A 66,440-nucleotide genomic window follows, 5' to 3' on the forward strand; every position below is an offset into this window, starting at 1 on the left:
AGCCCAGCATTTCAGTGGAGAGCCCGTCTTTTACTGCTGAACTTTGTTTTTCGGTGGAGAGCCCAGCGTCTCGGTGGAGAGCCCGTCTTTTACTGCTGAACTTTGTTTTTCGGTGGAGAGCCCAGCGTCTCGGTGGAGAGCCCAGCGTCTCGGTGGAGAGCCCGTCTTTTACTGCTGAACTTTGTTTGTCGGTGGAGAGCCCGGCGTCTCGTTGGAGAGCCCATCTTTTACTGCTGAAATTTTTTTTTCGGTGGAGAGCCCAGCGTCTCGGTGGAGAGTCCAGTGTCTCGGTGGAGAGCCCGTCTTTTACTGCTGAACTTTGTTTTTCGGTAATGAGCCCAGCGTCTTGGTGGAGAGCCCGTCTTTTACTGCTGAACTTGGTTTTTCAGTGGAGAGCCCAGCGTCTCGGTGGTGAGCCCAGGGTCTCGGTGGAGAGCCCGTCTTTTACTGCTGAAATTTGTTTTTCGGTGGAGAGCCCAGCGTCTCGGTGGAGAGCCCAGCGTCTCGGTGGAGAGCCCGTCTTTTACTGCTGAATTTTGTTTTTCGGTGGTGAGCCCAGCGTCTCGGTGGAGAGCCCAGCATTTCAGTGGAGAGCCCGTCTTTTACTGCTGAACTTTGTTTTTCGGTGGAGAGCCCAGCGTCTCGGTGGAGAGCCCGTCTTTTACTGCTGAATTTTGTTTTTCGGTGGTGAGCCCAGCGTCTCGGTGGAGAGCCCAGCATTTCAGTGGAGAGCCCGTCTTTTACTGCTGAACTTTGTTTTTCGGTGGAGAGCCCAGCGTCTCGGTGGAGAGCCCGTCTTTTACTGCTGAGCTTTGTTTTTCGGTGGAGAGCCCAGCGTCTCGGTGGAGAGCCCAGCGTCTCGGTGGAGAGCCCGTATTTTACTGCTGAACTTTGTTTGTTGGTGGAGACCCCGGCGTCTCGTTGGAGAGCCCGTCTTTTACTGCTGAACTTTGTTTTTCGGGGGAGAGACCAGCGTCTAGGTGGAGTGCCCATCGTCTCGGTGGAGAGCCCGTCTTTTACTGCTGAACTTTGTTTTTCGGTGAAGAGCCCAGCGTCTAGGTGGAGTGCCCAGCGTCTCGGTGGAGAGCCCGTCTTTTACTGCCGAACTTTGTTTTTCGGTGGAGAGCCCAGCGTCTCGGTGGAGAGCCCAGCGTCTCGGTGGAGAGCCCGTCTTTTACTGCTGAACTTTGTTTGTCGGTGGAGAGCCCAGCGTCTCGGTGGAGAGCCCGTCTTTTACTGGTGAGCTTTGTTTTTCGGTGGAGAGCCCAGCGTCTAGGTGGAGTGCCCAGCGTCTCAGTGGAGAGCCCGTCTTTTAACTGCTGAACTTTGTTTTTCGGTGGAGAGCCCAGCGTCTCGGTGGAGAGCCCGTCTTTTACTTCTGAAATTTGTTTTTCGGTGGAGAGCCCAGCGTCTCGGTGGAGAGCCCAGCGTCTCGGTGGAGAGCCCAGCGTCTCGGTGGAGAGCCCCTCTTTTACTGCTGAATTTTGTTTTTCGGTGGTGAGCCCAGCGTCTCGGTGGAGAGCCCAGCATTTCAGTGGAGAGCCCGTCTTTTACTGCTGAACTTTGTTTTTCGTTGGAGAGCCCAGCGTCTCGGTGGAGAGCCCGTCTTTTACTGCTGAACTTTGTTTTTCGGTGGAGAGCCCAGCGTCTCGGTGGAGAGCCCAGCGTCTCGGTGGAGAGCCCGTCTTTTACTGCTGAACTTTGTTTGTCGGTGGAGAGCCCGGCGTCTCGTTGGAGAGCCCTTCTTTTACTGCTGAACTTTGTTTTTCGGTGGAGAGCCCAGCGTCTCGGTGGAGAGTCCAGCGTCTCGGTGGAGAGCCCGTCTTTTACTGCTGAACTTTGTTTTTCGGTAATGAGCCCAGCGTCTTGGTGGAGAGCCCGTCTTTTACTGCTGAACTTGGTTTTTCAGTGGAGAGCCCAGCGTCTCGGTGGTGAGCCCAGGTTCTCGGTGGAGAGCCCGTCTTTTACTGCTGAAATTTGTTTTTCGGTGGAGAGCCCAGCGTCTCGGTGGAGAGCCCAGCGTCTCGGTGGAGAGCCCCTCTTTTACTGCTGAATTTTGTTTTTCGGTGGTGAGCCCAGCGTCTCGGTGGAGAGCCCAGCATTTCAGTGGAGAGCCCGTCTTTTACTGCTGAGCTTTGTTTTTCGGTGGAGAGCCCAGCGTCTCGGTGGAGAGCCCGTCTTTTACTGCTGAACTTTGTTTTTCGGTGGAGAGCCCAGCGTCTCGGTGGAGAGCCCAGCGTCTCGGTGGAGAGCCCGTCTTTTACTGCTGAAATTTGTTTGTCGGTGGAGAGCCCGGCGTCTCGGTGGAGAGCCCATCTTTTACTGCTGAACTTTGTTTTTTGGTGGAGAGCCCAGCGTCTCGGTGGAGAGTCCAGCGTCTCGGTGGAGAGCCCGTCTTTTACTGCTGAACTTTGTTTTTCGGTAATGAGCCCAGCGTCTTGGTGGAGAGCCCGTCTTTTACTGCTGAACTTGGTTTTTCGGTGGAGAGCCCAGCGTCTCGGTGGTGAGCCCAGGGTCTCGGTGGAGAGCCCGTCTTCTACTGCTGAAATTTGTTTTGCGGTGGAGAGCCCAGCGTCTCGGTGGAGCGCCCAGCGTCTCGGTGGAGAGCCCGTCTTTTACTGCTGAATTTTGTTTTTCGGTGGTGAGCCCAGCATCTCGGTGGAGAGCCCAGCATTTCAGTGGAGAGCCCGTCTTTTACTGCTGAACTTTGTTTTTCGGTGGAGAGCCCAGCGTCTCGGTGGAGAGCCCGTCTTTTACTGCTGAACTTTGTTTTTCGGTGGAGAGCCCAGCGTGTCGGTGGAGAGCCCAGCGTCTCGGTGGAGAGCCCGTCTTTTACTGCTGAACTTTGTTTGTCGGTGGAGAGCCCGGCGTCTCGTTGGAGAGCCCGTCTTTTACTGCTGAACTTTGTTTTTCGGGGGAGAGACCAGCGTCTAGGTGGAGTGCCCATCGTCTCGGTGGAGAGCCCGTCTTTTACTGCTGAACTTTGTTTTTCGGTGGAGAGCCCAGCGTCTAGGTGGAGTGCCCAGCGTCTCGGTGGAGAGCCCGTCTTTTACTGCTGAATTTTGTTTTTCGGTGGTGAGCCCAGCATCTCGGTGGAGAGCCCAGCATTTCAGTGGAGAGCCCGTCTTTTACTGCTGAACTTTGTTTTTCGGTGGAGAGCCCAGCGTCTCGGTGGAGAGCCCGTCTTTTACTGCTGAACTTTGTTTGTCGGTGGAGAGCCCGGCGTCTCGTTGGAGAGCCCGTCTTTTACTGCTGAACTTTGTTTTTCGGGGGAGAGACCAGCGTCTAGGTGGAGTGCCCATCGTCTCGGTGGAGAGCCCGTCTTTTACTGCTGAACTTTGTTTTTCGGTGGAGAGCCCAGCGTCTAGGTGGAGTGCCCAGCGTCTCGGTGGAGAGCCCGTCTTTTACTGCTGAACTTTGTTTTTCGGTGGAGAGCCCAGCGTCTCGGTGGAGAGCCCAGCGTCTCGGTGGAGAGCCCGTCTTTTACTGCTGAACTTTGTTTGTCGGTGGAGAGCCCAGCGTCTCGGTGGAGAGCCCGTCTTTTACTGGTGAGCTTTGTTTTTCGGTGGAGAGCCCAGCGTCTCGGTGGAGAGCCCAGCGTCTCGGTGGAGAGCCCAGCGTCTCGGTGGAGAGCCCCTCTTTTACTGCTGAATTTTGTTTTTCGGTGGTGAGCCCAGCGTCTCGGTGGAGAGCCCAGCATTTCAGTGGAGAGCCCGTCTTTTACTGCTGAACTTTGTTTTTCGGTGGAGAGCCCAGCGTCTCGGTGGAGAGCCCGTCTTTTACTGCTGAACTTTGTTTTTCGGTGGAGAGCCCAGCGTCTCGGTGGAGAGCCCAGCGTCTCGGTGGAGAGCCCGTCTTTTACTGCTGAACTTTGTTTGTCGGTGGAGAGCCCGGCGTCTCGTTGGAGAGCCCATCTTTTACTGCTGAACTTTGTTTTTCGGTGGAGAGCCCAGCGTCTCGGTGGAGAGTCCAGCGTCTCGGTGGAGAGCCCGTCTTTTACTGCTGAACTTTGTTTTTCGGTAATGAGCCCAGCGTCTTGGTGGAGAGCCCGTCTTTTACTGCTGAACTTGGTTTTTCAGTGGAGAGCCCAGCGTCTCGGTGGTGAGCCCAGGGTCTCGGTGGAGAGCCCGTCTTTTACTGCTGAAATTTGTTTTTCGGTGGAGAGCCCAGCGTCTCGGTGGAGAGCCCAGCGTCTCGGTGGAGAGCCCGTCTTTTACTGCTGAATTTTGTTTTTCGGTGGTGAGCCCAGCGTCTCGGTGGAGAGCCCAGCATTTCAGTGGAGAGCCCGTCTTTTACTGCTGAACTTTGTTTTTCGGTGGAGAGCCCAGCGTCTCGGTGGAGAGCCCGTCTTTTACTGCTGAGCTTTGTTTTTCGGTGGAGAGCCCAGCGTCTAGGTGGAGTGCCCAGCGTCTCAGTGGAGAGCCCGTCTTTTACTGCTGAACTTTGTTTTTCGGTGGAGAGCCCAGCGTCTCGGTGGAGAGCCCGTCTTTTACTTCTGAACTTTGTTTTTCGGTGGAGAGCCCAGCGTCTCGGTGGAGAGCCCAGCGTCTCGGTGGAGAGCCCCTCTTTTACTGCTGAATTTTGTTTTTCGGTGGTGAGCCCAGCGTCTCGGTGGAGAGCCCAGCATTTCAGTGGAGAGCCCGTCTTTTACTGCTGAGCTTTGTTTTTCGGTGGAGAGCCCAGCGTCTCGGTGGAGAGCCCGTCTTTTACTGCTGAACTTTGTTTTTCGGTGGAGAGCCCAGCGTCTCGGTGGAGAGCCCAGCGTCTCGGTGGAGAGCCCGTCTTTTACTGCTGAACTTTGTTTGTCGGTGGAGAGCCCGGCGTCTCGGTGGAGAGCCCATCTTTTACTGCTGAACTTTGTTTTTTGGTGGAGAGCCCAGCGTCTCGGTGGAGAGTCCAGCGTCTCGGTGGAGAGCCCGTCTTTTGCTGCTGAACTTTGTTTTTCGGTAATGAGCCCAGCGTCTTGGTGGAGAGCCCGTCTTTTACTGCTGAACTTGGTTTTTCGGTGGAGAGCCCAGCGTCTCGGTGGTGAGCCCAGGGTCTCGGTGGAGAGCCCGTCTTTTACTGCTGAAATTTGTTTTGCGGTGGAGAGCCCAGCGTCTCGGTGGAGCGCCCAGCGTCTCGGTGGAGAGCCCGTCTTTTACTGCTGAATTTTGTTTTTCGGTGGTGAGCCCAGCATCTCGGTGGAGAGCCCAGCATTTCAGTGGAGAGCCCGTCTTTTACTGCTGAACTTTGTTTTTCGGTGGAGAGCCCAGCGTCTCGGTGGAGAGCCCGTCTTTTACTGCTGAACTTTGTTTTTCGGTGGAGAGCCCAGCGTGTCGGTGGAGAGCCCAGCGTCTCGGTGGAGAGCCCGTCTTTTACTGCTGAACTTTGTTTGTCGGTGGAGAGCCCGGCGTCTCGTTGGAGAGCCCGTCTTTTACTGCTGAACTTTGTTTTTCGGGGGAGAGACCAGCGTCTCGGTGGAGAGTCCAGCGTCTCGGTGGAGAGCCCGTCTTTTACTGCTGAACTTTGTTTTTCGGTGGAGAGCCCAGCGTGTCGGTGGAGAGCCCAGCGTCTCGGTGGAGAGCCCGTCTTTTACTGCTGAACTTTGTTTGTCGGTGGAGAGCCCGGCGTCTCGTTGGAGAGCCCGTCTTTTACTGCTGAACTTTGTTTTTCGGGGGAGAGACCAGCGTCTAGGTGGAGTGCCCATCGTCTCGGTGGAGAGCCCGTCTTTTACTGCTGAACTTTGTTTTTCGGTGGAGAGCCCAGCGTCTAGGTGGAGTGCCCAGCGTCTCGGTGGAGAGCCCGTCTTTTACTGCTGAACTTTGTTTTTCGGTGGAGAGCCCAGCGTCTCGGTGGAGAGCCCAGCGTCTCGGTGGAGAGCCCGTCTTTTACTGCTGAACTTTGTTTGTCGGTGGAGAGCCCAGCGTCTCGGTGGAGAGCCCGTCTTTTACTGGTGAGCTTTGTTTTTCGGTGGAGAGCCCAGCGTCTCGGTGGAGAGCCCAGCGTCTCGGTGGAGAGCCCAGCGTCTCGGTGGAGAGCCCCTCTTTTACTGCTGAATTTTGTTTTTCGGTGGTGAGCCCAGCGTCTCGGTGGAGAGCCCAGCATTTCAGTGGAGAGCCCGTCTTTTACTGCTGAACTTTGTTTTTCGGTGGAGAGCCCAGCGTCTCGGTGGAGAGCCCGTCTTTTACTGCTGAACTTTGTTTTTCGGTGGAGAGCCCAGCGTCTCGGTGGAGAGCCCAGCGTCTCGGTGGAGAGCCCGTCTTTTACTGCTGAACTTTGTTTGTCGGTGGAGAGCCCGGCGTCTCGTTGGAGAGCCCATCTTTTACTGCTGAACTTTGTTTTTCGGTGGAGAGCCCAGCGTCTCGGTGGAGAGTCCAGCGTCTCGGTGGAGAGCCCGTCTTTTACTGCTGAACTTTGTTTTTCGGTAATGAGCCCAGCGTCTTGGTGGAGAGCCCGTCTTTTACTGCTGAACTTGGTTTTTCAGTGGAGAGCCCAGCGTCTCGGTGGTGAGCCCAGGGTCTCGGTGGAGAGCCCGTCTTTTACTGCTGAAATTTGTTTTTCGGTGGAGAGCCCAGCGTCTCGGTGGAGAGCCCAGCGTCTCGGTGGAGAGCCCGTCTTTTACTGCTGAATTTTGTTTTTCGGTGGTGAGCCCAGCGTCTCGGTGGAGAGCCCAGCATTTCAGTGGAGAGCCCGTCTTTTACTGCTGAACTTTGTTTTTCGGTGGAGAGCCCAGCGTCTCGGTGGAGAGCCCGTCTTTTACTGCTGAGCTTTGTTTTTCGGTGGAGAGCCCAGCGTCTAGGTGGAGTGCCCAGCGTCTCAGTGGAGAGCCCGTCTTTTACTGCTGAACTTTGTTTTTCGGTGGAGAGCCCAGCGTCTCGGTGGAGAGCCCGTCTTTTACTTCTGAACTTTGTTTTTCGGTGGAGAGCCCAGCGTCTCGGTGGAGAGCCCAGCGTCTCGGTGGAGAGCCCCTCTTTTACTGCTGAATTTTGTTTTTCGGTGGTGAGCCCAGCGTCTCGGTGGAGAGCCCAGCATTTCAGTGGAGAGCCCGTCTTTTACTGCTGAGCTTTGTTTTTCGGTGGAGAGCCCAGCGTCTCGGTGGAGAGCCCGTCTTTTACTGCTGAACTTTGTTTTTCGGTGGAGAGCCCAGCGTCTCGGTGGAGAGCCCAGCGTCTCGGTGGAGAGCCCGTCTTTTACTGCTGAACTTTGTTTGTCGGTGGAGAGCCCGGCGTCTCGGTGGAGAGCCCATCTTTTACTGCTGAACTTTGTTTTTTGGTGGAGAGCCCAGCGTCTCGGTGGAGAGTCCAGCGTCTCGGTGGAGAGCCCGTCTTTTGCTGCTGAACTTTGTTTTTCGGTAATGAGCCCAGCGTCTTGGTGGAGAGCCCGTCTTTTACTGCTGAACTTGGTTTTTCGGTGGAGAGCCCAGCGTCTCGGTGGTGAGCCCAGGGTCTCGGTGGAGAGCCCGTCTTTTACTGCTGAAATTTGTTTTGCGGTGGAGAGCCCAGCGTCTCGGTGGAGCGCCCAGCGTCTCGGTGGAGAGCCCGTCTTTTACTGCTGAATTTTGTTTTTCGGTGGTGAGCCCAGCATCTCGGTGGAGAGCCCAGCATTTCAGTGGAGAGCCCGTCTTTTACTGCTGAACTTTGTTTTTCGGTGGAGAGCCCAGCGTCTCGGTGGAGAGCCCGTCTTTTACTGCTGAACTTTGTTTTTCGGTGGAGAGCCCAGCGTGTCGGTGGAGAGCCCAGCGTCTCGGTGGAGAGCCCGTCTTTTACTGCTGAACTTTGTTTGTCGGTGGAGAGCCCGGCGTCTCGTTGGAGAGCCCGTCTTTTACTGCTGAACTTTGTTTTTCGGGGGAGAGACCAGCGTCTCGGTGGAGAGTCCAGCGTCTCGGTGGAGAGCCCGTCTTTTACTGCTGAACTTTGTTTTTCGGTAATGAGCCCAGCGTCTTGGTGGAGAGCCCGTCTTTTACTGCTGAATTTTGTTTTTCGGTGGTGAGCCCAGCGTCTCGGTGGAGAGCCCAGCATTTCAGTGGAGAGCCCGTCTTTTACTGCTGAACTTTGTTTTTCGGTGGAGAGCCCAGCGTCTCGGTGGAGAGCCCAGCATTTCAGTGGAGAGCCCGTCTTTTACTGCTGAACTAGGTTTTTCGGTGGAGAGCCCAGCGTCTCGGTGGTGAGCCCAGCGTCTCGGTGGAGAGCCCGTCTTTTACTGCTGAACTTTGTTTTTCGGTGGAGAGCCCAGCGCCTCGGTGGGGAGTCCAGCGTCTCGGTGGAGAGCCCGTGTTTTACTGCTGAACTTTGTTTGTCGGTGGAGAGCCCAGCGTCTTGGTGGAGAGCCCAGCGTCTCGGTGGAGAGCCTGTCTTTTACTGCTGAACCTTGTTTGTCGGTGGAGAGCCCAGCGTCTCGGTGGAGAGCCCAGCGTCTCGGTGGAGAGCCCGTCTTTTACTGCTGAAATTTGTTTTTCGGTGGAGAGCCCAGCGTCTCGGTGGAGAGCCCAGCGTCTCGGTGGAGAGCCCGTCTTTTACTGCTGAACTTTGTTTGTCGGTGGAGAGCCCAGCGTCTCGGTGGAGAGCCTGGCGTCTCGGTGGAGAGCCCGTCTTTTACTGCTGAACTTTGTTTTTCGGTGGAGAGCCCAGCGTCTCGGTGGAGAGCCCGTCTTTTACTTCTGAACTTTGTTTTTCGGTGGAGAGCCCAGCGCCTCGGTGGAGAGCCCAGCGTCTCGGTGGAGAGCCCGTCTTTTACTACTGAACTTTGTTTGTCGGTGGAGAGCCCAGCGTCTCGGTGGAGAGCCCGTCTTTTACTGCTGAACTTTGTTTTTCGGTGGAGAGCCCAGCGTCTCGGTGGAGAGCCCAGCGTCTCGGTGGAGAGCCCGTCTTTTACTGCTGAACTTGGTTTTTCAGTGGAGAGCCCAGCGTCTCGGTGGTGAGCCCAGGGTCTCGGTGGAGAGCCCGTCTTTTACTGCTGAAATTTGTTTTTCGGTGGAGAGCCCAGCGTCTCGGTGGAGAGCCCAGCGTCTCGGTGGAGAGCCCGTCTTTTACTGCTGAATTTTGTTTTTCGGTGGTGAGCCCAGCGTCTCGGTGGAGAGCCCAGCATTTCAGTGGAGAGCCCGTCTTTTACTGCTGAACTTTGTTTTTCGGTGGAGAGCCCAGCGTCTCGGTGGAGAGCCCGTCTTTTACTGCTGAGCTTTGTTTTTCGGTGGAGAGCCCAGCGTCTAGGTGGAGTGCCCAGCGTCTCAGTGGAGAGCCCGTCTTTTACTGCTGAACTTTGTTTTTCGGTGGAGAGCCCAGCGTCTCGGTGGAGAGCCCGTCTTTTACTTCTGAACTTTGTTTTTCGGTGGAGAGCCCAGCGTCTCGGTGGAGAGCCCAGCGTCTCGGTGGAGAGCCCAGCGTCTCGGTGGAGAGCCCCTCTTTTACTGCTGAATTTTGTTTTTCGGTGGTGAGCCCAGCGTCTCGGTGGAGAGCCCAGCATTTCAGTGGAGAGCCCGTCTTTTACTGCTGAGCTTTGTTTTTCGGTGGAGAGCCCAGCGTCTCGGTGGAGAGCCCGTCTTTTACTGCTGAACTTTGTTTTTCGGTGGAGAGCCCAGCGTCTCGGTGGAGAGCCCAGCGTCTCGGTGGAGAGCCCGTCTTTTACTGCTGAACTTTGTTTGTCGGTGGAGAGCCCGGCGTCTCGGTGGAGAGCCCATCTTTTACTGCTGAACTTTGTTTTTTGGTGGAGAGCCCAGCGTCTCGGTGGAGAGTCCAGCGTCTCGGTGGAGAGCCCGTCTTTTACTGCTGAACTTTGTTTTTCGGTAATGAGCCCAGCGTCTTGGTGGAGAGCCCGTCTTTTACTGCTGAACTTGGTTTTTCGGTGGAGAGCCCAGCGTCTCGGTGGTGAGCCCAGGGTCTCGGTGGAGAGCCCGTCTTTTACTGCTGAAATTTGTTTTGCGGTGGAGAGCCCAGCGTCTCGGTGGAGCGCCCAGCGTCTCAGTGGAGAGCCCGTCTTTTACTGCTGAATTTTGTTTTTCGGTGGTGAGCCCAGCATCTCGGTGGAGAGCCCAGCATTTCAGTGGAGAGCCCGTCTTTTACTGCTGAACTTTGTTTTTCGGTGGAGAGCCCAGCGTCTCGGTGGAGAGCCCGTCTTTTACTGCTGAACTTTGTTTTTCGGTGGAGAGCCCAGCGTGTCGGTGGAGAGCCCAGCGTCTCGGTGGAGAGCCCGTCTTTTACTGCTGAACTTTGTTTGTCGGTGGAGAGCCCGGCGTCTCGTTGGAGAGCCCGTCTTTTACTGCTGAACTTTGTTTTTCGGGGGAGAGACCAGCGTCTCGGTGGAGAGTCCAGCGTCTCGGTGGAGAGTCCAGCGTCTCGGTGGAGAGCCCGTCTTTTACTGCTGAACTTTGTTTTTCGGTAATGAGCCCAGCGTCTTGGTGGAGAGCCCGTCTTTTACTGCTGAAATTTGTTTTTCGGTGGAGAGCCCAGCGTCTCGGTGGAGAGCCCAGCGTCTCGGTGGAGAGCCCGTCTTTTACTGCTGAATTTTGTTTTTCGGTGGTGAGCCCAGCGTCTCGGTGGAGAGCCCAGCATTTCAGTGGAGAGCCCGTCTTTTACTGCTGAACTTTGTTTTTCGGTGGAGAGCCCAGCGTCTCGGTGGAGAGCCCAGCATTTCAGTGGAGAGCCCGTCTTTTACTGCTGAACTAGGTTTTTCGGTGGAGAGCCCAGCGTCTCGGTGGTGAGCCCAGCGTCTCGGTGGAGAGCCCGTCTTTTACTGCTGAACTTTGTTTTTTGGTGGAGAGCCCAGCGCCTCGGTGGGGAGTCCAGCGTCTCGGTGGAGAGCCCGTGTTTTACTGCTGAACTTTGTTTGTCGGTGGAGAGCCCAGCGTCTTGGTGGAGAGCCCAGCGTCTCGGTGGAGAGCCTGTCTTTTACTGCTGAACCTTGTTTGTCGGTGGAGAGCCCAGCGTCTCGGTGGAGAGCCCAGCGTCTCGGTGGAGAGCCCGTCTTTTACTGCTGAAATTTGTTTTTCGGTGGAGAGCCCAGCGTCTCAGTGGAGAGCCCAGCGTCTCGGTGGAGAGCCCGTCTTTTACTGCTGAACTTTGTTTGTCGGTGGAGAGCCCAGCGTCTCGGTGGAGAGCCTGGCGTCTCGGTGGAGAGCCCGTCTTTTACTGCTGAACTTTGTTACTCGGTGGAGAGTCCAGCGTCTCGGTGGAGAGCCCGTCTTTTACTTCTGAACTTTGTTTTTCGGTGGAGAGCCCAGCGCCTCGGTGGAGAGCCCAGCGTCTCGGTGGAGAGCCCGTCTTTTACTACTGAACTTTGTTTGTCGGTGGAGAGCCCAGCGTCTCGGTGGAGAGCCCGTCTTTTACTGCTGAACTTTGTTTTTCGGTGGAGAGCCCAGCGTCTCGGTGGAGAGCCCAGCGTCTCGGTGGAGAGCCCGTCTTTTACTGCTGAACTTTGTTTGTCGGTGGAGAGCCCGGCGTCTCGTTGGAGAGCCCATCTTTTACTGCTGACCTTTGTTTTTCGGTGGAGAGCCCAGCGTCTCGGTGGAGAGTCCAGCGTCTCGGTGGAGAGCCCGTCTTTAACTGCTGAACTTTGTTTTTCGGTAATGAGCCCAGCGTCTTGGTGGAGAGCCCGTCTTTTACTGCTGAACTTGGTTTTTCGGTGGAGAGCCCAGCGTCTCGGTGGTGAGCCCAGGGTCTCGGTGGAGAGCCCGTCTTTTACTGCTGAAATTTGTTTTTCGGTGGAGAGCCCAGCGTCTCGGTGGAGAGCCCAGCGTCTCGGTGGAGAGCCCGTCTTTTACTGCTGAATTTTGTTTTTCGGTGGTGAGCCCAGCGTCTCGGTGGAGAGCCCAGCATTTCAGTGGAGAGCCCGTCTTTTACTGCTGAACTTTGTTTTTCGGTGGAGAGCCCAGCGTCTCGGTGGAGAGCACGTCTTTTACTGCTGAACTTTGTTTTTCGGTGGAGAGCCCAGCGTGTCGGTGGAGAGCCCAGCGTCTCGGTGGAGAGCCCGTCTTTTACTGCTGAACTTTGTTTGTCGGTGGAGAGCCCGGCGTCTCGTTGGAGAGCCCGTCTTTTACTGCTGAACTTTGTTTTTCGGGGGAGAGACCAGCGTCTCGGTGGAGAGTCCAGCGTCTCGGTGGAGAGCCCGTCTTTTACTGCTGAACTTTGTTTTTCGGTAATGAGCCCAGCGTCTTGGTGGAGAGCCCGTCTTTTACTGCTGAACTTGGTTTTTCGGTGGAGAGCCCAGCGTCTCGGTGGTGAGCCCAGGGTCTCTGTGGAGAGCCCGTCTTTTACTGCTGAAATTTGTTTTTCGGTGGAGAGCCAAGCGTCTCGGTGGAGAGCCCAGCGTCTCGGTGGAGAGCCCGTCTTTTACTGCTGAATTTTGTTTTTCGGTGGTGAGCCCAGCGTCTCGGTGGAGAGCCCAGCATTTCAGTGGAGAGCCCGTCTTTTACTGCTGAACTTTGTTTTTCGGTGGAGAGCCCAGCGTCTCGGTGGAGAGCCCGTCTTTTACTGCTGAACTTTGTTTTTCGGTGGAGAGCCCAGCGCCTCGGTGGAGAGCCCAGCGTCTCGGTGGAGAGCCCGTCTTTTACTGCTGAACTTTGTTTTTTGGTGGAGAGCCCAGCGTCTCGGTGGAGAGACCGTCTTTTACTGCTGAACTTTGTTTTTCGGGGGAGAGACCAGCGTCTCGGTGGAGAGCCCAGCGTCTCGGTGGAGAGCCCGTCTTTTACTGCTGAACTTTGTTTGTCGGTGGAGAGCCCAGCGTCTTGGTGGAGAGCCCAGCGTCTCGGTGGAGAGCCTGTCTTTTACTGCTGAACTTTGTTTGTCGGTGGAGAGCCCAGCGTCTCGGTGGAGAGCCCAGCGTCTCGGTGGAGAGCCCGTCTTTTACTGCTGAACTTTGTTTGTCGGTGGAGAGCCCAGCGTCTCGGTGGAGAGCCTGGCGTCTCGGTGGAGAGCCCGTCTTTTACTGCTGAACTTTGTTTTTCGGTGGAGAGCCCAGCGTCTCGGTGGAGAGCCCGTCTTTTACTTCTGAACTTTGTTTTTCGGTGGAGAGCCCAGCGCCTCGGTGGAGAGCCCAGCGTCTCGGTGGAGAGCCCGTCTTTTACTGCTGAACTTTGTTTGTCGGTGGAGAGCCCAGCGTCTTGGTGGAGAGCCCAGCGTCTCGGTGGAGAGCCTGTCTTTTACTGCTGAACTTTGTTTGTCGGTGGAGAGCCCAGCGTCTCGGTGGAGAGCCCAGCGTCTCGGTGGAGAGCCCGTCTTTTACTGCTGAAATTTGTTTTTCGGTGGAGAGCCCAGCGTCTCGGTGGAGAGCCCAGCGTCTCGGTGGAGAGCCCGTCTTTTACTGCTGAACTTTGTTTGTCGGTGGAGAGCCCAGCGTCTCGGTGGAGAGCCTGGCGTCTCGGTGGAGAGCCCGTCTTTTACTGCTGAACTTTGTTTTTCGGTGGTGAGCCCAGCATCTCGGTGGAGAGCCCAGCATTTCAGTGGAGAGCCCGTCTTTTACTGCTGAACTTTGTTTTTCGGTGGAGAGCCCAGCGTCTCGGTGGAGAGCCCGTCTTTTACTGCTGAACTTTGTTTTTCGGTGGAGAGCCCAGCGTGTCGGTGGAGAGCCCAGCGTCTCGGTGGAGAGCCCGTCTTTTACTGCTGAACTTTGTTTGTCGGTGGAGAGCCCGGCGTCTCGTTGGAGAGCCCGTCTTTTACTGCTGAACTTTGTTTTTCGGGGGAGAGACCAGCGTCTCGGTGGAGAGTCCAGCGTCTCGGTGGAGAGCCCGTCTTTTACTGCTGAACTTTGTTTTTCGGTAATGAGCCCAGCGTCTTGGTGGAGAGCCCGTCTTTTACTGCTGAATTTTGTTTTTCGGTGGTGAGCCCAGCGTCTCGGTGGAGAGCCCAGCATTTCAGTGGAGAGCCCGTCTTTTACTGCTGAACTTTGTTTTTCGGTGGAGAGCCCAGCGTCTCGGTGGAGAGCCCAGCATTTCAGTGGAGAGCCCGTCTTTTACTGCTGAACTAGGTTTTTCGGTGGAGAGCCCAGCGTCTCGGTGGTGAGCCCAGCGTCTCGGTGGAGAGCCCGTCTTTTACTGCTGAACTTTGTTTTTCGGTGGAGAGCCCAGCGCCTCGGTGGGGAGTCCAGCGTCTCGGTGGAGAGCCCGTGTTTTACTGCTGAACTTTGTTTGTCGGTGGAGAGCCCAGCGTCTTGGTGGAGAGCCCAGCGTCTCGGTGGAGAGCCTGTCTTTTACTGCTGAACCTTGTTTGTCGGTGGAGAGCCCAGCGTCTCGGTGGAGAGCCCAGCGTCTCGGTGGAGAGCCCGTCTTTTACTGCTGAAATTTGTTTTTCGGTGGAGAGCCCAGCGTCTCGGTGGAGAGCCCAGCGTCTCGGTGGAGAGCCCGTCTTTTACTGCTGAACTTTGTTTGTCGGTGGAGAGCCCAGCGTCTCGGTGGAGAGCCTGGCGTCTCGGTGGAGAGCCCGTCTTTTACTGCTGAACTTTGTTTTTCGGTGGAGAGCCCAGCGTCTCGGTGGAGAGCCCGTCTTTTACTTCTGAACTTTGTTTTTCGGTGGAGAGCCCAGCGCCTCGGTGGAGAGCCCAGCGTCTCGGTGGAGAGCCCGTCTTTTACTACTGAACTTTGTTTGTCGGTGGAGAGCCCAGCGTCTCGGTGGAGAGCCCGTCTTTTACTGCTGAACTTTGTTTTTCGGTGGAGAGCCCAGCGTCTCGGTGGAGAGCCCAGCGTCTCGGTGGAGAGCCCGTCTTTTACTGCTGAACTTGGTTTTTCAGTGGAGAGCCCAGCGTCTCGGTGGTGAGCCCAGGGTCTCGGTGGAGAGCCCGTCTTTTACTGCTGAAATTTGTTTTTCGGTGGAGAGCCCAGCGTCTCGGTGGAGAGCCCAGCGTCTCGGTGGAGAGCCCGTCTTTTACTGCTGAATTTTGTTTTTCGGTGGTGAGCCCAGCGTCTCGGTGGAGAGCCCAGCATTTCAGTGGAGAGCCCGTCTTTTACTGCTGAACTTTGTTTTTCGGTGGAGAGCCCAGCGTCTCGGTGGAGAGCCCGTCTTTTACTGCTGAGCTTTGTTTTTCGGTGGAGAGCCCAGCGTCTAGGTGGAGTGCCCAGCGTCTCAGTGGAGAGCCCGTCTTTTACTGCTGAACTTTGTTTTTCGGTGGAGAGCCCAGCGTCTCGGTGGAGAGCCCGTCTTTTACTTCTGAACTTTGTTTTTCGGTGGAGAGCCCAGCGTCTCGGTGGAGAGCCCAGCGTCTCGGTGGAGAGCCCAGCGTCTCGGTGGAGAGCCCCTCTTTTACTGCTGAATTTTGTTTTTCGGTGGTGAGCCCAGCGTCTCGGTGGAGAGCCCAGCATTTCAGTGGAGAGCCCGTCTTTTACTGCTGAGCTTTGTTTTTCGGTGGAGAGCCCAGCGTCTCGGTGGAGAGCCCGTCTTTTACTGCTGAACTTTGTTTTTCGGTGGAGAGCCCAGCGTCTCGGTGGAGAGCCCAGCGTCTCGGTGGAGAGCCCGTCTTTTACTGCTGAACTTTGTTTGTCGGTGGAGAGCCCGGCGTCTCGGTGGAGAGCCCATCTTTTACTGCTGAACTTTGTTTTTTGGTGGAGAGCCCAGCGTCTCGGTGGAGAGTCCAGCGTCTCGGTGGAGAGCCCGTCTTTTACTGCTGAACTTTGTTTTTCGGTAATGAGCCCAGCGTCTTGGTGGAGAGCCCGTCTTTTACTGCTGAACTTGGTTTTTCGGTGGAGAGCCCAGCGTCTCGGTGGTGAGCCCAGGGTCTCGGTGGAGAGCCCGTCTTTTACTGCTGAAATTTGTTTTGCGGTGGAGAGCCCAGCGTCTCGGTGGAGCGCCCAGCGTCTCAGTGGAGAGCCCGTCTTTTACTGCTGAATTTTGTTTTTCGGTGGTGAGCCCAGCATCTCGGTGGAGAGCCCAGCATTTCAGTGGAGAGCCCGTCTTTTACTGCTGAACTTTGTTTTTCGGTGGAGAGCCCAGCGTCTCGGTGGAGAGCCCGTCTTTTACTGCTGAACTTTGTTTTTCGGTGGAGAGCCCAGCGTGTCGGTGGAGAGCCCAGCGTCTCGGTGGAGAGCCCGTCTTTTACTGCTGAACTTTGTTTGTCGGTGGAGAGCCCGGCGTCTCGTTGGAGAGCCCGTCTTTTACTGCTGAACTTTGTTTTTCGGGGGAGAGACCAGCGTCTCGGTGGAGAGTCCAGCGTCTCGGTGGAGAGTCCAGCGTCTCGGTGGAGAGCCCGTCTTTTACTGCTGAACTTTGTTTTTCGGTAATGAGCCCAGCGTCTTGGTGGAGAGCCCGTCTTTTACTGCTGAAATTTGTTTTTCGGTGGAGAGCCCAGCGTCTCGGTGGAGAGCCCAGCGTCTCGGTGGAGAGCCCGTCTTTTACTGCTGAATTTTGTTTTTCGGTGGTGAGCCCAGCGTCTCGGTGGAGAGCCCAGCATTTCAGTGGAGAGCCCGTCTTTTACTGCTGAACTTTGTTTTTCGGTGGAGAGCCCAGCGCCTCGGTGGAGAGCCCAGCGTCTCGGTGGAGAGCCCGTCTTTTACTGCTGAACTTTGTTTTTTGGTGGAGAGCCCAGCGCCTCGGTGGGGAGTCCAGCGTCTCGGTGGAGAGCCCGTGTTTTACTGCTGAACTTTGTTTGTCGGTGGAGAGCCCAGCGTCTTGGTGGAGAGCCCAGCGTCTCGGTGGAGAGCCTGTCTTTTACTGCTGAACCTTGTTTGTCGGTGGAGAGCCCAGCGTCTCGGTGGAGAGCCCAGCGTCTCGGTGGAGAGCCCGTCTTTTACTGCTGAAATTTGTTTTTCGGTGGAGAGCCCAGCGTCTCGGTGGAGAGCCCAGCGTCTCGGTGGAGAGCCCGTCTTTTACTGCTGAACTTTGTTTGTCGGTGGAGAGCCCAGCGTCTCGGTGGAGAGCCTGGCGTCTCGGTGGAGAGCCCGTCTTTTACTGCTGAACTTTGTTACTCGGTGGAGAGTCCAGCGTCTCGGTGGAGAGCCCGTCTTTTACTTCTGAACTTTGTTTTTCGGTGGAGAGCCCAGCGCCTCGGTGGAGAGCCCAGCGTCTCGGTGGAGAGCCCGTCTTTTACTACTGAACTTTGTTTGTCGGTGGAGAGCCCAGCGTCTCGGTGGAGAGCCCGTCTTTTACTGCTGAACTTTGTTTTTCGGTGGAGAGCCCAGCGTCTCGGTGGAGAGCCCAGCGTCTCGGTGGAGAGCCCGTCTTTTACTGCTGAACTTTGTTTGTCGGTGGAGAGCCCGGCGTCTCGTTGGAGAGCCCATCTTTTACTGCTGACCTTTGTTTTTCGGTGGAGAGCCCAGCGTCTGGGTGGAGAGTCCAGCGTCTCGGTGGAGAGCCCGTCTTTAACTGCTGAACTTTGTTTTTCGGTAATGAGCCCAGCGTCTTGGTGGAGAGCCCGTCTTTTACTGCTGAACTTGGTTTTTCGGTGGAGAGCCCAGCGTCTCGGTGGTGAGCCCAGGGTCTCGGTGGAGAGCCCGTCTTTTACTGCTGAAATTTGTTTTTCGGTGGAGAGCCCAGCGTCTCGGTGGAGAGCCCAGCGTCTCGGTGGAGAGCCCGTCTTTTACTGCTGAATTTTGTTTTTCGGTGGTGAGCCCAGCGTCTCGGTGGAGAGCCCAGCATTTCAGTGGAGAGCCCGTCTTTTACTGCTGAACTTTGTTTTTCGGTGGAGAGCCCAGCGTCTCGGTGGAGAGCCCGTCTTTTACTGCTGAACTTTGTTTTTCGGTGGAGAGCCCAGCGTGTCGGTGGAGAGCCCAGCGTCTCGGTGGAGAGCCCGTCTTTTACTGCTGAACTTTGTTTGTCGGTGGAGAGCCCGGCGTCTCGTTGGAGAGCCCGTCTTTTACTGCTGAACTTTGTTTTTCGGGGGAGAGACCAGCGTCTCGGTGGAGAGTCCAGCGTCTCGGTGGAGAGCCCGTCTTTTACTGCTGAACTTTGTTTTTCGGTAATGAGCCCAGCGTCTTGGTGGAGAGCCCGTCTTTTACTGCTGAACTTGGTTTTTCGGTGGAGAGCCCAGCGTCTCGGTGGTGAGCCCAGGGTCTCTGTGGAGAGCCCGTCTTTTACTGCTGAAATTTGTTTTTCGGTGGAGAGCCAAGCGTCTCGGTGGAGAGCCCAGCGTCTCGGTGGAGAGCCCGTCTTTTACTGCTGAATTTTGTTTTTCGGTGGTGAGCCCAGCGTCTCGGTGGAGAGCCCAGCATTTCAGTGGAGAGCCCGTCTTTTACTGCTGAACTTTGTTTTTCGGTGGAGAGCCCAGCGTCTCGGTGGAGAGCCCGTCTTTTACTGCTGAACTTTGTTTTTCGGTGGAGAGCCCAGCGTCTCGGTGGAGAGCCCAGCGTCTCGGTGGAGAGCCCGTCTTTTACTGCTGAACTTTGTTTTTCGGTGGAGAGCCCAGCGTCTCGGTGGAGAGACCGTCTTTTACTGCTGAACTTTGTTTTTCGGGGGAGAGACCAGCGTCTCGGTGGAGAGTCCAGCGTCTCGGTGGAGAGCCCGTCTTTTACTGCTGAACTTTGTTTGTCGGTGGAGAGCCCAGCGTCTTGGTGGAGAGCCCAGCGTCTCGGTGGAGAGCCTGTCTTTTACTGCTGAACTTTGTTTGTCGGTGGAGAGCCCAGCGTCTCGGTGGAGAGCCCAGCGTCTCGGTGGAGAGCCCGTCTTTTACTGCTGAACTTTGTTTGTCGGTGGAGAGCCCAGCGTCTCGGTGGAGAGCCCAGCGTCTCGGTGGAGAGCCCGTCTTTTACTGCTGAACTTTGTTTTTCGGTGGAGAGCCCAGCGTCTCGGTGGAGAGCCCGTCTTTTACTTCTGAACTTTGTTTTTCGGTGGAGAGCCCAGCGCCTCGGTGGAGAGCCCAGCGTCTCGGTGGAGAGCCCGTCTTTTACTGCTGAACTTTGTTTGTCGGTGGAGAGCCCAGCGTCTTGGTGGAGAGCCCAGCGTCTCGGTGGAGAGCCTGTCTTTTACTGCTGAACTTTGTTTGTCGGTGGAGAGCCCAGCGTCTCGGTGGAGAGCCCAGCGTCTCGGTGGAGAGCCCGTCTTTTACTGCTGAAATTTGTTTTTCGGTGGAGAGCCCAGCGTCTCGGTGGAGAGCCCAGCGTCTCGGTGGAGAGCCCGTCTTTTACTGCTGAACTTTGTTTGTCGGTGGAGAGCCCAGCGTCTCGGTGGAGAGCCTGGCGTCTCGGTGGAGAGCCCGTCTTTTACTGCTGAACTTTGTTTTTCGGTGGAGAGCCCAGCGTCTCGGTGGAGAGCCCGTCTTTTACTTCTGAACTTTGTTTTTCGGTGGAGAGCTCAGCGTCTCAGTGGAGAGCCCAGCGTCTCGGTGGAGAGCCCAGCATCTCGGTGGAGAGCCCGTCTTTTACTGCTGAATTTTGTTTCTCGGTGGAGAGCCCAGCGTCTAGGTGGAGAGCCCAGCGTCTCGGTGGAGAGCCCGTCTTTCACTGCTGCACTTTGTTTTTCGATGGAGAGCCCAGCGTCTCGGTGGAGAGCCCGTCTTTTACTGCTGAACTTTGTTTGTCGGTGGAGAGCCCGGCGTCTCGTTGGAGAGCCCGTCTTTTACTGCTGAACTTTGTTTTTCGGGGGAGAGCCCAGCGTCTCGGTGGAGAGTCCAGCGTCTCGGTGGTGAGCCTGTCTTTTACTGCTGAACTTTGTTTTTCGGTAATGAGCCCAGCGTCTTGGTGGAGAGCCCGTCTTTTACTGCTGAACTTGGTTTTTCGGTGGAGAGCCCAGCGTCTCGGTGGTGAGCCCAGGGTCTCTGTGGAGAGCCCGTCTTTTACTGCTGAAATTTGTTTTTCGGTGGAGAGCCCAGCGTCTCGGTGGAGAGCCCAGCGTCTCGGTGGAGAGCCCGTCTTTTACTGCTGAATTTTGTTTTTCGGTGGTGAGCCCAGCGTCTCGGTGGAGAGCCCAGCATTTCAGTGGAGAGCCCGTCTTTTACTGCTGAACTTTGTTTTTCGGTGGAGAGCCCAGCGTCTCGGTGGAGAGCCCGTCTTTTACTGCTGAACTTTGTTTTTCGGTGGAGAGCCCAGCGTCTTGGTGGAGAGCCCAGCGTCTCGGTGGAGAGCCTCTCTTTTACTGCTGAACTTTGTTTGTCGGTGGAGAGCCCAGCGTCTCGGTGGAGAGCCCAGCGTCTCGGTGGAGAGCCCGTCTTTTACTGCTGAAATTTGTTTTTCGGTGGAGAGCCCAGCGTCTCGGTGGAGAACCCAGCGTCTCGGTGGAGAGCCCGTCTTTTACTGCTGAACTTTGTTTTTCGGTGGAGAGCCCAGCGTCTCGGTGGAGAGCCTGGCGTCTCGGTGGAGAGCCCGTCTTTTACTGCTGAACTTTGTTTTTCGGTGGAGAGCCCAGCGCCTCGGTGGAGAGCCCAGCGTCTCGGTGGAGAGCCCGTCTTTTACTGCTGAACTTTGTTTGTCGGTGGAGAGCCCAGCGTCTTGGTGGAGAGCCCAGCGTCTCGGTGGAGAGCCTGTCTTTTACTGCTGAACTTTGTTTGTCGGTGGAGAGCCCAGCGTCTCGGTGGAGAGCCCAGCGTCTCGGTGGAGAGCCCGTCTTTTACTGCTGAAATTTGTTTTTCGGTGGAGAGCCCAGCGTCTCGGTGGAGAGCCCAGCGTCTCGGTGGAGAGCCCGTCTTTTACTGCTGAACTTTGTTTGTCGGTGGAGAGCCCAGCGTCTCGGTGGAGAGCCTGGCGTCTCGGTGGAGAGCCCGTCTTTTACTGCTGAACTTTGTTTTTCGGTGGAGAGCCCAGCGTCTCGGTGGAGAGCCCGTCTTTTACTTCTGAACTTTGTTTTTCGGTGGAGAGCTCAGTGTCTCAGTGGAGAGCCCAGCGTCTCGGTGGAGAGCCCAGCATCTCGGTGGAGAGCCCGTCTTTTACTGCTGAATTTTGTTTCTCGGTGGAGAGCCCAGCGTCTAGGTGGAGAGCCCAGCGTCTCGGTGGAGAGCCCGTCTTTCACTGCTGCACTTTGTTTTTCGATGGAGAGCCCAGCGTCTCGGTGGAGAGCCCGTCTTTTACTGCTGAACTTTGTTTGTCGGTGGAGAGCCCGGCGTCTCGTTGGAGAGCCCGTCTTTTACTGCTGAACTTTGTTTTTCGGGGGAGAGCCCAGCGTCTCGGTGGAGAGTCCAGCGTCTCGGTGGTGAGCCTGTCTTTTACTGCTGAACTTTGTTTTTCGGTAATGAGCCCAGCGTCTTGGTGGAGAGCCCGTCTTTTACTGCTGAACTTGGTTTTTCGGTGGAGAGCCCAGCGTCTCGGTGGTGAGCCCAGGGTCTCTGTGGAGAGCCCGTCTTTTACTGCTGAAATTTGTTTTTCGGTGGAGAGCCCAGCGTCTCGGTGGAGAGCCCAGCGTCTCGGTGGAGAGCCCGTCTTTTACTGCTGAATTTTGTTTTTCGGTGGTGAGCCCAGCGTCTCGGTGGAGAGCCCAGCATTTCAGTGGAGAGCCCGTCTTTTACTGCTGAACTTTGTTTTTCGGTGGAGAGCCCAGCGTCTTGGTGGAGAGCCCAGCGTCTCGGTGGAGAGCCCGTCTTTTACTGCTGAACTTTGTTTGTCGGTGGAGAGCCCAGCGTCTCGGTGGAGAGCCCAGCGTCTCGGTGGAGAGCCCGTCTTTTACTGCTGAAATTTGTTTTTCGGTGGAGAGCCCAGCGTCTCGGTGGAGAACCCAGCGTCTCGGTGGAGAGCCCGTCTTTTACTGCTGAACTTTGTTTTTCGGTGGAGAGCCCAGCGTCTCGGTGGACAGCCTGGCGTCTCGGTGGAGAGCCCGTCTTTTACTGCTGAACTTTGTTTTTCGGTGGAGAGCCCAGCGTCTCGGTGGAGAGCCCGTCTTTTACTTCTGAACTTTGTTTTTCGGTGGAGAGCCCAGCGCCTCGGTGGAGAGCCCAGCGTCTCGGTGGAGAGCCCGTCTTTTACTGCTGAACTTTGTTTGTCGGTGGAGAGCCCAGCATCTTGGTGGAGAGCCCAGCGTCTCGGTGGAGAGCCTGTCTTTTACTGCTGAACTTTGTTTGTCGGTGGAGAGCCCAGCGTCTCGGTGGAGAGCCCAGCGTCTCGGTGGAGAGCCCGTCTTTTACTGCTGAACTTTGTTTTTCGGTGGAGAGCCCAGCGTCTCGGTGGAGAGCCCAGCGTCTCGGTGGAGAGCCCGTCTCTTACTGCTGAACTTTGTTTGTCGGTGGAGAGCCCAGCGTCTCGGTGGAGAGCCTGGCGTCTCGGTGGAGAGCCCGTCTTTTACTGCTGAACTTTGTTTTTCGGGGGAGAGCCCAGCGTCTCGGTGGAGAGTCCAGCGTCTCGGTGGTGAGCCTGTCTTTTACTGCTGAACTTTGTTTTTCGGTAATGAGCCCAGCGTCTTGGTGGAGAGCCCGTCTTTTACTGCTGAACTTGGTTTTTCGGTGGAGAGCCCAGCGTCTCGGTGGTGAGCCCAGGGTCTCTGTGGAGAGCCCGTCTTTTACTGCTGAAATTTGTTTTTCGGTGGAGAGCCCAGCGTCTCGGTGGAGAGCCCAGCGTCTCGGTGGAGAGCCCGTCTTTTACTGCTGAATTTTGTTTTTCGGTGGTGAGCCCAGCGTCTCGGTGGAGAGCCCAGCATTTCAGTGGAGAGCCCGTCTTTTACTGCTGAACTTTGTTTTTCGGTGGAGAGCCCAGCGTCTTGGTGGAGAGCCCAGCGTCTCGGTGGAGAGCCTGTCTTTTACTGCTGAACTTTGTTTGTCGGTGGAGAGCCCAGCGTCTCGGTGGAGAGCCCAGCGTCTCGGTGGAGAGCCCGTCTTTTACTGCTGAAATTTGTTTTTCGGTGGAGAGCCCAGCGTCTCGGTGGAGAACCCAGCGTCTCGGTGGAGAGCCCGTCTTTTACTGCTGAACTTTGTTTTTCGGTGGAGAGCCCAGCGTCTCGGTGGACAGCCTGGCGTCTCGGTGGAGAGCCCGTCTTTTACTGCTGAACTTTGTTTTTCGGTGGAGAGCCCAGCGTCTCGGTGGAGAGCCCGTCTTTTACTTCTGAACTTTGTTTTTCGGTGGAGAGCCCAGCGCCTCGGTGGAGAGCCCAGCGTCTCGGTGGAGAGCCCGTCTTTTACTGCTGAACTTTGTTTGTCGGTGGAGAGCCCAGCATCTTGGTGGAGAGCCCAGCGTCTCGGTGGAGAGCCTGTCTTTTACTGCTGAACTTTGTTTGTCGGTGGAGAGCCCAGCGTCTCGGTGGAGAGCCCAGCGTCTCGGTGGAGAGCCCGTCTTTTACTGCTGAACTTTGTTTTTCGGTGGAGAGCCCAGCGTCTCGGTGGAGAGCCCAGCGTCTCGGTGGAGAGCCCGTCTCTTACTGCTGAACTTTGTTTGTCGGTGGAGAGCCCAGCGTCTCGGTGGAGAGCCTGGCGTCTCGGTGGAGAGCCCGTCTTTTACTGCTGAACTTTGTTTTTCGGTGGAGAGCCCAGCGTCTCGGTGGAGAGCCCGTCTTTTACTTCTGAACTTTGTTTTTCGGTGGAGAGCTCAGCTACTCAGTGGAGAGCCCAGCGTCTCGGTGGAGAGCCCAGCATCTCGGTGGAGAGCCCGTCTTTTACTGCTGAATTTTGTTTCTCGGTGGAGAGCCCAGCGTCTAGGTGGAGAGCCCAGCGTCTCGGTGGAGAGCCCGTCTTTCACTGCTGCACTTTGTTTTTCGATGGAGAGCCCAGCGTCTCGGTGGAGAGCCCGTCTTTTACTGCTGAACTTTGTTTGTCGGTGGAGAGCCCGGCGTCTCGTTGGAGAGCCCGTCTTTTACTGCTGAACTTTGTTTTTCGGGGGAGAGCCCAGCGTCTCGGTGGAGAGTCCAGCGTCTCGGTGGTGAGCCTGTCTTTTACTGCTGAACTTTGTTTTTCGGTAATGAGCCCAGCGTCTTGGTGGAGAGCCCGTCTTTTACTGCTGAACTTGGTTTTTCGGTGGAGAGCCCAGCGTCTCGGTGGTGAGCCCAGGGTCTCTGTGGAGAGCCCGTCTTTTACTGCTGAAATTTGTTTTTCGGTGGAGAGCCCAGCGTCTCGGTGGAGAGCCCAGCGTCTCGGTGGAGAGCCCGTCTTTTACTGCTGAATTTTGTTTTTCGGTGGTGAGCCCAGCGTCTCGGTGGAGAGCCCAGCATTTCAGTGGAGAGCCCGTCTTTTACTGCTGAACTTTGTTTTTCGGTGGAGAGCCCAGCGTCTCGGTGGAGAGCCCGTCTTTTACTGCTGAACTTTGTTTTTCGGTGGAGAGCCCAGCGTCTTGGTGGAGAGCCCAGCGTCTCGGTGGAGAGCCTGTCTTTTACTGCTGAACTTTGTTTGTCGGTGGAGAGCCCAGCGTCTCGGTGGAGAGCCCAGCGTCTCGGTGGAGAGCCCGTCTTTTACTGCTGAAATTTGTTTTTCGGTGGAGAGCCCAGCGTCTCGGTGGAGAACCCAGCGTCTCGGTGGAGAGCCCGTCTTTTACTGCTGAACTTTGTTTGTCGGTGGAGAGCCCGGCGTCTCGTTGGAGAGCCCGTCTTTTACTGCTGAACTTTGTTTTTCGGGGGAGAGACCAGCGTCTCGGTGGAGAGTCCAGCGTCTCGGTGGAGAGCCCGTCTTTTACTGCTGAACTTTGTTTTTCGGTAATGAGCCCAGCGTCTTGGTGGAGAGCCCGTCTTTTACTGCTGAACTTGGTTTTTCGGTGGAGAGCCCAGCGTCTCGGTGGTGAGCCCAGGGTCTCTGTGGAGAGCCCGTCTTTTACTGCTGAAATTTGTTTTTCGGTGGAGAGCCCAGCGTCTCGGTGGAGAGCCCAGCGTCTCGGTGGAGAGCCCGTCTTTTACTGCTGAATTTTGTTTTTCGGTGGTGAGCCCAGCGTCTCGGTGGAGAGCCCAGCATTTCAGTGGAGAGCCCGTCTTTTACTGCTGAACTTTGTTTTTCGGTGGAGAGCCCAGCGTCTCGGTGGAGAGCCCGTCTTTTACTGCTGAACTTTGTTTTTCGGTGGAGAGCCCAGCGCCTCGGTGGAGAGCCCAGCGTCTCGGTGGAGAGCCCGTCTTTTACTGCTGAACTTTGTTTGTCGGTGGAGAGCCCAGCGTCTTGGTGGAGAGCCCAGCGTCTCGGTGGAGAGCCTGTCTTTTACTGCTGAACTTTGTTTGTCGGTGGAGAGCCCAGCGTCTCGGTGGAGAGCCCAGCGTCTCGGTGGAGAGCCCGTCTTTTACTGCTGAACTTTGTTTTTCGGTGGAGAGCCCAGCGCCTCGGTGGAGAGCCCAGCGTCTCGGTGGAGAGCCCGTCTTTTACTGCTGAACTTTGTTTGTCGGTGGAGAGCCCAGCGTCTTGGTGGAGAGCCCAGCGTCTCGGTGGAGAGCCTGTCTTTTACTGCTGAACTTTGTTTGTCGGTGGAGAGCCCAGCGTCTCGGTGGAGAGCCCAGCGTCTCGGTGGAGAGCCCGTCTTTTACTGCTGAAATTTGTTTTTCGGTGGAGAGCCCAGCGTCTCGGTGGAGAACCCAGCGTCTCGTTGGAGAGCCCGTCTTTTACTGCTGAACTTTGTTTGTCGGTGGAGAGCCCAGCGTCTCGGTGGAGAGCCCGTCTTTTACTTCTGAACTTTGTTTTTCGGTGGAGAGCTCAGTGTCTCAGTGGAGAGCCCAGCGTCTCGGTGGAGAGCCCAGTATCTCGGTGGAGAGCCCGTCTTTTACTGCTGAATTTTGTTTCTCGGTGGAGAGCCCAGCGTCTAGGTGGAGAGCCCAGCGTCTCGGTGGAGAGCCCGTCTTTCACTGCTGCACTTTGTTTTTCGATGGAGAGCCCAGCGTCTCGGTGGAGAGCCCGTCTTTTACTGCTGAACTTTGTTTGTCGGTGGAGAGCCCGGCGTCTCGTTGGAGAGCCCGTCTTTTACTGCTGAACTTTGTTTTTCGGGGGAGAGCCCAGCGTCTCGGTGGAGAGTCCAGCGTCTCGGTGGTGAGCCTGTCTTTTACTGCTGAACTTTGTTTTTCGGTAATGAGCCCAGCGTCTTGGTGGAGAGCCCGTCTTTTACTGCTGAACTTGGTTTTTCGGTGGAGAGCCCAGCGTCTCGGTGGTGAGCCCAGGGTCTCTGTGGAGAGCCCGTCTTTTACTGCTGAAATTTGTTTTTCGGTGGAGAGCCCAGCGTCTCGGTGGAGAGCCCAGCGTCTCGGTGGAGAGCCCGTCTTTTACTGCTGAATTTTGTTTTTCGGTGGTGAGCCCAGCGTCTCGGTGGAGAGCCCAGCGTCTCGGTGGAGAGCCCGTCTTTTACTGCTGAACTTTGTTTTTCGGTGGAGAGCCCAGCGCCTCGGTGGAGAGCCCAGCGTCTCGGTGGAGAGCCCGTCTTTTACTGCTGAACTTTGTTTGTCGGTGGAGAGCCCAGCGTCTTGGTGGAGAGCCCAGCGTCTCGGTGGAGAGCCTGTCTTTTACTGCTGAACTTTGTTTGTCGGTGGAGAGCCCAGCGTCTCGGTGGAGAGCCCAGCGTCTCGGTGGAGAGCCCGTCTTTTACTGCTGAAATTTGTTTTTCGGTGGAGAGCCCAGCGTCTCGGTGGAGAACCCAGCGTCTCGTTGGAGAGCCCGTCTTTTACTGCTGAACTTTGTTTGTCGGTGGAGAGCCCAGCGTCTCGGTGGAGAGCCCAGCGTCTCGGTGGAGAGCCTGTCTTTTACTGCTGAACTTTGTTTGTCGGTGGAGAGCCCAGCGTCTCGGTGGAGAGCCCAGCGTCTCGGTGGAGAGCCCGTCTTTTACTGCTGAAATTTGTTTTTCGGTGGAGAGCCCAGCGTCTCGGTGGAGAACCCAGCGTCTCGTTGGAGAGCCCGTCTTTTACTGCTGAACTTTGTTTGTCGGTGGAGAGCCCAGCGTCTCGGTGGAGAGCCCAGCGTCTCGGTGGAGAGCCCGTCTTTTACTGCTGAACTTTGTTTGTCGGTGGAGAGCCCAGCGTCTCGGTGGAGAGCCTGGCGTCTCGGTGGAGAGCCCGTCTTTTACTGCTGAACTTTGTTTTTCGGTGGAGAGCCCAGCGTCTCGGTGGAGAGCCCGTCTTTTACTTCTGAACTTTGTTTTTCGGTGGAGAGCTCAGTGTCTCAGTGGAGAGCCCAGCGTCTCGGTGGAGAGCCCAGCATCTCGGTGGAGAGCCCGTCTTTTACTGCTGAATTTTGTTTCTCGGTGGAGAGCCCAGCGTCTAGGTGGAGAGCCCAGCGTCTCGGTGGAGAGCCCGTCTTTCACTGCTGCACTTTGTTTTTCGATGGAGAGCCCAGCGTCTCGGTGGAGAGCCCGTCTTTTACTGCTGAACTTTGTTTGTCGGTGGAGAGCCCGGCGTCTCGTTGGAGAGCCCGTCTTTTACTGCTGAACTTTGTTTTTCGGGGGAGAGCCCAGCGTCTCGGTGGAGAGTCCAGCGTCTCGGTGGTGAGCCTGTCTTTTACTGCTGAACTTTGTTTTTCGGTAATGAGCCCAGCGTCTTGGTGGAGAGCCCGTCTTTTACTGCTGAACTTGGTTTTTCGGTGGAGAGCCCAGCGTCTCGGTGGTGAGCCCAGGGTCTCTGTGGAGAGCCCGTCTTTTACTGCTGAAATTTGTTTTTCGGTGGAGAGCCCAGCGTCTCGGTGGAGAGCCCAGCGTCTCGGTGGAGAGCCCGTCTTTTACTGCTGAATTTTGTTTTTCGGTGGTGAGCCCAGCGTCTCGGTGGAGAGCCCAGCATTTCAGTGGAGAGCCCGTCTTTTACTGCTGAACTTTGTTTTTCGGTGGAGAGCCCAGCGTCTTGGTGGAGAGCCCAGCGTCTCGGTGGAGAGCCTGTCTTTTACTGCTGAACTTTGTTTGTCGGTGGAGAGCCCAGCGTCTCGGTGGAGAGCCCAGCGTCTCGGTGGAGAGCCCGTCTTTTACTGCTGAAATTTGTTTTTCGGTGGAGAGCCCAGCGTCTCGGTGGAGAACCCAGCGTCTCGGTGGAGAGCCCGTCTTTTACTGCTGAACTTTGTTTTTCGGTGGAGAGCCCAGCGTCTCGGTGGACAGCCTGGCGTCTCGGTGGAGAGCCCGTCTTTTACTGCTGAACTTTGTTTTTCGGTGGAGAGCCCAGCGTCTCGGTGGAGAGCCCGTCTTTTACTTCTGAACTTTGTTTTTCGGTGGAGAGCCCAGCGCCTCGGTGGAGAGCCCAGCGTCTCGGTGGAGAGCCCGTCTTTTACTGCTGAACTTTGTTTGTCGGTGGAGAGCCCAGCATCTTGGTGGAGAGCCCAGCGTCTCGGTGGAGAGCCTGTCTTTTACTGCTGAACTTTGTTTGTCGGTGGAGAGCCCAGCGTCTCGGTGGAGAGCCCAGCGTCTCGGTGGAGAGCCCGTCTTTTACTGCTGAACTTTGTTTTTCGGTGGAGAGCCCAGCGTCTCGGTGGAGAGCCCAGCGTCTCGGTGGAGAGCCCGTCTCTTACTGCTGAACTTTGTTTGTCGGTGGAGAGCCCAGCGTCTCGGTGGAGAGCCTGGCGTCTCGGTGGAGAGCCCGTCTTTTACTGCTGAACTTTGTTTTTCGGTGGAGAGCCCAGCGTCTCGGTGGAGAGCCCGTCTTTTACTTCTGAACTTTGTTTTTCGGTGGAGAGCTCAGCTACTCAGTGGAGAGCCCAGCGTCTCGGTGGAGAGCCCAGCATCTCGGTGGAGAGCCCGTCTTTTACTGCTGAATTTTGTTTCTCGGTGGAGAGCCCAGCGTCTAGGTGGAGAGCCCAGCGTCTCGGTGGAGAGCCCGTCTTTCACTGCTGCACTTTGTTTTTCGATGGAGAGCCCAGCGTCTCGGTGGAGAGCCCGTCTTTTACTGCTGAACTTTGTTTGTCGGTGGAGAGCCCGGCGTCTCGTTGGAGAGCCCGTCTTTTACTGCTGAACTTTGTTTTTCGGGGGAGAGCCCAGCGTCTCGGTGGAGAGTCCAGCGTCTCGGTGGTGAGCCTGTCTTTTACTGCTGAACTTTGTTTTTCGGTAATGAGCCCAGCGTCTTGGTGGAGAGCCCGTCTTTTACTGCTGAACTTGGTTTTTCGGTGGAGAGCCCAGCGTCTCGGTGGTGAGCCCAGGGTCTCTGTGGAGAGCCCGTCTTTTACTGCTGAAATTTGTTTTTCGGTGGAGAGCCCAGCGTCTCGGTGGAGAGCCCAGCGTCTCGGTGGAGAGCCCGTCTTTTACTGCTGAATTTTGTTTTTCGGTGGTGAGCCCAGCGTCTCGGTGGAGAGCCCAGCATTTCAGTGGAGAGCCCGTCTTTTACTGCTGAACTTTGTTTTTCGGTGGAGAGCCCAGCGTCTCGGTGGAGAGCCCGTCTTTTACTGCTGAACTTTGTTTTTCGGTGGAGAGCCCAGCGTCTTGGTGGAGAGCCCAGCGTCTCGGTGGAGAGCCTGTCTTTTACTGCTGAACTTTGTTTGTCGGTGGAGAGCCCAGCGTCTCGGTGGAGAGCCCAGCGTCTCGGTGGAGAGCCCGTCTTTTACTGCTGAAATTTGTTTTTCGGTGGAGAGCCCAGCGTCTCGGTGGAGAACCCAGCGTCTCGGTGGAGAGCCCGTCTTTTACTGCTGAACTTTGTTTGTCGGTGGAGAGCCCGGCGTCTCGTTGGAGAGCCCGTCTTTTACTGCTGAACTTTGTTTTTCGGGGGAGAGACCAGCGTCTCGGTGGAGAGTCCAGCGTCTCGGTGGAGAGCCCGTCTTTTACTGCTGAACTTTGTTTTTCGGTAATGAGCCCAGCGTCTTGGTGGAGAGCCCGTCTTTTACTGCTGAACTTGGTTTTTCGGTGGAGAGCCCAGCGTCTCGGTGGTGAGCCCAGGGTCTCTGTGGAGAGCCCGTCTTTTACTGCTGAAATTTGTTTTTCGGTGGAGAGCCCAGCGTCTCGGTGGAGAGCCCAGCGTCTCGGTGGAGAGCCCGTCTTTTACTGCTGAATTTTGTTTTTCGGTGGTGAGCCCAGCGTCTCGGTGGAGAGCCCAGCATTTCAGTGGAGAGCCCGTCTTTTACTGCTGAACTTTGTTTTTCGGTGGAGAGCCCAGCGTCTCGGTGGAGAGCCCGTCTTTTACTGCTGAACTTTGTTTTTCGGTGGAGAGCCCAGCGCCTCGGTGGAGAGCCCAGCGTCTCGGTGGAGAGCCCGTCTTTTACTGCTGAACTTTGTTTGTCGGTGGAGAGCCCAGCGTCTTGGTGGAGAGCCCAGCGTCTCGGTGGAGAGCCTGTCTTTTACTGCTGAACTTTGTTTGTCGGTGGAGAGCCCAGCGTCTCGGTGGAGAGCCCAGCGTCTCGGTGGAGAGCCCGTCTTTTACTGCTGAAATTTGTTTGTCGGTGGAGAGCCCAGCGTCTCGGTGGAGAGCCCAGCGTCTCGGTGGAGAGCCCGTCTTTTACTGCTGAACTTTGTTTTTCGGTGGAGAGCCCAGCGCCTCGGTGGAGAGCCCAGCGTCTCGGTGGAGAGCCCGTCTTTTACTGCTGAACTTTGTTTGTCGGTGGAGAGCCCAGCGTCTTGGTGGAGAGCCCATCGTCTCGGTGGAGAGCCTGTCTTTTACTGCTGAACTTTGTTTGTCGGTGGAGAGCCCAGCGTCTCGGTGGAGAGCCCAGCGTCTCGGTGGAGAGCCCGTCTTTTACTGCTGAAATTTGTTTTTCGGTGGAGAGCCCAGCGTCTCGGTGGAGAACCCAGCGTCTCGTTGGAGAGCCCGTCTTTTACTGCTGAACTTTGTTTGTCGGTGGAGAGCCCAGCGTCTCGGTGGAGAGCCCGTCTTTTACTTCTGAACTTTGTTTTTCGGTGGAGAGCTCAGTGTCTCAGTGGAGAGCCCAGCGTCTCGGTGGAGAGCCCAGTATCTCGGTGGAGAGCCCGTCTTTTACTGCTGAATTTTGTTTCTCGGTGGAGAGCCCAGCGTCTAGGTGGAGAGCCCAGCGTCTCGGTGGAGAGCCCGTCTTTCACTGCTGCACTTTGTTTTTCGATGGAGAGCCCAGCGTCTCGGTGGAGAGCCCGTCTTTTACTGCTGAACTTTGTTTGTCGGTGGAGAGCCCGGCGTCTCGTTGGAGAGCCCGTCTTTTACTGCTGAACTTTGTTTTTCGGGGGAGAGCCCAGCGTCTCGGTGGAGAGTCCAGCGTCTCGGTGGTGAGCCTGTCTTTTACTGCTGAACTTTGTTTTTCGGTAATGAGCCCAGCGTCTTGGTGGAGAGCCCGTCTTTTACTGCTGAACTTGGTTTTTCGGTGGAGAGCCCAGCGTCTCGGTGGTGAGCCCAGGGTCTCTGTGGAGAGCCCGTCTTTTACTGCTGAAATTTGTTTTTCGGTGGAGAGCCCAGCGTCTCGGTGGAGAGCCCAGCGTCTCGGTGGAGAGCCCGTCTTTTACTGCTGAATTTTGTTTTTCGGTGGTGAGCCCAGCGTCTCGGTGGAGAGCCCAGCGTCTCGGTGGAGAGCCCGTCTTTTACTGCTGAACTTTGTTTTTCGGTGGAGAGCCCAGCGCCTCGGTGGAGAGCCCAGCGTCTCGGTGGAGAGCCCGTCTTTTACTGCTGAACTTTGTTTGTCGGTGGAGAGCCCAGCGTCTTGGTGGAGAGCCCAGCGTCTCGGTGGAGAGCCTGTCTTTTACTGCTGAACTTTGTTTGTCGGTGGAGAGCCCAGCGTCTCGGTGGAGAGCCCAGCGTCTCGGTGGAGAGCCCGTCTTTTACTGCTGAAATTTGTTTTTCGGTGGAGAGCCCAGCGTCTCGGTGGAGAACCCAGCGTCTCGTTGGAGAGCCCGTCTTTTACTGCTGAACTTTGTTTGTCGGTGGAGAGCCCAGCGTCTCGGTGGAGAGCCCAGCGTCTCGGTGGAGAGCCTGTCTTTTACTGCTGAACTTTGTTTGTCGGTGGAGAGCCCAGCGTCTCGGTGGAGAGCCCAGCGTCTCGGTGGAGAGCCCGTCTTTTACTGCTGAAATTTGTTTTTCGGTGGAGAGCCCAGCGTCTCGGTGGAGAACCCAGCGTCTCGTTGGAGAGCCCGTCTTTTACTGCTGAACTTTGTTTGTCGGTGGAGAGCCCAGCGTCTCGGTGGAGAGCCCAGCGTCTCGGTGGAGAGCCCGTCTTTTACTGCTGAACTTTGTTTGTCGGTGGAGAGCCCAGCGTCTCGGTGGAGAGCCTGGCGTCTCGGTGGAGAGCCCGTCTTTTACTGCTGAACTTTGTTTTTCGGTGGAGAGCCCAGCGTCTCGGTGGAGAGCCCGTCTTTTACTTCTGAACTTTGTTTTTCGGTGGAGAGCTCAGTGTCTCAGTGGAGAGCCCAGCGTCTCGGTGGAGAGCCCAGCATCTCGGTGGAGAGCCCGTCTTTTACTGCTGAATTTTGTTTCTCGGTGGAGAGCCCAGCGTCTAGGTGGAGAGCCCAGCGTCTCGGTGGAGAGCCCGTCTTTCACTGCTGCACTTTGTTTTTCGATGGAGAGCCCAGCGTCTCGGTGGAGAGCCCGTCTTTTACTGCTGAACTTTGTTTGTCGGTGGAGAGCCCGGCGTCTCGTTGGAGAGCCCGTCTTTTACTGCTGAACTTTGTTTTTCGGGGGAGAGCCCAGCGTCTCGGTGGAGAGTCCAGCGTCTCGGTGGTGAGCCTGTCTTTTACTGCTGAACTTTGTTTTTCGGTAATGAGCCCAGCGTCTTGGTGGAGAGCCCGTCTTTTACTGCTGAACTTGGTTTTTCGGTGGAGAGCCCAGCGTCTCGGTGGTGAGCCCAGGGTCTCTGTGGAGAGCCCGTCTTTTACTGCTGAAATTTGTTTTTCGGTGGAGAGCCCAGCGTCTCGGTGGAGAGCCCAGCGTCTCGGTGGAGAGCCCGTCTTTTACTGCTGAATTTTGTTTTTCGGTGGTGAGCCCAGCGTCTCGGTGGAGAGCCCAGCATTTCAGTGGAGAGCCCGTCTTTTACTGCTGAACTTTGTTTTTCGGTGGAGAGCCCAGCGTCTTGGTGGAGAGCCCAGCGTCTCGGTGGAGAGCCTGTCTTTTACTGCTGAACTTTGTTTGTCGGTGGAGAGCCCAGCGTCTCGGTGGAGAGCCCAGCGTCTCGGTGGAGAGCCCGTCTTTTACTGCTGAAATTTGTTTTTCGGTGGAGAGCCCAGCGTCTCGGTGGAGAACCCAGCGTCTCGGTGGAGAGCCCGTCTTTTACTGCTGAACTTTGTTTTTCGGTGGAGAGCCCAGCGTCTCGGTGGACAGCCTGGCGTCTCGGTGGAGAGCCCGTCTTTTACTGCTGAACTTTGTTTTTCGGTGGAGAGCCCAGCGTCTCGGTGGAGAGCCCGTCTTTTACTTCTGAACTTTGTTTTTCGGTGGAGAGCCCAGCGCCTCGGTGGAGAGCCCAGCGTCTCGGTGGAGAGCCCGTCTTTTACTGCTGAACTTTGTTTGTCGGTGGAGAGCCCAGCATCTTGGTGGAGAGCCCAGCGTCTCGGTGGAGAGCCTGTCTTTTACTGCTGAACTTTGTTTGTCGGTGGAGAGCCCAGCGTCTCGGTGGAGAGCCCAGCGTCTCGGTGGAGAGCCCGTCTTTTACTGCTGAACTTTGTTTTTCGGTGGAGAGCCCAGCGTCTCGGTGGAGAGCCCAGCGTCTCGGTGGAGAGCCCGTCTCTTACTGCTGAACTTTGTTTGTCGGTGGAGAGCCCAGCGTCTCGGTGGAGAGCCTGGCGTCTCGGTGGAGAGCCCGTCTTTTACTGCTGAACTTTGTTTTTCGGTGGAGAGCCCAGCGTCTCGGTGGAGAGCCCGTCTTTTACTTCTGAACTTTGTTTTTCGGTGGAGAGCTCAGCTACTCAGTGGAGAGCCCAGCGTCTCGGTGGAGAGCCCAGCATCTCGGTGGAGAGCCCGTCTTTTACTGCTGAATTTTGTTTCTCGGTGGAGAGCCCAGCGTCTAGGTGGAGAGCCCAGCGTCTCGGTGGAGAGCCCGTCTTTCACTGCTGCACTTTGTTTTTCGATGGAGAGCCCAGCGTCTCGGTGGAGAGCCCGTCTTTTACTGCTGAACTTTGTTTGTCGGTGGAGAGCCCGGCGTCTCGTTGGAGAGCCCGTCTTTTACTGCTGAACTTTGTTTTTCGGGGGAGAGCCCAGCGTCTCGGTGGAGAGTCCAGCGTCTCGGTGGTGAGCCTGTCTTTTACTGCTGAACTTTGTTTTTCGGTAATGAGCCCAGCGTCTTGGTGGAGAGCCCGTCTTTTACTGCTGAACTTGGTTTTTCGGTGGAGAGCCCAGCGTCTCGGTGGTGAGCCCAGGGTCTCTGTGGAGAGCCCGTCTTTTACTGCTGAAATTTGTTTTTCGGTGGAGAGCCCAGCGTCTCGGTGGAGAGCCCAGCGTCTCGGTGGAGAGCCCGTCTTTTACTGCTGAATTTTGTTTTTCGGTGGTGAGCCCAGCGTCTCGGTGGAGAGCCCAGCATTTCAGTGGAGAGCCCGTCTTTTACTGCTGAACTTTGTTTTTCGGTGGAGAGCCCAGCGTCTCGGTGGAGAGCCCGTCTTTTACTGCTGAACTTTGTTTTTCGGTGGAGAGCCCAGCGTCTTGGTGGAGAGCCCAGCGTCTCGGTGGAGAGCCTGTCTTTTACTGCTGAACTTTGTTTGTCGGTGGAGAGCCCAGCGTCTCGGTGGAGAGCCCAGCGTCTCGGTGGAGAGCCCGTCTTTTACTGCTGAAATTTGTTTTTCGGTGGAGAGCCCAGCGTCTCGGTGGAGAACCCAGCGTCTCGGTGGAGAGCCCGTCTTTTACTGCTGAACTTTGTTTGTCGGTGGAGAGCCCGGCGTCTCGTTGGAGAGCCCGTCTTTTACTGCTGAACTTTGTTTTTCGGGGGAGAGACCAGCGTCTCGGTGGAGAGTCCAGCGTCTCGGTGGAGAGCCCGTCTTTTACTGCTGAACTTTGTTTTTCGGTAATGAGCCCAGCGTCTTGGTGGAGAGCCCGTCTTTTACTGCTGAACTTGGTTTTTCGGTGGAGAGCCCAGCGTCTCGGTGGTGAGCCCAGGGTCTCTGTGGAGAGCCCGTCTTTTACTGCTGAAATTTGTTTTTCGGTGGAGAGCCCAGCGTCTCGGTGGAGAGCCCAGCGTCTCGGTGGAGAGCCCGTCTTTTACTGCTGAATTTTGTTTTTCGGTGGTGAGCCCAGCGTCTCGGTGGAGAGCCCAGCATTTCAGTGGAGAGCCCGTCTTTTACTGCTGAACTTTGTTTTTCGGTGGAGAGCCCAGCGTCTCGGTGGAGAGCCCGTCTTTTACTGCTGAACTTTGTTTTTCGGTGGAGAGCCCAGCGCCTCGGTGGAGAGCCCAGCGTCTCGGTGGAGAGCCCGTCTTTTACTGCTGAACTTTGTTTGTCGGTGGAGAGCCCAGCGTCTTGGTGGAGAGCCCAGCGTCTCGGTGGAGAGCCTGTCTTTTACTGCTGAACTTTGTTTGTCGGTGGAGAGCCCAGCGTCTCGGTGGAGAGCCCAGCGTCTCGGTGGAGAGCCCGTCTTTTACTGCTGAAATTTGTTTTTCGGTGGAGAGCCCAGCGTCTCGGTGGAGAACCCAGCGTCTCGTTGGAGAGCCCGTCTTTTACTGCTGAACTTTGTTTGTCGGTGGAGAGCCCAGCGTCTCGGTGGAGAGCCCAGCGTCTCGGTGGAGAGCCCGTCTTTTACTGCTGAACTTTGTTTGTCGGTGGAGAGCCCAGCGTCTTGGTGGAGAGCCCAGCGTCTCGGTGGAGAGCCTGTCTTTTACTGCTGAACTTTGTTTGTCGGTGGAGAGCCCAGCGTCTCGGTGGAGAGCCCAGCGTCTCGGTGGAGAGCCCGTCTTTTACTGCTGAAATTTGTTTTTCGGTGGAGAGCCCAGCGTCTCGGTGGAGAGCCCAGCGTCTCGGTGGAGAGCCCGTCTTTTACTGCTGAACTTTGTTTGTCGGTGGAGAGCCCAGCGTCTCGGTGGAGAGCCTGGCGTCTCGGTGGAGAGCCCGTCTTTTACTGCTGAACTTTGTTTTTCGGTGGAGAGCCCAGCGTCTCGGTGGAGAGCCCGTCTTTTACTTCTGAACTTTGTTTTTCGGTGGAGAGCTCAGCGTCTCAGTGGAGAGCCCAGCGTCTCGGTGGAGAGCCCAGCATCTCGGTGGAGAGCCCGTGTTTTACTGCTGAACTTTGTTTCTCGGTGGAGAGCCCAGCGTCTAGGTGGAGAGCCCAGCGTCTCGGTGGAGAGCCCGTCTTTCACTGCTGCACTTTGTTTTTCGATGGAGAGCCCAGCGTCGCGGTGGAGAGCCCGTCTTTTACTGCTGAACTTTGTTTGTCGGTGGAGAGCCCGGCGTCTCGTTGGAGAGCCCGTCTTTTACTGCTGAACTTTGTTTTTCGGGGGAGAGCCCAGCGTGTCGGTGGAGAGTCCAGCGTCTCGGTGGTGAGCCTGTCTTTTACTGCTGAACTTTGTTTTTCGGTAATGAGCCCAGCATCTTGGTGGAGAGCCCGTCTTTTACTGCTGAACTTGTTTTTTCGGTGGAGAGCCCAGCGTCTAGGTGTTGAGCCCAGGGTCTCTGTGGAGAGCCCGTCTTTTACTGCTGAAATTTGTTTTTCGGTGGAGAGCCCAGCGTCTCGGTGGAGAGCCCAGCGTCTCGGTGGAGAGCCCGTCTTTTACTGCTGAATTTTGTTTTTAGGTGGTGAGCCCAGCGTCTCGGTGGAGAGCCCAGCATTTCAGTGGAGAGCCCGTCTTTTACTGCTGAACTTTGTTTTTCGGTGGAGAGCTCAGCGTCTCGGTGGAGAGCCCGTCTTTTACTGCTGAACTTTGTTTTTCGGTGGAGAGCCCAGCGCCTCGGTGGAGAGCCCAGCGTCTCGGTGGAGAGCCCGTCTGTTACTGCTGAACTTTGTTTGTCGGTGGAGAGCCCAGCGTCTTGGTGGAGAGCCCAGCGTCTCGGTGGAGAGCCTGTCTTTTACTGCTGAACTTTGTTTGTCGGTGGAGAGCCCAGCGTCTCGGTGGAGAGCCCAGCGTCTCGGTGGAGAGCCCGTCTTTTACTGCTGAAATTTGTTTTTCGGTGGAGAGCCCAGCGTCTCGGTGGAGAGCCCAGCGTCTCGGTGGAGAGCCCGTCTTTTACTGCTGAACTTTGTTTGTCGGTGGAGAGCCCAGCGTCTCGGTGGAGAGCCTGGCGTCTCGGTGGAGAGCCCGTCTTTTACTGCTGAACTTTGTTTTTCGGTGGAGAGCCCAGCGTCTCGGTGGAGAGCCCGTCTTTTACTTCTGAACTTTGTTTTTCGGTGGAGAGCCCAGCGCCTCGGTGGAGAGCCCAGCGTCTCGGTGGAGAGCCCGTCTTTTACTGCTGAACTTTGTTTGTCGGTGGAGAGCCCAGCGTCTTGGTGGAGAGCCCAGCGTCTCGGTGGAGAGCCTGTCTTTTACTGCTGAACTTTGTTTGTCGGTGGAGAGCCCAGCGTCTCGGTGGGGAGCCCAGCGTCTCGGTGGAGAGCCCGTCTTTTACTGCTGAAATTTGTTTTTCGGTGGAGAGCCCAGCGTCTCGGTGGAGAGCCCAGCGTCTCGGTGGAGAGCCCGTCTTTTACTGCTGAACTTTGTTTGTCGGTGGAGAGCCCAGCGTCTCGGTGGAGAGCCTGGCGTCTCGGTGGAGAGCCCGTCTTTTACTGCTGAACTTTGTTTTTCGGTGGAGAGCCCAGCGTCTCGGTGGAGAGCCCGTCTTTTACTTCTGAACTTTGTTTTTCGGTGGAGAGCTCAGCGTCTCAGTGGAGAGCCCAGCGTCTCGGTGGAGAGCCCAGCATCTCGGTGGAGAGCCCGTCTTTTACTGCTGAATTTTGTTTCTCGGTGGAGAGCCCAGCGTCTAGGTGGAGAGCCCAGCGTCTCGGTGGAGAGCCCGTCTTTCACTGCTGCACTTTGTTTTTCGATGGAGAGCCCAGCGTCTCGGTGGAGAGCCCGTCTTTTACTGCTGAACTTTGTTTGTCGGTGGAGAGCCCGGCGTCTCGTTGGAGAGCCCGTCTTTTACTGCTGAACTTTGTTTTTCGGGGGAGAGCCCAGCGTCTCGGTGGAGAGTCCAGCGTCTCGGTGGTGAGCCTGTCTTTTACTGCTGAACTTTGTTTTTCGGTAATGAGCCCAGCGTCTTGGTGGAGAGCCCGTCTTTTACTGCTGAACTTGGTTTTTCGGTGGAGAGCCCAGCGTCTCGGTGGTGAGCCCAGGGTCTCTGTGGAGAGCCCGTCTTTTACTGCTGAAATTTGTTTTTCGGTGGAGAGCCCAGCGTCTCGGTGGAGAGCCCAGCGTCTCGGTGGAGAGCCCGTCTTTTACTGCTGAATTTTGTTTTTCGGTGGTGAGCCCAGCGTCTCGGTGGAGAGCCCAGCATTTCAGTGGAGAGCCCGTCTTTTACTGCTGAACTTTGTTTTTCGGTGGAGAGCCCAGCGTCTCGGTGGAGAGCCCGTCTTTTACTGCTGAACTTTGTTTTTCGGTGGAGAGCCCAGCGTCTTGGTGGAGAGCCCAGCGTCTCGGTGGAGAGCCTGTCTTTTACTGCTGAACTTTGTTTGCCGGTGGAGAGCCCAGCGTCTCGGTGGAGAGCCCAGCGTCTCGGTGGAGAGCCCGTCTTTTACTGCTGAAATCTGTTTTTCGGTGGAGAGCCCAGCGTCTCGGTGGAGAACCCAGCGTCTCGGTGGAGAGCCCGTCTTTTACTGCTGAACTTTGTTTTTCGGTGGAGAGCCCAGCGTCTCGGTGGAGAGCCTGGCGTCTCGGTGGAGAGCCCGTCTTTTACTGCTGAACTTTGTTTTTCGGTGGAGAGCCCAGCGTCTCGGTGGAGAGCCCGCTTTTTACTTCTGAACTTTGTTTTTCGGTGGAGAGCCCAGCGCCTCGGTGGAGAGCCCAGCGTCTCGGTGGAGAGCCCGTCTTTTACTGCTGAACTTTGTTTGTCGGTGGAGAGCCCAGCGTCTTGGTGGAGAGCCCAGCGTCTCGGTGGAGAGCCTGTCTTTTACTGCTGAACTTTGTTTGTCGGTGGAGAGCCCAGCGTCTCGGTGGAGAGCCCAGCGTCTCGGTGGAGAGCCCAGCGTCTCGGTGGAGAGCCCGTCTTTTACTGCTGAAATTTGTTTTTCGGTGGAGAGCCCAGCATCTCGGTGGAGAGCCCAGCGTCTCGGTGGAGAGCCCGTCTCTTACTGCTGAACTTTGTTTCTCGGTGGAGAGCCCAGCGTCTCGGTGGAGAGCCTGGCGTCTCGGTGGAGAGCCCGTCTTTTACTGCTGAACTTTGTTTTTCGGTGGAGAGCCCAGCGTCTCGGTGGAGAGCCCGTCTTTTACTGCTGAACTTTATTTTTCGGGGGAGAGCCCAGCGTCTCGGTGGAGAGTCCAGCGTCTCGGTGGAGAGCCCGTCTTTTACTGCTGAACTTTGTTTTTCGGTAATGAGCCCAGCGTCTTGGTGGTGAGCCCGTCTTTTACTGCTGAACTTGGTTTTTCGGTGGAGAGCCCAGCGTCTCGGTGGTGAGCCGAGGGTCTCTGTGGAGAGCCCGTCTTTTACTGCTGAAATTTGTTTTTCGGTGGAGAGCCCAGCGTCTCGGTGGAGAGCCCAGCGTCTCGGTGGAGAGCCCGTCTTTTACTGCTGAATTTTGTTTTTCGGTGGTGAGTCCAGCGTCTCGGTGGAGAGCCCATCATTTCAGTGGAGAGCCCGTCTTTTACTGCTGAACTTTGTTTTTCGGTGGAGAGCCCAGCGTCTCGGTGGAGAGCCCGTCTTTTACTGCTGAACTTTGTTTTTCGGTGGAGAGCCCAGCGCCTCGGTGGAGAGCCCAGCGTCTCGGTGGAGAGCCTGTCTTTTACTGCTGAACTTTGTTTGTCGGTGGAGAGCCCAGCGTCTCGGTGGAGAGCCCAGCGTCTCGGTGGAGAGCCCGTCTTTTACTGCTGAAATTTGTTTTTCGGTGGAGAGCCCAGCGTCTCGGTGGAGAGCCCAGCGTCTCGGTGGAGAGCCCGTCTCTTACTGCTGAACTTTGTTTGTCGGTGGAGAGCCCAGCGTCTCGGTGGAGAGCCTGGCGTCTCGGTGGAGAGCCCGTCTTTTACTGCTGAACTTTGTTTTTCGGTGGAGAGCCCAGCGTCTCGGTGGAGAGCCCGTCTTTTACTTCTGAACTTTGTTTTTCGGTGGAGAGCTCAGCTACTCAGTGGAGAGCCCAGCGTCTCGGTGGAGAGCCCAGCATCTCGGTGGAGAGCCCGTCTTTTACTGCTGAATTTTGTTTCTCGGTGGAGAGCCCAGCGTCTAGGTGGAGAGCCCAGCGTCTCGGTGGAGAGCCCGTCTTTTGCTGCTGAACTTTGTTTTTCGGGGGAGAGCCCAGCGTCTCGGTGGAGAGTCCAGCGTCTCGGTGGAGAGCCCGTCTTTTACTGCTGAACTTTGTTTTTCGGTAATGAGCCCAGCGTCTTGGTGGTGAGCCCGTCTTTTACTGCTGAACTTGGTTTTTCGGTGGAGAGCCCAGCGTCTCGGTGGTGAGTCGAGGGTCTCTGTGGAGAGCCCGTCTTTTACTGCTGAAATTTGTTTTTCGGTGGAGAGCCCAGCGTCTCGGTGGAGAGCCCAGCGTCTCGGTGGAGAGCCCGTCTTTTACTGCTGAATTTTGTTTTTCGGTGGTGAGTCCAGCGTCTCGGTGGAGAGCCCAGCATTTCAGTGGAGAGCCCGTCTTTTACTGCTGAACTTTGTTTTTCGGTGGAGAGCCCAGCGTCTCGGTGGAGAGCCCGTCTTTTACTGCTGAACTTTGTTTTTCGGTGGAGAGCCCAGCGCCTCGGTGGAGAGCCCAGCGTCTCGGTGGAGAGCCTGTCTTTTACTGCTGAACTTTGTTTGTCGGTGGAGAGCCCAGCGTCTCGGTGGAGAGCCCAGCGTCTCGGTGGAGAGCCCGTCTTTTACTGCTGAAATTTGTTTTTCGGTGGAGAGCCCAGCGTCTCGGTGGAGAGCCCAGCGTGTCGGTGGAGAGCCCGTCTTTTACTGCTGAACTTTGTTTCTCGGTGGAGAGCCCAGCGTCTAGGTGGAGTGCCCAGCGTCTCGGTGGAGAGCCCGTCTTTTACTGCTGAACTTTGTTTTTCGGTGGAGAGCCCAGTGTCTCGGTGGAGAGCCCGGCGTCTCGGTGGAGAGCCCGTCTTTTACTGCTGAACTTTGTTTTTCGGTGGAGAGCCCAGCGTCTCGGTGGAGAGCCCGTCTTTTACTTCTGAATTTTGTTTTTCGGTGGAGAGCCCAGCGTCTCAGTGGAGAGCCCAGCGTCTCGGTGGAGAGCCCAGCATCTCGGTGGAGAGCCCGTCTTTTACTGCTGAATTTTGTTTCTCGGTGGAGAGCCGAGCGTCTAGGTGGAGAATCCAGCGTCTCGGTGGAGAGCCCGTCTTTCACTGCTGAACGTTGTTTTTCGGTGGAGATCCCAGCGTCTTGGTGGAGAGCCCGTCTTTTACTTCTGAACTTTGCTTTTCGGTAATGAGCCCAGCGTCTCGGTGGAGAGCCCAGCGTCTCGGTGGAGAGCCCGTCTTTTACTGCTGAACTTTGTTTTTCGGTAATGAGCCCAGCGTCTTGGTGGAGGGCCCAGCGTCTCGGTGGAGAGCCCGTCTTTTACTGCTGAACTTTGTTTTTCGGTGGAGAGCTCAGCGTCTCGGTGGAGAGCCCAGCGTCTCGGTGGAGAGCCCGTCTTTTACTGCTGAACTTTGTTTGTCTGTGGAGAGCCCAGCGTCTCGGTGGAGAGCCCAGCGTCTCGCTGGAGAGCCCGTCTTTTACTGCTGAACTTTGTTTGTCGGTGGAGAGCCCAGCGTCTCGGTGGAGAGCCCGGCGTCTCGGTGGAGAGCCCGTCTTTTACTGCTGAACTTTGTTTTTCGGTGGAGAGCCCAGCGTCTTGGTGGAAAGCCCAGCGTCTCGGTGGAGAGCCTGTCTTTTACTGCTGAACTTTGTTTGTCGGTGGAGAGCCCAGCGTCTCGGTGGAGAGCCCAGCGTCTCGGTGGAGAGCCCGTCTTTTACTGCTGAAATTTGTTTTTCGGTGGAGAGCCCAGCGTCTCGGTGGAGAGCCCAGCGTCTCGGTGGAGAGCCCGTCTTTTACCGCTGAACTTTGTTTCTCGGTGGAGAGCCCAGCGTCTAGGTGGAGTGCCCAGTGTCTCGGTGGAGAGCCCGTCTTTTGCTGCTGAACTTTGGTTTTCGGTGGAGGGCCCGTCGTCTCGGTGGAGAGCCCGTCATTTACTTCTGAAATTTGTTTTTCGGTGGAGAGCCCAGCGTCTCGGTGGAGAGCCCAGCATCTCGGTGGAGAGCCCAGCGTCTCGGTGGAGAGCCCGTCTTTTACTTCTGGACTTTGTTTTTCGGTGGAGAGCCCAGCGTCTCGGTGGAGAGCCCAGCGTCACGGTGGTGAGCCCGTCTTTTACTGCTGAGCTTTGTTTTTCGGTGGAGAGCCCAGCGTCTCGGTGGAGAGCCTGTCTTTTACTGCTGAACTTGGTTTTTCGGGGGAGAGCCCAGCGTCTCGGTGGTGAGCCCAGGGTCTCGGTGGAGAGCCCGTCTTTTACTGCTGAAATTTGTTTTTCGGTGGAGAGCCCCGCGTCTCGGTGGTGAGCCCAGCATTTCAGTGGAGAGCCCGTCTTTTACTGCTGAACTTTGTTTTTCGGTGGAGAGCCCAGCGTCTCGGTGGAGAGCCCGTCTTTTACTGCTGTACTTTGTTTTTCGGTGGAGAGCCCAGCGTCTCGGTGGAGAGCCCAGCGTCTCGGTGGAGAGCCCGTCTTTTACTGCTGAACTTTGTTTGTCGGTGGAGAGCCCGGCGTCTCGGTGGAGAGCCCGTCTTTTACTGCTGAACTTTGTTTTTTGGTGGAGACCCCAGCGTCTCGGTGGTGAGCCCAGCATCTCGGTGGAGAGCCCAGCGTCTCGGTGGAGAGCCCGTCTTTTACTGCTGAACTTTGTTTGTCGGTGGAGAGCCCGGCGTCTCGGTGGAGAGCCCAGCATCTCGGTGGAGAGCCCGTCTTTTACTGCTGAATTTTGTTTCTCGGTGGAGAGCCCAGCGTCTAGGTGGAGAGCCCAGCGTCTCGGTGGAGAGCCCGTCTTTCACTGCTGCACTTTGTTTTTCGATGGAGAGCCCAGCGTCTCGGTGGAGAGCCCGTCTTTTACTGCTGAACTTTGTTTGTCGGTGGAGAGCCCGGCGTCTCGTTGGAGAGCCCGTCTTTTACTGCTGAACTTTGTTTTTCGGGGGAGAGCCCAGCGTCTCGGTGGAGAGTCCAGCGTCTCGGTGGTGAGCCTGTCTTTTACTGCTGAACTTTGTTTTTCGGTAATGAGCCCAGCGTCTTGGTGGAGAGCCCGTCTTTTACTGCTGAACTTGGTTTTTCGGTGGAGAGCCCAGCGTCTCGGTGGTGAGCCCAGGGTCTCTGTGGAGAGCCCGTCTTTTACTGCTGAAATTTGTTTTTCGGTGGAGAGCCCAGCGTCTCGGTGGAGAGCCCAGCGTCTCGGTGGAGAGCCCGTCTTTTACTGCTGAATTTTGTTTTTCGGTGGTGAGCCCAGCGTCTCGGTGGAGAGCCCAGCATTTCAGTGGAGAGCCCGTCTTTTACTGCTGAACTTTGTTTTTCGGTGGAGAGCCCAGCGTCTCGGTGGAGAGCCCGTCTTTTACTGCTGAACTTTGTTTTTCGGTGGAGAGCCCAGCGTCTTGGTGGAGAGCCCAGCGTCTCGGTGGAGAGCCTGTCTTTTACTGCTGAACTTTGTTTGTCGGTGGAGAGCCCAGCGTCTCGGTGGAGAGCCCAGCGTCTCGGTGGAGAGCCCGTCTTTTACTGCTGAACTTTGTTTTTCGGTGGAGAGCCCAGCGTCTCGGTGGAGAGCCCAGCGTCTCGGTGGAGAGCCCGTCTTTTACTGCTGAACTTTGTTTGTCGGTGGAGAGCCCGGCGTCTCGTTGGAGAGCCCGTCTTTTACTGCTGAACTTTGTTTTTCGGGGGAGAGCCCAGCGTCTCGGTGGAGAGTCCAGCGTCTCGGTGGAGAGCCCGTCTTTTACTGCTGAACTTTGTTTTTCGGTAATGAGCCCAGCGTCTTGGTGGTGAGCCCGTCTTTTACTGCTGAACTTGGTTTTTCAGTGGAGAGCCCAGCGTCTCGGTGGTGAGCCGAGGGTCTCTGTGGAGAGCCCGTCTTTTACTGCTGAAATTTGTTTTTCGGTGGAGAGCCCAGCGTCTCGGTGGAGAGCCCAGCATTTCAGTGGAGAGCCCGTCTTTTACTGCTGAACTTTGTTTTTCGGTGGAGAGCCCAGCGTCTCGGTGGAGAGCCCGTCTTTTACTGCTGAACTTTGTTTTTCGGTGGAGAGCCCAGCGCCTCGGTGGAGAGCCCAGCGTCTCGGTGGAGAGCCTGTCTTTTACTGCTGAACTTTGTTTGTCGGTGGAGAGCCCAGCGTCTCGGTGGAGAGCCCAGCGTCTCGGTGGAGAGCCCGTCTTTTACTGCTGAAATTTGTTTTTCGGTGGAGAGCCCAGCGTCTCGGTGGAGAGCCCAGCGTCTCGGTGGAGAGCCCGTCTCTTACTGCTGAACTTTGTTTGTCGGTGGAGAGCCCAGCGTCTCGGTGGAGAGCCTGGCGTCTCGGTGGAGAGCCCGTCTTTTACTGCTGAACTTTGTTTTTCGGTGGAGAGCCCAGCGTCTCGGTGGAGAGCCCGTCTTTTACTTCTGAACTTTGTTTTTCGGTGGAGAGCTCAGCTACTCAGTGGAGAGCCCAGCGTCTCGGTGGAGAGCCCAGCATCTCGGTGGAGAGCCCGTCTTTTACTGCTGAATTTTGTTTCTCGGTGGAGAGCCCAGCGTCTAGGTGGAGAGCCCAGCGTCTCGGTGGAGAGCCCGTCTTTTACTGCTGAACTTTGTTTTTCGGGGGAGAGCCCAGCGTCTCGGTGGAGAGTCCAGCGTCTCGGTGGAGAGCCCGTCTTTTACTGCTGAACTTTGTTTTTCGGTAATGAGCCCAGCGTCTTGGTGGTGAGCCCGTCTTTTACTGCTGAACTTGGTTTTTCGGTGGAGAGCCCAGCGTCTCGGTGGTGAGTCGAGGGTCTCTGTGGAGAGCCCGTCTTTTACTGCTGAAATTTGTTTTTCGGTGGAGAGCCCAGCGTCTCGGTGGAGAGCCCAGCGTCTCGGTGGAGAGCCCGTCTTTTACTGCTGAATTTTGTTTTTCGGTGGTGAGTCCAGCGTCTCGGTGGAGAGCCCAGCATTTCAGTGGAGAGCCCGTCTTTTACTGCTGAACTTTGTTTTTCGGTGGAGAGCCCAGCGTCTCGGTGGAGAGCCCAGCGTCTCGGTGGAGAGCCCGTCTTTTACTGCTGAATTTTGTTTTTCGGTGGAGAGCCCAGCGCCTCGGTGGAGAGCCCAGCGTCTCGGTGGAGAGCCTGTCTTTTACTGCTGAACTTTGTTTGTCGGTGGAGAGCCCAGCGTCTCGGTGGAGAGCCCAGCGTCTCGGTGGAGAGCCCGTCTTTTACTGCTGAAATTTGTTTTTCGGTGGAGAGCCCAGCGTCTCGGTGGAGAGCCCAGCGTGTCGGTGGAGAGCCCGTCTTTTACTGCTGAACTTTGTTTCTCGGTGGAGAGCCCAGCGTCTAGGTGGAGTGCCCAGCGTCTCGGTGGAGAGCCCGTCTTTTACTGCTGAAATTTGTTTGTCGGTGGAGAGCCCAGTGTCTCGGTGGAGAGCCCGGCGTCTCGGTGGAGAGCCCGTCTTTTACTGCTGAACTTTGTTTTTCGGTGGAGAGCCCAGCGTCTCGGTGGAGAGCCCGTCTTTTACTTCTGAATTTTGTTTTTCGGTGGAGAGCCCAGCGTCTCAGTGGAGAGCCCAGCGTCTCGGTGGAGAGCCCAGCATCTCGGTGGAGAGCCCGTCTTTTACTGCTGAATTTTGTTTCTCGGTGGAGAGCCGAGCGTCTAGGTGGAGAATCCAGCGTCTCGGTGGAGAGCCCGTCTTTCACTGCTGAACGTTGTTTTTTGGTGGAGATCCCAGCGTCTTGGTGGAGAGCCCGTCTTTTACTTCTGAACTTTGCTTTTCGGTAATGAGCCCAGCGTCTCGGTGGAGAGCCCAGCGTCTCGGTGGAGAGCCCGTCTTTTACTGCTGAACTTTGTTTTTCGGTAATGAGCCCAGCGTCTTGGTGGAGGGCCCAGCGTCTCGGTGGAGAGCCCGTCTTTTACTGCTGAACTTTGTTTTTCGGTGGAGAGCTCAGCGTCTCGGTGGAGAGCCCAGCGTCTCGGTGGAGAGCCCGTCTTTTACTGCTGAACTTTGTTTGTCTGTGGAGAGCCCAGCGTCTCGGTGGAGAGCCCAGCGTCTCGGTGGAGAGCCCGTCTTTTACTGCTGAACTTTGTTTGTCGGTGGAGAGCCCGGCGTCTCGTTGGAGAGCCCGTCTTTTACTGCTGAACTTTGTTTTTCGGGGGAGAGCCCAGCGTCTCGGTGGAGAGTCCAGCGTCTCGGTGGTGAGCCTGTCTTTTACTGCTGAACTTTGTTTTTCGGTAATGAGCCCAGCGTCTTGGTGGAGAGCCCGTCTTTTACTGCTGAACTTGGTTTTTCGGTGGAGAGCCCAGCGTCTCGGTGGTGAGCCCAGGGTCTCTGTGGAGAGCCCGTCTTTTACTGCTGAAATTTGTTTTTCGGTGGAGAGCCCAGCGTCTCGGTGGAGAGCCCAGCGTCTCGGTGGAGAGCCCGTCTTTTACTGCTGAATTTTGTTTTTCGGTGGTGAGCCCAGCGTCTCGGTGGAGAGCCCAGCATTTCAGTGGAGAGCCCGTCTTTTACTGCTGAACTTTGTTTTTCGGTGGAGAGCCCAGCGTCTCGGTGGAGAGCCCGTCTTTTACTGCTGAACTTTGTTTTTCGGTGGAGAGCCCAGCGTCTTGGTGGAGAGCCCAGCGTCTCGGTGGAGAGCCTGTCTTTTACTGCTGAACTTTGTTTGTCGGTGGAGAGCCCAGCGTCTCGGTGGAGAGCCCAGCGTCTCGGTGGAGAGCCCGTCTTTTACTGCTGAACTTTGTTTTTCGGTGGAGAGCCCAGCGTCTCGGTGGAGAGCCCAGCGTCTCGGTGGAGAGCCCGTCTTTTACTGCTGAACTTTGTTTGTCGGTGGAGAGCCCGGCGTCTCGTTGGAGAGCCCGTCTTTTACTGCTGAACTTTGTTTTTCGGGGGAGAGCCCAGCGTCTCGGTGGAGAGTCCAGCGTCTCGGTGGAGAGCCCGTCTTTTACTGCTGAACTTTGTTTTTCGGTAATGAGCCCAGCGTCTTGGTGGTGAGCCCGTCTTTTACTGCTGAACTTGGTTTTTCAGTGGAGAGCCCAGCGTCTCGGTGGTGAGCCGAGGGTCTCTGTGGAGAGCCCGTCTTTTACTGCTGAAATTTGTTTTTCGGTGGAGAGCCCAGCGTCTCGGTGGAGAGCCCAGCGTCTCGGTGGAGAGCCCGTCTTTTACTGCTGAATTTTGTTTTTCGGTGGTGAGTCCAGCGTCTCGGTGGAGAGCCCAGCATTTCAGTGGAGAGCCCGTCTTTTACTGCTGAACTTTGTTTTTCGGTGGAGAGCCCAGCGTCTCGGTGGAGAGCCCGTCTTTTACTGCTGAACTTTGTTTTTCGGTGGAGAGCCCAGCGCCTCGGTGGAGAGCCCAGCGTCTCGGTGGAGAGCCTGTCTTTTACTGCTGAACTTTGTTTGTCGGTGGAGAGCCCAGCGTCTCGGTGGAGAGCCCAGCGTCTCGGTGGAGAGCCCGTCTTTTACTGCTGAAATTTGTTTTTCGGTGGAGAGCCCAGCGTCTCGGTGGAGAGCCCAGCGTCTCGGTGGAGAGCCCGTCTCTTACTGCTGAACTTTGTTTGTCGGTGGAGAGCCCAGCGTCTCGGTGGAGAGCCTGGCGTCTCGGTGGAGAGCCCGTCTTTTACTGCTGAACTTTGTTTTTCGGTGGAGAGCCCAGCGTCTCGGTGGAGAGCCCGTCTTTTACTTCTGAACTTTGTTTTTCGGTGGAGAGCTCAGCTACTCAGTGGAGAGCCCAGCGTCTCGGTGGAGAGCCCAGCATCTCGGTGGAGAGCCCGTCTTTTACTGCTGAATTTTGTTTCTCGGTGGAGAGCCCAGCGTCTAGGTGGAGAGCCCAGCGTCTCGGTGGAGAGCCCGTCTTTTACTGCTGAACTTTGTTTTTCGGGGGAGAGCCCAGCGTCTCGGTGGAGAGTCCAGCGTCTCGGTGGAGAGCCCGTCTTTTACTGCTGAACTTTGTTTTTCGGTAATGAGCCCAGCGTCTTGGTGGTGAGCCCGTCTTTTACTGCTGAACTTGGTTTTTCGGTGGAGAGCCCAGCGTCTCGGTGGTGAGTCGAGGGTCTCTGTGGAGAGCCCGTCTTTTACTGCTGAAATTTGTTTTTCGGTGGAGAGCCCAGCGTCTCGGTGGAGAGCCCAGCGTCTCGGTGGAGAGCCCGTCTTTTACTGCTGAATTTTGTTTTTCGGTGGTGAGTCCAGCGTCTCGGTGGAGAGCCCAGCATTTCAGTGGAGAGCCCGTCTTTTACTGCTGAACTTTGTTTTTCGGTGGAGAGCCCAGCGTCTCGGTGGAGAGCCCGTCTTTTACTGCTGAACTTTGTTTTTCGGTGGAGAGCCCAGCGCCTCGGTGGAGAGCCCAGCGTCTCGGTGGAGAGCCTGTCTTTTACTGCTGAACTTTGTTTGTCGGTGGAGAGCCCAGCGTCTCGGTGGAGAGCCCAGCGTCTCGGTGGAGAGCCCGTCTTTTACTGCTGAAATTTGTTTTTCGGTGGAGAGCCCAGCGTCTCGGTGGAGAGCCCAGCGTGTCGGTGGAGAGCCCGTCTTTTACTGCTGAACTTTGTTTCTCGGTGGAGAGCCCAGCGTCTAGGTGGAGTGCCCAGCGTCTCGGTGGAGAGCCCGTCTTTTACTGCTGAAATTTGTTTGTCGGTGGAGAGCCCAGTGTCTCGGTGGAGAGCCCGGCGTCTCGGTGGAGAGCCCGTCTTTTACTGCTGAACTTTGTTTTTCGGTGGAGAGCCCAGCGTCTCGGTGGAGAGCCCGTCTTTTACTTCTGAATTTTGTTTTTCGGTGGAGAGCCCAGCGTCTCAGTGGAGAGCCCAGCGTCTCGGTGGAGAGCCCAGCATCTCGGTGGAGAGCCCGTCTTTTACTGCTGAATTTTGTTTCTCGGTGGAGAGCCGAGCGTCTAGGTGGAGAATCCAGCGTCTCGGTGGAGAGCCCGTCTTTCACTGCTGAACGTTGTTTTTTGGTGGAGATCCCAGCGTCTTGGTGGAGAGCCCGTCTTTTACTTCTGAACTTTGCTTTTCGGTAATGAGCCCAGCGTCTCGGTGGAGAGCCCAGCGTCTCGGTGGAGAGCCCGTCTTTTACTGCTGAACTTTGTTTTTCGGTAATGAGCCCAGCGTCTTGGTGGAGGGCCCAGCGTCTCGGTGGAGAGCCCGTCTTTTACTGCTGAACTTTGTTTTTCGGTGGAGAGCTCAGCGTCTCGGTGGAGAGCCCAGCGTCTCGGTGGAGAGCCCGTCTTTTACTGCTGAACTTTGTTTGTCTGTGGAGAGCCCAGCGTCTCGGTGGAGAGCCCAGCGTCTCGCTGGAGAGCCCGTCTTTTACTGCTGAACTTTGTTTGTCGGTGGAGAGCCCAGCGTCTCGGTGGAGAGCCCGGCGTCTCGGTGGAGAGCCCGTCTTTTACTGCTGAACTTTGTTTTTCGGTGGAGAGCCCAGCGTCTTGGTGGAAAGCCCAGCGTCTCGGTGGAGAGCCTGTCTTTTACTGCTGAACTTTGTTTGTCGGTGGAGAGCCCAGCGTCTCGGTGGAGAGCCCAGCGTCTCGGTGGAGAGCCCGTCTTTTACTGCTGAAATTTGTTTTTCGGTGGAGAGCCCAGCGTCTCGGTGGAGAGCCCAGCGTCTCGGTGGAGAGCCCGTCTTTTACCGCTGAACTTTGTTTCTCGGTGGACAGCCCAGCGTCTAGGTGGAGTGCCCAGTGTCTCAGTGGAGAGCCCGTCTTTTGCTGCTGAACTTTGGTTTTCGGTGGAGGGCCCGTCGTCTCGGTGGAGAGCCCGTCTTTTACTTCTGAAATTTGTTTTTCGGTGGAGAGCCCAGCGTCTCGGTGGAGAGCCCAGCATCTCGGTGGAGAGCCCAGCGTCTCGGTGGAGAGCCCGTCTTTTACTTCTGGACTTTGTTTTTCGGTGGAGAGCCCAGCGTCTCGGTGGAGAGCCCAGCGTCACGGTGGTGAGCCCGTCTTTTACTGCTGAGCTTTGTTTTTCGGTGGAGAGCCCAGCGTCTCGGTGGAGAGCCTGTCTTTTACTGCTGAACTTGTTTTTTCGGGGGAGAGCCCAGCGTCTCGGTGGTGAGCCCAGGGTCTCGGTGGAGAGCCCGTCTTTTACTGCTGAAATTTGTTTTTCGGTGGAGAGCCCCGCGTCTCGGTGGTGAGCCCAGCATTTCAGTGGAGAGCCCGTCTTTTACTGCTGAACTTTGTTTTTCGGTGGAGAGCCCAGCGTCTCGGTGGAGAGCCCGTCTTTTACTGCTGTACTTTGTTTTTCGGTGGAGAGCCCAGCGTCTCGGTGGAGAGCCCAGCGTCTCGGTGGAGAGCCCGTCTTTTACTGCTGAACTTTGTTTGTCGGTGGAGAGCCCGGCGTCTCGGTGGAGAGCCCGTCTTTTACTGCTGAAATTTGTTTTTTGGTGGAGACCCCAGCGTCTCGGTGGTGAGCCCAGAATCTCGGTGGAGAGCCCAGCGTCTCGGTGGAGAGCCCGTCTTTTACTGCTGAACTTTGTTTGTCGGTGGAGAGCCCGGCGTCTCGGTGGAGAGCCCGTCTTTTACTCCTGAACTTTGTTTTTCGGTGGAGAGCCCAGCGTCTCGGTGGAGAGCCCGTCTTTTACTGCTGAACTTTGTTTTTCGGTGGAGAGCCCAGCGTCTCGGTGGAGAGCCTGTCTTTTACTGCTGAACTTGATTTTTCGGGGGAGAGCCCAGCGTCTCGGTGGTGAGACCAGGGTCTCGGTGGAGAGCCCGTCTTTTACTGCTGAAATTTGTTTTTCGGTGGAGAGCCCCGCGTCTCGGTGGTGAGCCCGTCTTTTACTGCTGAACTTTGTTTTTCGGTTGAGAGCCCTGCGTCTTGGTGGAGAGCCCAGCGTCTCGGTGGAGAGGCCAGCGTCTCGGTGGAGAGCCCGTCTTTTACTGCTGAACTTTGTTTTTTGGTGGAGAGCTCAGCGTCTCGGTGGAGAGCCCAGCGTCTCGGTGGAGAGCCCAGCGTCTCGGTGGAGAGCCCGTCTTTTACTGCTGAACTTTGTTTGTCGGTGGAGAGCCCAGCGTCTCGGTGGAGAGCCCGGCGTCTCGGTGGAGAGCCCGTCTTTTACTGCTGAACTTTGTTTTTCGGTGGAGAGCCCTGCGTCTTGGTGGAGAGCCCAGCGTCTCGGTGGAGAGCCCGTCTTTTACTGCTGAACTTTGTTTTTCGGTGGAGTGCCCAGCGTCTAGGTGGAGTGCCCAGCGTCTCGGTGGAGAGCCCGTCTTTTACTGCTGAACTTTGTTTTTCGGTGGAGAGCCCAGCGTCTAGGTGGAGTGCCCAGCGTCTCGGTGGAGAGCCAGTCTTTTACTGCTGAACTTTGTTTTTCGGTGGAGAGCCCCGCGTCTCGGTGGAGAGCCCAGCGTCTCGGTGGAGAGCCCGTCTTTTACTGCTGAGCTTTGTTTTTCGGTGGAGAGCCCAGCGTCTAGGTGGAGTGCCCAGCGTCTCAGTGGAGAGCCCGTCTTTTACTGCTGAACTTTGTTTTTCGGTGGAGAGCCCAGCGTCTCGGTGGAGAGCCCGTCTTTTACTGCTGAACTTTGTTTTTCGGTGGAGAGCCCAGCGTCTAGGTGGAGTGCCCAGCGTCTCGGTGGAGAGCCCGTCTTTTACTGCTGAGCTTTGTTTTTCGGTGGAGAGCCCAGCGTCTAGGTGGAGTGCCCAGCGTCTCGGTGGAGAGCCCCTCTTTTACTGCTGAATTTTGTTTTTCGGTGGTGAGCCCAGCGTCTCGGTGGAGAGCCCAGCATTTCAGTGGAGAGCCCGTCTTTTACTGCTGAACTTTGTTTTTCGGTGGAGAGCCCAGCGTCTCGGTGGAGAGCCCGTCTTTTACTGCTGAACTTTGTTTTTCGGTGGAGAGCCCAGCGTCTCGGTGGAGAGCCCAGCGTCTCGGTGGAGAGCCCGTCTTTTACTGCTGAACTTTGTCGGTGGAGAGCCCGGCGTCTCGTTGGAGAGCCCATCTTTTACTGCTGAACTTTGTTTTTCGGGGGAGAGCCCAGCGTCTCTGTGGAGAGTCCAGCGTCTCGGTGGAGAGCCCGTCTTTTACTGCTGAACTTTGTTTGTCGGTGGAGAGGCCAGCGTCTTGGTGGAGAGCCCAGCGTCTCGGTGGAGAGACTGTCTTTTACTGCTGAACTTTGTTTGTCGGTGGAGAGCCCAGCGTCTCGGTGGAGAGCCCAGCGTCTCGGTGGAGAGCCCGTCTTTTACTGCTGAAATTTGTTTTTCGGTGGAGAGCCCAGCGTCTCGGTGGAGAGCCCAGCGTCTCGGTGGAGAGCCCGTCTTTTACTGCTGAACTTTGTTTCTCGGTGGAGAGCCCAGCGTCTAGGTGGAGTGCCCAGCGTCTCGGTGGAGAGCCCGTCTTTTACTGCTGAACTTTGTTTGTCGGTGGAGAGCCCAGCGTCTCGGTGGAGAGCCCGGCGTCTCGGTGGAGAGCCCGTCTTTTACTGCTGAACTTTGTTTTTTGGTGGAGAGCCCAGCGTCTCGGTGGAGAGCCCGTCTTTTACTTCTGAACTTTGTTTTTCGGTGGAGAGCCCAGCGTCTCAGTGGATAGCCCAGCGTCTCGGTGGAGAGCCCAGCATCTCGGTGGAGAGCCGTCTTTTACTGCTGAATTTTGTTTCTCGGTGGAGAGCCCAGCGTCTCGGTGGAGAGCACAGCGTCTCGGTGGAGAGCCCGTCTTTTACTGCTGAACTTTGTTTTTCGGTAATGAGCCCAGCGTCTTGGTGGAGGGCCCAGCGTCTCGGTGGAGAGCCCGTCTTTTACTGCTGAACTTTGTTTTTCGGTGGAGAGCTCAGCGTCTCGGTGGAGAGCCCAGCGTCTCGGTGGAGAGCCCGTCTTTTACTGCTGAACTATGTTTGTCGGTGGAGAGCCCAGCGTCTTGGTGGAGAGCCCAGCGTCTCGGTGGAGAGCCCAGCGTCTCGGTGGAGAGCCCAGCGTCTCGGTGTAGAGCCCGTCTTTTACTGCTGAAATTTGTTTTTCGGTGGAGAGCCCAGCGTCTCGGTGGAGAGCTTAGCGTCTCGGTGGAGAGCCCGTCTTTTACTGCTGAACTTTGTTTGTCGGTGGAGAGCCCAGCGTCTCGGTGGAGAGCCCAGCGTCTCGGTGGAGAGCCCGTCTTTTACTGCTGAACTTTGTTTGTCGGTGGAGAGCCCGGCGTCTCTGTGTAGAGCCCGTCTTTTACTGCTGAACTTTGTTTTTCGGGGGAGAGCCCAGCGTCTCGGTGGAGAGTCCAGCGTCTCGGTGGAGAGCCCGTCTTTTACTGCTGAACTTTGTTTTTCGGTAATGAGCCCAGCGTCTTGGTGGAGAGCCCGTCTTTTACTTCTGAACTTGGTTTTTCGGTGGAGAGCCCAGCGTCTCGGTGGTGAGCCCAGGGTCTCTGTGGAGAGCCCGTCTTTTACTGCTGAAATTTGTTTTTCGGTGGAGAGCCCAGCGTCTCGGTGGAGAGCCCAGCGTCTCGGTGGAGAGCCCGTCTTTTACTGCTGAACTTGGTTTTTCGGTAGAGAGCCCAGCGTCTCGGTGGTGAGCCCAGGGTCTCTGTGGATAGCCCGTCTTTTACTGCTGAACTTTGTTTTTCGGTGGAGAGCCCAGCGTCTCGGTGGAGAGCCCGTCTTTTACTGCTGAACTTTGTTTGTCGGTGGAGAGCCCGGCGTCTCGTTGGAGAGCCCGTCTTTTACTGCTGAACTTTGTTTTTCGGGGGAGAGCCCAGCGTCTCGGTGGAGAGTCCAGCGTCTCGGTGGAGAGCCCGTCTTTTACTGCTGAACTTTGTTTTTCGGTAATGAGCCCAGCGTCTTGGTGGAGAGCCCGTTTTTACTGCTGAACTTGGTTTTTCGGTGGAGAGCCCAGCGTCTCGGTGGCGAGCCCAGGGTCTCTGTGGAGAGCCCGTCTTTTACTGCTGAAATTTGTTTTTCGGTGGAGAGCCCAGCGTCTCGGTGGAGAGCCTAGCGTCTCGGTGGAGAGCCCGTCTTTTACTGCTGAATTTTGTTTTTCGGTGGTGAGTCCAGCGTCTCGGTGGAGAGCCCAGCATTTCAGTGGAGAGCCCGTCTTTTACTGCTGAACGTTGTTTTTCGGTGGAGAGCCCAGCGTCTCGGTGGAGAGCCCGTCTTTTACTGCTGAACTTTGTTTTTCGGTGGAGAGCCCAGCGCCTCGGTGGAGAGCCCAGCGTCTCGGTGGAGAGCCCGTCTTTTACTGCTGAACTTTGTTTGTCGGTGGAGAGGCCAGCGTCTTGGTGGAGAGCCCAGCGTCTCGGTGGAGAGACTGTCTTTTACTGCTGAACTTTGTTTGTCGGTGGAGAGCCCAGCGTCTCGGTGGAGAGCCCAGCGTCTCGGTGGAGAGCCCGTCTTTTACTGCTGAAATTTGTTTTTCGGTGGAGAGCCCAGCGTCTCGGTGGAGAGCCCAGCGTCTCGGTGGAGAGCCCGTCTTTTACTGCTGAACTTTGTTTCTCGGTGGAGAGCCCAGCGTCTAGGTGGAGTGCCCAGCGTCTCGGTGGAGAGCCCGTCTTTTACTGCTGAACTTTGTTTGTCGGTGGAGAGCCCAGCGTCTCGGTGGAGAGCCCGGCGTCTCGGTGGAGAGCCCGCCTTTTACTGCTGAACTTTGTTTTTCGGTGGAGAGCCCAGCGTCTCGGTGGAGAGCCCGTCTTTTACTTCTGAACTTTGTTTTTCGGTGGAGAGCCCAGCGTCTCAGTGGATAGCCCAGCGTCTCGGTGGAGAGCCCAGCATCTCGGTGGAGAGCCGTCTTTTACTGCTGAATTTTGTTTCTCGGTGGAGAGCCCAGCGTCTCGGTGGAGAGCCCAGCGTCTCGGTGGAGAGCCCGTCTTTCACTGCTGAACTTTGTTTTTCGGTGGAGAGCCCAGCGTCTCGGTGGAGAGCCCGTCCTTTCCTTCTGAACTTTGCTTTTCGGTAATGATCCCAGCGTCTCGGTGGAGAGCCCAGCTTCCCGGTGGAGAGCCCGTCTTTTACTGCTGAACTTTGTTTTTCGGTAATGAGCACAGCGTCTTGGTGGAGGGCCCAGCGTCTCGGTGGAGAGCCCGTCTTTTACTGCTGAACTTTGTTTTCCGGTGGAGAGCTCAGCGTCTCGGTGGAGAGCCCAGCGTCTCGGTGGAGAGCCCCTCTTTTACTGCTGAACTTTGTTTGTCGGTGGAGAGCCCAGCGTCTCGGTGGAGAGCCCAGCGTCTCGGTGGAGAGCCCAGCGTCTCGGTGTAGAGCCCGTCTTTTACTGCTGAAATTTGTTTTTCGGTGGAGAGCCCAGCGTCTCGGTGGAGAGCCCAGCGTCTCGGTGGAGAGCCCGTCTTTTACTGCTGAACTTTGTTTGTCGGTGGAGAGCCCGGCGTCTCGTTGGAGAGCCCGTCTTTTACTGCTGAACTTTGTTTTTCGGGGGAGAGACCAGCGTCTCGGTGGAGAGTCCAGCGTCTCGGTGGAGAGCCTGTCTTTTACTGCTGAACTTTGTTTTTCGGTAATGAGCCCAGCGTCTTGGTGGAGAGCCCGTCTTTTACTGCTGAACTTGGTTTTTCGGTGGAGAGCCCAGCGTCTCGGTGGTGAGCCCAGGGTCTCTGTGGAGAGCCCGTCTTTTACTGCTGAAATTTTTTTTTCGGTGGAGAGCCCAGCGTCTCGGTGGAGAGCCCAGCGTCTCGGTGGAGAGCCCGTCTTTTACTGCTGAATTTTGTTTTTCGGTGGTGAGCCCAGCGTCTCGGTGGAGAGCCCAGCATTTCAGTGGAGAGCCCGTCTTTTACTGCTGAACTTTGTTTTTCGGTGGAGAGCCCAGCGTCTCGGTGGAGAGCCCGTCTTTTACTGCTGAACTTTGTTTTTCGGTGGAGAGCCCAGCGTCTCGGTGGAGAGCCCAGCGTCTCGGTGGAGAGCCCGTCTTTTACTGCTGAACTTTGTTTGTCGGTGGAGAGCCCGGCGTCTCTTTGGAGAGCCCGTATTTTACTGCTGAACTTTGTTTTTCGGGGGAGAGCCCAGCGTCTCGGTGGAGAGTCCAGCGTCTCGGTGGAGAGCCCGTCTTTTACTGCTGAACTTTGTTTTTCGGTAATGAGCCCAGCGTCTAGGTGGAGAGCCCGTCTTTTAGTGCTGAACTTTGTTTGTCGGTGGAGAGCCCAGCGTCTTGGTGGAGAGCCCAGCGTCTCGGTGGAGAGCCTGTCTTTTACTGCTGAACTTTGTTTGTTGGTGGAGAGCCCAGCGTCTCGGTGGAGAGCCCAGCGTTTCGGTGGAGAGCCCGTCTTTTACTGCTGAACTTTGTTTTTCGGTGGAGAGCCCAGCGTCTCGGTGGAGAGCCCAGCGTCTCGGTGGAGAGCCCGTCTTTTACTGCTGAACTTTGTTTCTCGGTGGAGAGACCAGCGTCTAGGTGGAGTGCCCAGCGTCTCGGTGGAGAGCCCGTCTTTTACTGCTGAACTTTGTTTGTCGGTGGAGAGCCCAGCGTCTTGGTGGAGAGCCCGGCGTCTCGGTGGAGAGCCCGTCTTTTACTGCTGAACTTTGTTTTTCGGTGGAGAGCCCAGCGTCTCAGTGGAGAGCCCAGCGTCTCGGTGGAGAGCCCAGCATCTCGGTGGAGAGCCCGTCTTTTACTGCTGAATTTTGTTTCTCGGTGGAGAGCCCAGCGTCTAGGTGGAGAGCCCAGCGTCTCGGTGGAGAGCCCGTCTTTCACTGCTGAACTTTGTTTTTCGGTGGAGAGCCCAGCGTCTCGGTGGAGAGCCCGTCTTTTACTTCTGAACTTTGCTTTTCGGTAATGAGCCCAGCGTCTCGGTGGAGAGCCCAGCGTCTCGGTGGAGAGCCCGTCTTTTACTGCTGAACTTTGTTTTTCGGTAATGAGCCCAGCGTCTTGGTGGAGGGCCCAGCGTCTCGGTGGAGAGCCCGTCTTTTACTGCTGAACTTTGTTTTTCGGTGGAGAGCTCAGCGTCTCGGTGGAGAACCCAGCGTCTCGGTGGAGAGCCCGTCTTTTACTGCTGAACTTTGTTTGTCGGTGGAGAGCCCAGCGTCTCGGTGGAGAGCCCAGCGTCTCGGTGGAGAGCCCGTCTTTTACTGCTGAACTTTGTTTGTCGGTGGAGAGCCCAGCGTCTCGGTGGAGAGCCCGGCGTCTCGGTGGAGAGCCCGTCTTTTACTGCTGAACTTTGTTTTTCGGTGGAGAGCCCAGCGTCTCGGTGGAGAGCCCAGCGTCTCGGTGGAGAGCCTGTCTTTTACTGCTGAACTTTGTTTGTCGGTGGAGAGCCCAGCGTCTCGGTGGAGAGCCCAGCGTCTCGGTGGAGAGCCCGTCTTTTACTGCTGAAATTTGTTTTTTGGTGGAGAGCCCAGCGTCTCGGTGGAGAGCGCAGCGTCTCGGTGGAGAGCCCGTCTTTTACTGCTGAACTTTGTTTCTCGGTGGAGAGCCCAGCGTCTAGGTGGAGTGCCCAGTGTCTCGGTGGAGAGCCCGTCTTTTGCTGCTGAACTTTGGTTTTCGGTGGAGGGCCCATCGTCTCGGTGGAGAGCCCGTCTTTTACTTCTGAAATTTGTTTTTCGGTGGAGAGCCCAGCGTCTCGGTGGAGAGCCCAGCATCTCGGTGGAGAGCCCAGCGTCTCGGTGGAGAGCCCAGCATTTCAGTGGAGAGCCCGTCTTTTACTGCTGAACTTTGTTTTTCGGTGGAGAGCCCAGCGTCTCGGTGGAGAGCCCGTCTTTTACTGCTGTACTTTGTTTTTCGGTGGAGAGCCCAGCGTCTCGGTGGAGAGCCCAGCGTCTCGGTGGAGAGCCCGTCTTTTACTGCTGAACTTTGTTTGTCGGTGGAGAGCCCGGCGTCTCGGTGGAGAGCCCGTCTTTTACTGCTGAACTTTGTTTTTTGGTGGAGACCCCAGCGTCTCGGTGGAGAGCCCAGCGTCTCGGTGGAGAGCCCGTCTTTTACTTCTGAACTTTGTTTTTTGGTGGAGAGCCCAGCGTCTCGTTGGAGAGCCCGTCTTTTACTGCTGAACTTGGTTTTTCGGTGGAGAGCCCAGCGTCTCGGTGGTGAGCCCAGGATCTCGGTGGAGAGCCCGTCTTTTACTGCTGAAATTTGTTTTTCGGTGGAGAGCCCAGCGTCTCGGTGGAGAGCCCAGCGTCTCGGTGGAGAGCCCGTCTTTTACTGTTGAATTTTGTTTTTCGGTGGTGAGCCCAGCGTCTCGGTGGAGAGCCCAGCATTTCAGTGGAGAGCCCGTCTTTTACTGCTGAACTTTGTTTTTCGGTGGAGAGACCAGTGTCTCGGTGGAGAGCCCGTCTTTTACTGCTGAAATTTGTTTTTCGGTGGAGAGCCGAGCGTCTCGGTGGAGAGACCAGCGTCTCGGTGGAGAGCCCGTCTTTTACGGCTGAGCTTTGTTTTTCGGTGGAGAGCCCAGCGTCTAGGTGGAGAGCCCTGCGTCTCGGTGGAGAGCCCGTCTTTTACTGCTGAACTTTGTTTTTCGGTGGAGAGCCCAGCGTCTCGGTGGAGAGCCCGTCTTTTACTTCTGAAATTTGTTTTTCGGTGGAGAGCCCAGCGTCTCAGTGGAGAGCCCAGCGTCTCGGTGGAGAGCCTGTCTTTTAGTGCTGAATTTTGTTTTTCGGTGGTGAGCCCAGGGTCTCGGTGGAGAGACCCGCATTTCATTGGAGAGCCCGTCTTTTACTGCTGAACTTTGTTTGTCGGTGGAGAGCCCAGCGTCTCGGTGGAGAGCCCGGCGTCTCGGTGGAGAGCCCGTCTTTTACTGCTGAACTTTGTTTTTCGGTGGAGAGCCCAGCGTCTTGGTGGAGAGCCCAGCGTCTCGGTGGAGAGCCCGTCTTTTACTGCTGAACTTTGTTTGTCGGTGGAGAGCCCAGCGTCTCGGTGGAGAGACCAGGGTCTCGGTGGAGAGCCCGTCTTTTACTGCTGAACTTTGTTTTTCGGTGGAGAGCTCAGCGTCTCGGTGGAGAGCCCAGTGTCTCGGTGGAGAGCCCGTCTTTTACTGCAGAACTAGGTTTGTCGGTGGAGAGCCCAGCGTCTCGGTGGAGAGCCCAGCGTCTCGGTGGAGAGCCCGTCTTTTACTGCTGAACTTTGTTTGTCGGTGGAGAGCCCAGCGTCTCGGTGGAGAGCCCGGCGTCTCGGTGGAGAGCCCGTCTTTTACTGCTGAAATTTGTTTTTCGGTGGTGAACCCAGCGTCTCGGTGGAGAGCCCAGCGTCTCGGTGGAGAGCCCGTCTTTTACTGCTGAACTTTGTTTTTCGGTGGAGAGCCCATCGTCTCGGTGGAGAGCCCGTCTTTTACTTCTGAAATTTGTTTTTCGGTGGAGAGCCCAGCGTCTCGGTGGAGAGCCCAGCGTCTCGGTGGAGAGCCCGTCTTTTACTGCTGAATTTTGTTTTTCGGTGGAGAGCCCCGCGTCTCGGTGGTGAGCCCAGCATTTCAGTGGAGAGCCCGTCTTTTACTGCTGAACTTTGTTTTTCGGTGGAGAGCCCAGCGTCTCGGTGGAGAGCCCGTCTTTTACTGCTGTAATTTGTTTTTCGGTGGAGAGCCCAGCGTCTCGGTGGAGAGCCCAGCGTCTCGGTGGAGAGCCCGTCTTTTACTGCTGAACTTTGTTTGTCGGTGGAGAGCCCGGCGTCTCGGTGGAGAGCCCGTCTTTTACTGCTGAACTTTGTTTTTCATTGGAGAGCCCAGCGTCTCGGTGGAGAGCCCAGCGTCTCGGTGGAGAGCCCGTCTTTTACTGCTGAACTTTGTTTTTTGGTGGAGAGCCCAGCGTCTCGTTGGAGAGCCCGTCTTTTACTGCTGAACTTTGTTTGTCGGTGGAGAGCCCGGCGTCTCGGTGGAGAGCCCGTCTTTTACTGCTGAACTTTGTTTTTCGTTAATGAGCCCAGCGTCTCGGTGGTGAGCCCAGGGTCTCCCTGGAGAGCCCGTCTTTTACTTCTGAACTTTGTTTTTCGGTGGAGAGCCCAGCGTCTCGGTGGAGAGCCCAGCGTCTCGGTGGAGAGCCCGTCTTTTACTGCTAAACTTTGTTTTTCGGTGGAGAGCCCAGCGTCTCGGCGGAGATCCCAGCGTCTCGGTGGAGAGCCCAGCGTCTCGGTGGAGAGCCCGTCTTTTACTGCTGAGCTTTGTTTTTCAGTGGAGAGCCCAGCGTCTCGGCAGAGAGCCCAGCGTCTCGGTGGAGAGCCTGTCTTTTACTGCTGAACTTTGTTTTTCAGTGGAGAGCCCAGCGTCTCGGTGGAGAGCCCGTCTTTTACTGCTGAACTTTGTTTCTTGGTTGAGAGTCCATCGTCGCGGTGGAGAGCCCGTCTTTTACTGCTGAAGTTTGTTTTTCGGTGGTGAGCTGAGCGTCTCGGTGGAGAGCCCAGCATTCTGGTGGAGAGACCGTCTTTTACTGGTGAAGTTTGCTTTTCGGTGGAGAGCCCAGCGTATCGGTGGAGAGCCCAGCGTCTCAGTGGAGAGCCCGTCTTTTACTGCTGAACTTTGTTTTTTGGTGGAGAGCCCGGCGTCTCGGTGGAGAGCCCATCTTTTACTGCTGAACTTTGTTTTCTGGTGGAGAGCCCAGCGTATCGGTGGAGAGCCCAGCGTCTCGGTAGAGAGCCCGTCTTTTACTGCTGATCTTTTTTTTTCGGGGGAGAGCCCAGCGTCTCGGTGGAGAGCCCGTCTTTTACTGCTGAACTTTGTTTTTCAGTGGTAGAGCCCAGCGTCTCTGTGGAGAGCCCGTCTTTTACTTCTGAACTTTGTTTGTCGGTGGAGAGACCAGCGTCTCGGTGGAGCGATCAGCGTCTCAGTGGAGAGCCCGTCTTTTAGTGCTGAACTTTGTTTTTCGTTGGTGAGCCCAGCGTCTCGGTGGAGAGCCCAGCGTTTCAGTGGAGAGCCCGTCTTTTACTGCTGAACTTTGTTTTTCTGTGGGGAGCCCAGCGTCTCAGTGGAGAGCCCTGCGTCTCGGTAGAGAGCCTGTCTTTTACTGCTGATCTTTGTTTTTCGGGGGAGAGCCCAGCGTCTCGGTGGAGAGCCCGTCTTTTACTGCTGAACTTTGTTTTTCAGTGGTGAGCCCAGCGTCTCGGTGGAGAGACCAGCGTCTCGGTGGAGAGCCCGTCTTTTACTTCTGAACTTTGTTTTTCGGTGGAGAGACCAGCGTCTCGGTGGAGAGACCAGCGTCTCGGTGGAGAGCCCGTCTTTTACTGCTGAACTTTGTTTTTCGTTGGTGAGCCCAGCGTCTCGGTGGAGAGCCCAGCGTTTCAGTGGAGAGCCCGTCTTTTACTGCTGAACTTTGTTTTTCGGTGGAGAGCCCAGCGTCTCGGTGGAGAGCCCATCTTTTACTGCTGAACTTTGTTTTTTGGTGGAGAGCCCAGCGTCTCGGTGGAGAGCCCGTCTTTTACTGCTGAACTTTGTTTTTCGGTGGAGAGCCAAGCGTCTCGGGGGAGAGCCCAGCGTTTCAGTGGAGAGCCCGTCACTTACTGCTGAACTTTGTTATTCGGTCGAGAGCCCAGCGTCTCGGTGGAGAGCCCAGCGTCTAGGTGGAGAGCCCAGTGTCTCGGTGGAGAGCCCGTCTTTTACTGCTGAACTTTGTTTGTCGGTGGAGAGCCCAGCGTCTCGGTGGAGAGCCCCTCTTTTACTGCTGAACTTTGTTTTTCGGTGGAGAGCCCAGCGTATCGGTGAGGAGCCCAGAGTCTCGGTGGAGAGCCCGTCTTTTACTGCTGAACTTTGTTTGTCGGTGGAGAGCCCAGCGTCTCGGTGGAGAGCCCCTCTTTTACTGCTGAACTTTGTTTTTCGGTGGAGAGCCCAGCGTCTCGGTGGAGAGCCCTGCGCCTCGGTGGAGAGCCCTGCGTCTCGGTGGAGAGGCCAGTGTCTCGGTGGAGAGCCCGTCTTTTTCTGCTGAACTTTGTTTTTCGGTGGAGAGCCCAGCGTCTCGGTGGAGAGCCCAGTGTCTCGGTGGAGAGCCCATCTTTTACTGCTGAACTTTCTTTTTCGGTGGAGAGCCCAGCGTCTCGGTGGGGAGCCCAGCGTCTCGGTGGAGAGCCCGTCTTTTACTGCTGAACTTTGTGTATCGGTGGAGAGCCCAGCGTCTCGGTGGAGAGCCCAGAGTCTCGGTGGAGAGCCCAGCGTCTCGGTGGAGAGCCCGTCTTTTACTGCTGAACTATATTTTTCGGTGGAGAGCCCAGCGTCTCGGTTGAGAGCCCAGCGTCTCGGTGGAGAGCCCGTCTTTTACTGCTGAACTTTGTTTGTCGGTGGAGATCCCGGCGTCTCGGTGGAGAGCCCGTCTTTTACTGCTGAACTTTGTTTTTCAGTGGAGAGCCCAGCGTCTCGGCGGAGAGCCCGTCTTTTACTGCTGAACTTTGTTTTTCGGTGGAGAGCCCGGCGTCTCGGTGGAGAGCCCAGCGTCTCAGTGGAGAGCCTGTCTTTTACTGCTGAACTTTGTTTTTCAGTGGAGAGCCCAGGGTCTCGGTGGAGAGCCCGTCTTTTACTGCTGAACTTTGTGTGTCTGTGGAGAGCCCAGCGTCTCAATGGAGAGCCCAGCGTCTCGGTGGAGAGCCCGTCTTTTACTGCTGAACTTTGTTTTTCGGTGGAGAGCCCAGCGTCTCGGTGGAGAGGCCAACGTCTCGGTGGAGTGCCCGTCTTTTACTGCTGAACTTTGTGTGTCTGTGGAGAGCCCAGTGTCTCGGTGGAGAGCCCAGCGTCTCGGTGGGGAGCCCGTCTTTTACTGCTGAAGTTTGTTTTTCGGTGGAGAGCCCAGCGTCTCAGTGGAGAGCCCAGCGTCTCGGTGGACAGCCCAGCGTCTCGGTGGAGAGCCCGTCTTTTACTGCTGAACTTTGTTTGTCGGTGGAGAGCCCGGCGTCTCGGTGGAGAGCCCGTCTTTTACTGCTGAAGTTTGTTTTTCGGTGGAGAGCTGAGCGTCTCGGTGGAGAGCCCAGCATTCTGGTGGAGAGACCGTCTTTTACTGGTGAAGTTTGCTTTTCGGTGGAGAGCCCAGCGTATCGGTGGAGAGCCCAGCGTCTCGGTGGAGAGCCCGTCTTTTACTGCTGAACTTTTTTTTTTGGTGGAGAGCCCGGCGTCTCGGTGGAGAGCCCATCTTTTACTGCTGAACTTTGTTTTCTGGTGGAGAGCCCAGCGTCTCGGTGGAGAGCCCAGCGTCTCGGTAGAGAGCCCGTCTTTTACTGCTGTCTTTTTTTTTCGGGGGAGAGCCCAGCGTCTCGGTGGAGAGCCCATCTTTTACTGCTGAACTTTGTTTTTCAGTGGTAGAGCCCAGCGTCTCTGTGGAGAGCCCGTCTTTTACTTCTGAACTTTGTTTGTCGGTGGAGAGACCAGCGTCTCGGTGGAGAGACCAGCGTCTCAGTGGAGAGCCCGTCTTTTAGTGCTGAACTTTGTTTTTCGTTGGTGAGCCCAGCGTCTCGGTGGAGAGCCCAGCGTTTCAGTGGAGAGCCCGTCTTTTACTGCTGAACTTTGTTTTTCTGTGGGGAGCCCAGCGTCTCAGTGGAGAGCCCTGCGTCTCGGTAGAGAGCCCGTCTTTTACTGCTGATCTTTGTTTTTCGGGGGAGAGCCCAGCGTCTCGGTGGAGAGCCCGTCTTTTACTGCTGAACTTTGTTTTTCAGTGGTGAGCCCAGCGTCTCGGTGGAGAGACCAGCGTCTCGGTGGAGAGCCCGTCTTTTACTTCTGAACTTTGTTTTTCGGTGGAGCGACCAGCGTCTCGGTGGAGAGACCAGCGTCTCGGTGGAGAGCCCGTCTTTTACTGCTGAACTTTGTTTTTCGTTGGTGAGCCCAGCGTCTCGGTGGAGAGCCCAGCGTTTCAGTGGAGAGCCCGTCTTTTACTGCTGAACTTTGTTTTTCGGTGGAGAGCCCAGCGTCTCGGTGGAGAGCCCATCTTTTACTGCTGAACTTTGTTTTTTGGTGGAGAGCCCAGCGTCTCGGTGGAGAGCCCGTCTTTTACTGCTGAACTTTGTTTTTCGTTGGAGAGCCAAGCGTCTCGGGGGAGAGCCCAGCGTTTCAATGGAGAGCCCGTCATTTACTGCTGAACTTTGTTATTCGGTCGAGAGCCCAGCGTCTCGGTGGAGAGCCCAGCGTCTAGGTGGAGAGCCCAGCGTCTCGGTGGAGAGCCCGTCTTTTACTGCTGAACTTTGTTTTTCGGTGGAGAGCCCAGCGTATCGGTGAGGAGCCCAGAGTCTCGGTGGAGAGCCCGTCTTTTACTGCTGAACTTTGTTTGTCGGTGGAGAGCCCAGCGTCTCGGTGGAGAGCCCCTCTTTTACTGCTGAACTTTGTTTTTCGGTGGAGAGCCCAGCGTCTCGGTGGAGAGCCCTGCGCCTCGGTGGAGAGCCCTGCGTCTCGGTGGAGAGGCCAGTGTCTCGGTGGAGTGCCCGTCTTTTTCTGCTGAACTTTGTTTTTCGGTGGAGAGCCCAGCGTCTCGGTGGAGAGCCCAGTGTCTCGGTGGAGAGAACATCTTTTAGTGCTGAACTTTCTTTTTCGGTGGAGAGCCCAGCGTCTTGGTGGGGAGCCCAGCGTCTCGGTGGAGAGCCCGTCTTTTACTGCTGAACTTTGTGTATCGGTGGAGAGCCCAGCGTCTCGGTGGAGAGCCCAGAGTCTCGGTGGAGAGCCCAGCGTCTCGGTGGAGAGCCCGTCTTTTACTGCTGAACTATATTTTTCGGTGGAGAGCCCAGCGTCTCGGTTGAGAGCCCAGCGTCTCGGTGGAGAGCCCGTCTTTTACTGCTGAACTTTGTTTGTCGGTGGAGATCCCGGCGTCTCGGTGGAGAGCCCGTCTTTTACTGCTGAACTTTGTTTTTCAGTGGAGAGCCCAGCGTCTCGGCGGAGAGCCCGTCTTTTACTGCTGAACTTTGTTTTTCGGTGGAGAGCCCGGCGTCTCGGTGGAGAGCCCAGCGTCTCAGTGGGGAGCCTGTCTTTTACTGCTGAACTTTGTTTTTCAGTGGAGAGCCCAGGGTCTCGGTGGAGAGCCCGTCTTTTACTGCTGAACTTTTTGTGTCTGTGGAGAGCCCAGCGTCTCAATGGAGAGCCCAGCGTCTCGGTGGAGAGCCCGTCTTTTACTGCTGAACTTTGTTTTTCGGTGGAGAGCCCAGCGTCTCGGTGGAGAGGCCAACGTCTCGGTGGAGTGCCCGTCTTTTACTGCTGAACTTTGTGTGTCTGTGGAGAGCCCAGTGTCTCGGTGGAGAGCCCAGCGTCTCGGTGGGGAGCCCGTCTTTTACTGCTGAAGTTTGTTTTTCGGTGGAGAGCCCAGCGTCTCGGTGGAGAGCCCAGCGTCTCGGTGGACAGCCCAGCGTCTCGGTGGAGAGCCCGTCTTTTACTGCTGAACTTTGTTTGTCGGTGGAGAGCCCGGCGTCTCGGTGGAGAGCCCGTCTTTTGCTGTTGAACTTTGTTTTTCGGTGGAGAGCCCAGCGTCTCGGTGGAGAGCCCAGCGTCTCGGTGGAGAGCCCGTCTTTTACTGCTAAACTTTGTTTTTCAGTGGAGAGCCCAGCGTCTCGGTGGAGAGGCCAGCGTCTCGGTGGAGAGCCCGTCTTTTACTGCTGAAGTTTGTTTTTCGGTGGAGAGCCCAGCGTCTCGGTGGAGAGCCCGTCTTTTACTGCTGAACTTTGTTTTTCGGAGGAGAGCCCAGCGTCTCGGTGGTGAGCCCAGGGTCTCGGTGGAGAGCCCGTCTTTTCCTGCTGAACTTTGTTTATCGGTGGAGAGCCAAGCGTCTCAGTGGAGAGCCCAGCGTCTTGGTGGAGAGCCCGTCTTTTACTGCTGAAGTTTGTTTTTCGGTGGAGAGCCCAGCGTCTCGGTGGAGAGCCCAGCGTCTCGGTGGAGAGCTCGTCTTTTACTGCTGAACTTTGTTTGTCGGTGGAGAGCCCGGCGTCTCGGTGGAGAGCCCGTCTTTTACTGCTGAACTTTGTTTTTCGGTGGAGAGCCCAGCGTCTCGGTTGAGAGCCCAGCATCTCGGTGGAGAGCCGTTTTTTACTGCTGAACTTTGTTTTTTGGTGGAGAGCCCAGCGTCTCGGTGGTGAGCCCAGGGTCTCGGTGGAGAGCCCAGCATCTCGGTGGAGAGCCCGTCTTTTACTGCTGAACTTTGTTTTTTGGTGGAGATCCCAGCGTCTCGGTGGTGAGCCCAGGGTCTCGGTGGAGAGCCCGTCTTTTAGTGCTGAACTTTGTTTTTCGGTGGAGAGCCCAGCGTCTCGGTGGAGAGCCCAGCGTCTCTGTGGAGAGCCCGTCTTTTACTGCTAATCTTTGTTTTTCAGTGGAGAGCCCAGCGTCTCGGTGGAGAGCCCGTCTTTTACTGCTGAAATTTGTTTTTCAGTGGTAGAGACCAGCGTCTGTGTGGAGAGCCCGTCTTTTACTTCTGAACTTTGTTTTTCGGTGGAGAGACCAGCGTCTCGGTGGAGAGACCAGCGTCTCGGTGGAGAGCCCGTCTTTTACTGCTGAACTTTGTTTTTCGTTGGTGAGCCCAGCGTCTCGGTGGAGAGCCCAGCGTTTCAGTGGAGAGCCCGTCTTTTACTGCTGAACTTTGTTTTTCTGTGGGGAGCCCAGCGTCTCGGTGGAGAGCCCTGCGTCTCGGTAGAGAGCCCGTCTTTTACTGCTGATCTTTGTTTTTCGGGGGAGAGCGCAGCGTCTCGGTGGAGAGCCCTGCGTCTCGGTGGAGAGCCCGGCGTCTCGGTGGAGAGCCCAGCGTCTCGGTGGAGAGACCGTCTTTTACTGCTGAACTTCATTTTTCAATGGAGAGCCCAGCGTCTCGGTGGAGAGGCCAGTGTCTCGGTGGAGAGCCCGTCTTTTTCTGCTGAACTTTGTTTTTCGGTGGAGAGCCCAGCGTCTCGGTGGAGAGCCCAGTGTCTCGGTGGAGAGCCCGTCTTTTACTGCTGAACTTTGTGTGTCGGTGGAGAGCCCAGCGTCTCGGTGGAGAGCCCAGCGTTTCGGT

This window comes from Lathamus discolor, unplaced genomic scaffold, assembly GCF_037157495.1.
Source record: "Lathamus discolor isolate bLatDis1 unplaced genomic scaffold, bLatDis1.hap1 Scaffold_78, whole genome shotgun sequence".
Lineage (NCBI taxonomy): Eukaryota > Metazoa > Chordata > Aves > Psittaciformes > Psittacidae > Lathamus > Lathamus discolor.